Source organism: Nannobrachium achirus, assembly GCF_963921795.1.
Source record: "Nannobrachium achirus genome assembly, chromosome: 4".
Lineage (NCBI taxonomy): Eukaryota > Metazoa > Chordata > Actinopteri > Myctophiformes > Myctophidae > Nannobrachium > Nannobrachium achirus.
In genome coordinates, this window is record NC_137813.1 from 46,544,408 (window position 1) to 46,616,496 (window position 72,089).

General features: G+C 40.8%; 1 protein-coding gene, 1 long non-coding RNA gene and 1 pseudogene across 3 annotated transcripts; all 3 read left to right on the top strand.

Annotated features, from left to right (window-relative positions):
- The first annotated feature begins 35,319 nt into the window (after nucleotides 1-35,319).
- LOC308283486 lies at nucleotides 35,320-36,942 on the top strand. Its single transcript, XR_013961925.1, has 3 exons — nucleotides 35,320-35,639; nucleotides 36,539-36,771; nucleotides 36,882-36,942. It is a non-coding gene; the product is annotated as an uncharacterized lncRNA (long non-coding RNA).
- A 14-nt stretch (nucleotides 36,943-36,956) lies between these two features.
- LOC308283488 (uncharacterized protein) lies at nucleotides 36,957-40,920 on the top strand. The gene is made up of 10 exons (XM_080723929.1): nucleotides 36,957-37,060; nucleotides 37,237-37,330; nucleotides 37,779-38,126; nucleotides 38,414-38,531; nucleotides 38,626-38,717; nucleotides 38,897-39,011; nucleotides 39,228-39,329; nucleotides 39,793-39,960; nucleotides 40,114-40,284; nucleotides 40,389-40,920. Exons 1-10 carry the CDS (start codon nucleotides 37,002-37,004, stop codon nucleotides 40,598-40,600), a joined length of 1,479 nt encoding a protein of 492 aa, XP_080580055.1. The 5' UTR covers nucleotides 36,957-37,001; the 3' UTR covers nucleotides 40,601-40,920.
- LOC308283489 (transmembrane protein 50A-like) lies at nucleotides 40,878-41,948 on the top strand (annotated as a pseudogene). The gene has a single exon. The product of its transcript is annotated as a transmembrane protein 50A-like (transcript).
- The last annotated feature ends 30,141 nt before the right edge of the window (nucleotides 41,949-72,089 follow it).

Below are 72,089 nucleotides of genomic sequence, written 5' to 3' on the forward strand. Positions count from 1 at the left end.
ATCCTTTGACTATGTTCATCGCGTGGCTTCATAGATCATGTGTACCGGTTTTTAAGACATTTGAAGAAAATATGTAGGAAAAGGAGCAAAAAGTGTGTTTTGGAGAAAATTCAAGATGGCGGAAAATCTATCCTGGCGCAAATGGGCGTGGCCTATATGGGGAGATGCGTCATGACCCAAGGAATCCAGGGAAAAAATAATTTTCATTTTCCGACCTACGGTTCAAGAGTTACGGGGCAAAACGTAAAGTTGGCCGTTATAGCGCCACCATGAGGCCGAGTGATGTAATTATTTTTTGATTAATTCTTACAATCATTATGAACCTCCTCTCCAAGTCTTGAAACTGTAGCCCCTATGGTTTGCGAGAGAAAAATAATTGAATGCGATTCCCATTATAAGTCAATGGGGAAAATTAATTCACTAATAAATTAATATCAATTAAACTATAGAACCTTTCTCTTAGCAACTTGATAGCACACCATTCCCGAGTAAGCCGGTCGATTTGACATATGGCACGAGTGTGTGGTGCGAAAACTGTGGGAGGAGTAGCGTGCCAAACTTTGGGGAAAAGTATGGACAGACTTAAGTAAATATATAAATAAATATGAGCGATAACAATAAGTCTGCCCATGCTATGCATAGGCACACTTAACTAGAATTGACAGAGTCAATTTTGACAAGTGTGCCTGCAGTGCAGCTCGCTAAATGCGCGACCTCGTGCGGCGGTTCGGACCGTGAGACCGTCCGCCGAGTCGTCTGCGTTTCGTTGTGAGAGGGTCGTTCCCCGTGAAAAACGCGTTTTGGCCCGAAAGGGTTACGTTTCGCGCGCTTGTGACGCCCCCTACGGGTCGAAGTGGAAATGCTTTACGGGATACGTAGAGTATGCCACCCCCGACCTTTAAGTGAAATTCGGTGTTGACCCGACCTTTTGTTTGTTATTTATGGCTATTGTTTGCGAAACGGGCCCCTCCCACTAACTTTGGAATCGCGTTACGGACGAACGGTAAGGACTATCGAAATATCCCTTGAATAGGTTCATCGGGTGGGTTCATAGATCATGTGTACCGCTTTTTGTGACATTTGAAGAAAATATGTGGGAAAAGGAGCAAAAAGTGTGTTTTGGAGAAAATTCAAAATGGCGGAAAATCTAGCCCTACGCAAATGGGCGGGGCCTATATGGGGAGATGCGTCATGACCGAAGGAATCCAGGGAAAAAAGAATTTTCATTTTCCGACCTACGGTTCAACAGTTACAGGCCAAAACGTAAACTGGGCTGTTATAGCGCCACCATGAGGCCAAATGACACTATTATTTATTATTTAATCCTTGAAATCATTATGAACCTCCTCTCCAAGTCTTGAAACTGTAGCCCCTATGGTTTGCGAGAGAAAAATAATTGAATGTGAGTTTTGCGATTCCCATTATAAGTCAATGGGGAAAATTAATTCACTAATAAATTCATATCAATTAAACTATAGTACCTTTCTCTTAGCAAGTTACTAGCACACGATTCCCGCGTAAGCCGGTCGATTTGACATATGGCGCGAGTGTGTGGTGCAAAAACTGTGGGAGGAGTAGCGTGCCAAACTTTGGGGAAATCCATGTGTGTATGTCTGTCTGGCTTAAGTATGAGTGATAACAATAAGTCTGCCCATGCTATGCATAGGCACACTTAACTAGAATTGACAGAGTCAATTTTGACAAGTGTGCCTGCAGTGCGCGACCTTGTGCAGCGGTTTGGACGGTGAGACAATCCGCCAAGCCCGTGTTTCGTTGTGAGAGGGTCGGTCCCCGTGAAAAACGCGTTCTGGCACGAAACGGTTACGTTTCGCGCGTTTGTGACGCCCCCTATGGGTCGAAGTGGAAATGCTTTTGGGGAAACGTTGAGTATGCCACCCGCGACCTGTGGTTAAAATTCAGTGTTGACTTGACCTTTTGTTTGTGATTTATGGCTCTCGTTTGCGAAACGGGCCCCTCCCGCTAACTTTGGAAGGCCGTTACGAACGAACGGTATGGACTATCGAAATATCCTTTGACTATCTTTATTGCATGCCTTCATAGATCATGTGTACCGGTTTTTAAAACATTTGAAGAAAATATGTAGGAAAAGGAGCAAAAAGTGTGTTTTGGAGAAAATTCAAGATGGCGGAAAATCTATCCTGACGCATATGGGCGGGGCCTATATGGGGAGATGCGTCTCGACCCAAGGAATCCAGGGAAAAAAGAATTTAAATTTTTCGACCTACGGTTCAAAAGTTACGAGGCAAGTGGTCCTTTATAGCGCCACCATGTGGCCAAGTGGAAACGCTTTTGGGGATTCGTTAAGTATGCCACCCCCGACCTTTGGTTGAAATTCAGTGTTGATTCGACGTTTTGTTTGTGATTTATGGCTATTGTTTGCAAAACGGGCCCCTCCCGCGATAACTTTGGAATCGCGTTACGAACGAATGGTATGGACTATCGAAATATCCCTTGAGTATGTTCATGGCATGGGTTCATAGATCACGTGTACCGCTTTTTGCGACATTTGAAGAAAATATGTAGGAAAAGGTGCCAAAAGTGTGTTTTGGAGAAAATTCAAGATGGCGGAAAATCTATCCTGGCGCAAATGGGCGTGGCCTATATGGAGAGATGCGTCATGACCCAAGGAATCCAGGGAAAAAAGAATTTTAATTTTCCGAGCTACGGTTCAAAAGTTACAGCCCAAAACGTAAAGTGGGCTGTTATAGCGCCACCATGAGGCCAAATGACACTATTATTTTTCCTTTAATCCTTGAAATCATTATGAACCTCCTCTCCAAGTCTTGAAACTGTAGGCCCTATGGTTTGCGAGAGACAAATAATTGAATGTGAGTTTTTGCGATTCCCATTCTAAGTCAATGGGGAAAATTAATTCACTAATAAATTAATATCAATTAAACTATAGAACCTTTCTCTTAGCAAGTTACTAGCACACCATTCCCGAGTAACCCGGTCGGTTTGACATATGGCGCGAGTGTGTGGCGCAAAAACTGTGGTCTGTGAAACGTGTCAAACTTTGGGGAAAAGCATGGACATACATACATACATACATACATACATACATACATAAATATGAGCGATTGCAATAAGTTGCCCATGCTATGCATAGGCACACTTAACTAGAATTGACAGAGTCAATTTTGACAAGTGTGCCTGCAGCTCGCAAAATGCGCGACCTTGTGCGGCGGTTCGGACTGTGAGACCATCCGCCGAGTCGTCCGCGTTTCGTTTTGAGAGGGTCGTTCCCCCTGAAAAACGCGTTCTGGCACGAAACGGTTACGTTTCGCGCGTTTGTGACGCCCCCTAGGGGTCGAAGTGGAAATGCTTTTGGGGATTCGTTGAGTATGCCACCCCCGACCTGTGGTTGAAATTCGGTGGTGACTCGACTTATTGTTTGTGATTTATGGCTATCGTTTGTGAAACGGGCCCCTCCCGCTAACTTTGGAAGCGCGTTACGAACAAACGGTATGGACTATCGAAATATCCTTTGACTATGTTTATCGCGTGGCTTCATAGATCATGTGTACCGGTTTTTAAGACATTTGAAGAAAATATGTAGGAAAAGGAGCAAAAAGTGTGTTTTGGACAAAATTCAAGATGGCGGAAAATCTATCCATACGCAAATGGGCGTGGCCTATATGGGGAGATGCGTCATGACCCAAGGAATCCAGGGAAAAAATAATTTTCATTTTCCGACCTACGGTTCAAGAGTTACGGGGCAAAACGTAAAGTTGGCCGTTATAGCGCCACCATGAGGCCGAGTGATGTCATTATTTTTTGATTAATTCTTACAATCATTATGAACCTCCTCTCCAAGTCTTGAAACTGTAGCCCCTATGGTTTGCGAGAGAAAAATAATTGAATGCGATTCCCATTATAAGTCAATGGGGAAAATTAATTCACTAATAAATTAATATCAATTAAACTATAGAACCTTTCTCTTACTTGATAGCACACCATTCCCGAGTAAGCCGGTCGATTTGACATATGGCGCGAGTGTGTGGTGCGGACTGTGAGACCATCCGCCGAGTCGTCCGCGTTTCGTTTTGAGAGGGTCGTTCCCCCTGAAAAACGCGTTCTGGCACGAAACGGTTACGTTTCGCGCGTTTGTGACGCCCCCTAGGGGTCGAAGTGGAAATGCTTTTGGGGATTCGTTGAGTATGCCACCCCCGACCTGTGGTTGAAATTCGGTGGTGACTCGACTTATTGTTTGTGATTTATGGCTATCGTTTGTGAAACGGGCCCCTCCCGCTAACTTTGGAAGCGCGTTACGAACAAACGGTATGGACTATCGAAATATCCTTTGACTATGTTTATCGCGTGGCTTCATAGATCATGTGTACCGGTTTTTAAGACATTTGAAGAAAATATGTAGGAAAAGGAGCAAAAAGTGTGTTTTGGACAAAATTCAAGATGGCGGAAAATCTATCCATACGCAAATGGGCGTGGCCTATATGGGGAGATGCGTCATGACCCAAGGAATCCAGGGAAAAAATAATTTTCATTTTCCGACCTACGGTTCAAGAGTTACGGGGCAAAACGTAAAGTTGGCCGTTATAGCGCCACCATGAGGCCGAGTGATGTCATTATTTTTTGATTAATTCTTACAATCATTATGAACCTCCTCTCCAAGTCTTGAAACTGTAGCCCCTATGGTTTGCGAGAGAAAAATAATTGAATGCGATTCCCATTATAAGTCAATGGGGAAAATTAATTCACTAATAAATTAATATCAATTAAACTATAGAACCTTTCTCTTAGCAACTTGATAGCACACCATTCCCGAGTAAGCCGGTCGATTTGACATATGGCGCGAGTGTGTGGTGCAAAAACTGTGGGAGGAGTAGCGTGCCAAACTTTGGGGAAAAGTATGGACAGACTTAAGTAAGTAAGTAAATAAATATGAGCGATAACAATAAGTCTGCCCATGCTATGCATAGGCACACTTAATAAAGAAATAATGACAATATCTAAAGTGTGCTCGCCTTATAGGCGAGCCCACAACTAGAAAAATATTGTTCCTTCGAAACAATTGTGGGCTCGCTTCAAGCCAGAAAACAATGGCTATAAAAGTACAAAATGTCAAGATCGCAGGCAGTGCTCACTTTGACGTTACTGACGTCAAAGATTGGTCCATTTTGTTCCAAAAATGTGTTATGCAAAAGTTGACCCGCTGGTGGCGCTATAACAGGCCAATGTGAGAAGGGTGGTATCTGTTCCTTGACCTATTGGGAATGTGCTTGCAAGATTTCACGCACATTGCAGGCTGTGTTCATGATTTGAGGTGTTTTTGGCTTTGGCCACTTTATCGCTGCTTGCAGCTAGATTTATTATTATTATTTTATATTTTTTTTGTGTGCACTTCATAGGCATGTTAGATAAAGGTCCTTAGATTGCGTGTAGAATGTTTCATGCAAATTGCAAAAAAAATCCTAGAATAAAAACGGGTTTAAGCGTTTTACAAACTGCTCAAAATTATATAGCGCCCCCCTTTGGCCATTTGGGGTAAGATTGGTTTCAGTGATATTTGAACTAACCCTCTACACTATTTTGTCATGAAAATGTGACTTTGTATGTATGTTTTAGAGGCAGAAGAATAATTTGCATAAAACTGCAATATTGTTTGAATTATTTAAAAAAGCATGTTTCAATGTTAAAGAAATCCGATCTGACAGATCTTTAGATATCGGTCCAAAGTTCACGTAAAAAAAGTTTTGTGCACGTGACGCGAAAATTCCAGAATAAAAGCGGGTTTACGCGTTTTACAAACTGCTCAAAATGGCGGAAAATCGAAGGGCGGAGCTTACTTAACAACAACACAGATGTCTTCCGCTTGAGTCAAAGCACGCGTGTAACAAGTTGCATGTCTTCAAACGAAACGAGTCATGACTTATGCCTGTTTGAAGTTTGAATTTTCAGACGCTTCGTATAGCGCCCCCCTTTGGCCAATTGGAATAACATTGGTTTCAGTGATACTTTGACTAACCCTCCACATCTTTGCCAAATGCCATGAACGTGTAACTTTGCATGTATGATTTAGAGGCCGAAGAATAATTTGCATAAAACCGCAACATATATTGAATTATTAAAAAATCATTATTTAACGTACAAACTTCTCACCACATAGCCTGTGTAGATATAGGTTCAAAGTTCATGTGAAAAAAAGTTTTGTGCACTTGACGCGAAAATCCCAGGAGGAGATAGATTTTTACTGTTTTTCATATAATTCCGAATTGTGGGAGACCTAAAGGTCAGAGGTCAAAAGTTAGAGGGTAAAAGTTGTTCGGCATGAGGAGACGCATACGTGTATACAGGTTTCATGGCTGTACCTAAAACACAGCATGAACTATACCTGTTCAAAGATCGCACTTTCGAAGGCTTCCTACAGCGCCACCATTTGGCCGATTGCTATAGAAAATGATAGCACACTTCGCCACTGTAAACTGAACACATTGATGTTTTTATTTTCATTTTCTCACTAAGTATGTAGGAGTAGAAAGGAACCGAAAATCCCGTCTACTTACTAGATAAATAAATAATGACAATATCTAAAGTCTGCTCGCCAGGTACTGGCGAGCCCACAATAATGACAATATCTAAAGTGTGCTCGCCTTATAGGCGAGCCCACAATAAATAAATAAATAATGACAATATCTAAAGTGTGCTCGCCTTATAGGCGAGCCCACAATGACAATATCTAGAGTGTGCTCGCCTTATAGGCGAGCCCACAATAATGACAATATCTAAAGTGTGCTCGCCTTATAGGCGAGCCCACAATAAACTAGAAAATACCTGGGAGAAAATTACATGCTTTTTACAATGAAAACTAAATGCCTCGGATAAAAACAATATTTATGGGGTGCCCCGAGACTATTAAACTAAATGCCTCGGATTAAAACAATATTTATGGGGTGCCCTGAGACAAAAGGTTGGATATATTGTAATATAGACCATATAGAATAGATGATATGTAATATAGACCATACAGATGATATATTGTAATATAGACCATACAGATGATATATTGTAATATAAACCATACAGCTGATATATTGTAATATAGACCATACAGATGATATATTGTAATATAGACCATACAGATGATATATTGTAATATAGACAATATAGATGATATATTGTAATATAGACCATACAGATGATATATTGTATTACCTATAGATGGATATATTGTAATATAGACCATACAGATGATATATTGTATTACCTATAGATGGATATATTGTAATATAGACCATACAGATGATATATTGTAATACCTATAGACCATACAGATGTAACACCTATAGATGGATATATAATAATACCTATAGATGATACAGATGGATATATTGTAATACCTGATTGATATAATAATACCTAGAGATGGATATATTGTAACACCTATAGATGGATATATAATAATACCTATAGATGATACAGATGTATATAATACCTATAGATGGATATATTGTATTACCTACAGATGGATATATTGTATCAGATGTTGTCCTCATAGCAGGAACAGATGGATATATTGTATCAGATGTTGTCCTCATAGCAGGAACAGCAGGCCAGGCTGGACTAGAAGAAAACCTGCTGAACAAGAAGAAGTAGGTCTTTGTTAGTGTTGATGGCCAACTCTGACCTCTGACCCCTAACCCCTAACCCCTAACCTAACCCCTAACCCTATAGTCGCTACCGGTGAGCACTGTTCCTAACCTTAACCTTAACTTAATAAAAGACAGATATGAAGCATGCAGGGCCTCTAGAGCAGGGGTCTTCCACATTCTCTGGCCAAGGACCCCTTAGTTGAGAGAGAGATGAAGCAGGGACCCCTTAGTTGAGAGAGAGATGAAGCAGGGACCCCTTAGTTGAGAGAGAGATGAAGCAGGGACCCCTTAGTTGAGAGAGAGATGAAGCAGGGACCCCTTAGTTGAGAGAGAGATGAAGCAGGGACCCCTTAGCTGAGAGAGAGATGAAGCAGGGACCCCTTAGTTGAGAGAGAGATGAAGCAGGGACCCCTTAGCTGAGAGAGAGATGAAGCAGGGACCCCTTAGTTGAGAGAGAGATGAAGCAGGGACCCCTTAGCTGAGAGAGAGATGAAGCAGGGACCCCTTAGCTGAGAGAGAGATGAAGCAGGGACCCCTTAGCTGAGAGAGAGATGAAGCAGGGACCCCTTAGTTGAGAGAGAGATGAAGCAGGGACCCCTTAGCTGAGAGAGAGATGAAGCAGGGACCCCTTAGTTGAGAGATAGATGAAGCAGGGACCCCTTAGCGGAGAGAGAGATGAAGCAGGGACCCCTTAGTTGAGAGAGAGATGAAGCAGGGAACCCTTAGCTGAGAGAGAGATGAAGCAGGGACCCCTTAGTTGAGAGAGAGATGAAGCAGGGACCCCTTAGCTGAGAGAGAGATGAAGCAGGGACCCCTTAGTTGAGAGAGAGATGAAGCAGGGACCCCTTAGTTGAGAGAGAGAGATGAAGCAGGGACCCCTTAGCTGAGAGAGAGATGAAGCAGGGACCCCTTAGTTGAGAGAGAGAGATGAAGCAGGGACCCCTTAGTTGAGAGAGAGATGAAGCAGGGACCCCTTAGCTGAGAGAGAGATGAAGCAGGGACCCCTTAGTTGAGAGAGAGATGAAGCAGGGACCCCTTAGTTGAGAGAGAGATGAAGCAGGGACCCCTTAGTTGAGAGAGATGAAGCAGGGACCCCTTAGTTGAGAGAGATGAAGCAGGGACCCCTTAGTTGAGAGAGAGATGAAGCAGGGACCCCTTAGTAGAGAGAGAGATGAAGCAGGGACCCCTTAGTTGAGAGAGAGAGAGAGAGAGATGAAGCAGGGACCCCTTAGTTGAGAGAGAGATGAAGCAGGGACCCCTTAGTTGAGAGAGATGAAGCAGGGACCCCTTAGTTGAGAGAGATGAAGCAGGGACCCCTTAGTTGAGAGAGAGATGAAGCAGGGACCCCTTAGTTGAGAGAGAGATGAAGCAGGGACCCCTTAGTTGAGAGAGATGAAGCAGGGACCCCTTAGTTGAGAGAGAGATGAAGCAGGGACCCTTTAGTAGAGAGAGAGATGAAGCAGGGACCCCTTAGTTGAGAGAGAGATGAAGCAGGGACCCCTTAGTAGAGAGAGAGATGAAGCAGGGACCCCTTAGTTGAGAGAGAGATGAAGCAGGGACCCCTTAGTAGAGAGAGAGATGAAGCAGGGACCCCTTAGTTGAGAGAGAGATGAAGCAGGGACCCCTTAGCTGAGAGAGAGATGAAGCAGGGACCCCTTAGTTGAGAGAGATGAAGCAGGGAACCCTTAGTTGAGAGAGAGATGAAGCAGGGACCCCTTAGTTGAGAGAGAGATGAAGCAGGGACCCCTTAGTTGAGAGAGAGATGAAGCAGGGACCCCTTAGCTGAGAGAGAGATGAAGCAGGGACCCCTTAGTTGAGAGAGAGATGAAGCAGGGACCCCCACAACCTGTTCATAGATTCCATATAGTTTCATTGTTTGACAGCACAATCATCAGTGGATTTTGGATTCATGTCGATTTGTGTTTTCAGATATTTAACCACTTGAACCGTCAATGCGTTCACTCAGTGTACTTAGTCTGTTCTTTTTCTCCTCTAAACCAAACCTCTTTGCCGAAAATAGGTGATCTACAAGCAACGCCTCGCAGTGCGATGTGTTGTGAGCTTGCCTTGTAGATCTGCTATTTTTGGCTAATGTTCTCAGAATATGGATGCTATAGGGTTCAAGTGGTTAATATAAAAAAGGAGACAAAAGGTTTCTTATCACACAAAGATTTGGAGGACCCCTTGAAGTGATTCTGAGGACCCCCTAGGGGTCCCGGACCCCCTGTTGAAGACAGGGGGTGCATGCAAAGGTTTCCACAGATGGGTGCAGTTAAAACACATGAATGGGCCTGTTAGCCACGACTGCAAGACCCCTGAAGTATTGTGATATCTTTAAGTCTAACATGTCGCTGCTGTTAGTTTACGTCACATTGTTTTAACATGGATATTAATGTTCTTACCTTGAGCTCAGCCAGTGGAATGACCCTAACCCTAACCCTAACCCTAACCCTATATCTTTAAGTTATAACATGTTGCTGCTGTTAGTTTTAACATGGATATAAATGTTCTTACCTTGAGCTCAGCCAGTGGAGTGAAACTCGCTTCCCTTCCAAATAACAATCAGAATGAATCATTACAAACACATTGCATTCTGCTAAAGGAGTCAGCCATTTGCAGCTCTCTCTCTCTCTCTCTCTCTCTCTCTCTCTCTCTCTCTCTCTCTCTCTCTCTCTCTCTCTCTCTCTCTCTCTCTCTGTGTGTGTGTGTGTGTGTGTGTGTGTGTGTGTGTGTGTGTGTGTGTGTGTGTGTGTGTGTGTGTGTGTGTGTGTGTGTGTGTGTGTTAATATCTTACTCTCAGTAATCATTAAAAGGTTCACCTTTAAAAGTGTCCCAAAAACACTCAGTCTGTGAAGCAACGACACCAGGAGTTGTTTAGAGCAGAGCAGTCCAAGGACCCCTTAGTTGAGAGACAGATGAAGCAGGGACCCCTTAGTGGAGAGAGAGATGAAGCAGGGACCTCTTAGTGGAGAGAGAGATGAAGCAGGGACCCCTTAGTTGAGAGAGATGAAGCAGGGACCCCTTAGTTGAGAGAGAGATGAAGCAGGGACCCCTTAGTTGAGAGAGAGATGAAGCAGGGACCCCTTAGTTGAGAGAGAGAGATGAAGCAGGGACCCCTTAGTTGAGAGAGAGATGAAGCAGGGACCCCTTAGTTGAGAGAGAGATGAAGCAGGGACCCCTTAGTGGAGAGAGAGATGAAGCAGGGACCCCTTAGTGGAGAGAGAGATGAAGCAGGGACCCCTTAGTGGAGAGAGAGATGAAGCAGGGACCCCTTAGTGGAGAGAGATGAAGCAGGGACCCCTTAGTGGAGAGAGATGAAGCAGGGACCCCTTAGTGGAGAGAGATGAAGCAGGGACCCCTTAGTGGAGAGAGATGAAGCAGGGACCCCTTAGTGGAGAGAGATGAAGCAGGGACCCCTTAGTGGAGAGAGAGATGAAGCAGGGACCCCTTAGTGGAGAGAGATGAAGCAGGGACCCCTTAGTGGAGAGAGATGAAGCAGGGACCCCTTATTGGAGAGAGATGAAGCAGGGACCCCTTAGTGGAGAGAGAGAGAGATGAAGCAGGGACCCCTTAGTTGAGAGAGAGATGAAGCAGGGACCCCTTAGTTGAGAGAGAGATGAAGCAGGGACCCCTTAGTTGAGAGAGAGAGAGAGATGAAGCAGGGACCCCTTAGTTGAGAGAGAGATGAAGCAGGGACCCCTTAGTTGAGAGAGAGATGAAGCAGGGACCCCTTAGTGGAGAGAGAGATGAAGCAGGGACCCCTTAGTGGAGAGAGAGATGAAGCAGGGACCCCTTAGTTGAGAGAGAGATGAAGCAGGGACCCCTTAGTTGAGAGAGAGAGAGAGAGAGAGAGATGAAGCAGGGACCCCTTAGTTGAGAGAGAGATGAAGCAGGGACCCCTTAGTTGAGAGAGAGATGAAGCAGGGACCCCTTAGTGGAGAGAGAGATGAAGCAGGGACCCCTTAGTGGAGAGAGAGATGAAGCAGGGACCCCTTAGTGGAGAGAGAGATGAAGCAGGGACCCCTTAGTTGAGAGAGAGATGAAGCAGGGACCCCTTAGCTGAGAGAGAGATGAAGCAGGGACCCCCACAACCTGTTCATAGATTCCATATAGTTTCATTGTTTGACAGCACAATCATCAGTGTATTTTGGATTCATATCAATTTGTGTTTTCAGATATTTAACCACTTGAACCGTCAATACTTAATAAACTTCACTCTGTACTTAGTCTGCTCTTTTTCCCCTCTACCCCAAACCTCTTTGCCAAGAAAAGCAGATCTACAAGCTCACAACGCCTCACTGCATACTGTATATAATCAGCTGCCATTGTATTGTTTATCCTTACATTACTCATATTAGACTATTATTACACTTTATTGTTACTTGTTCTTATCATTTCTCACCCTATACTTTTACATTACTAATATTACAGCACTACTCTCACTAAAACATCTGTAGAGTTTACATAGTTTACATAGTTTACATTACTAATATTACAGCACTACTCTCACTAAAACATCTGTAGAGTTTACATAGTTTACATAGTTTACATTACTAATATTACAGCACTACTCTCACTAAAACATCTGTAGAGTTTACATAGTTTGGAATATAGTCATACAATTTAGCCTATCAATTTCTCAATTCACTAAATGTGTTTTCAATGAGGTCTTGAGGCTCATTCACTATTCAGAATGCAAACTGTCCATATCCAATCCTAGGTAAGATCACAGAGAAATGTGATGTTTTACACTGCATTGTGAATATTCAGATTATTACAGACCATACAAAATGTTCAGATTATTACAGACCATACAGAATATTCAGATTATTACAGACCATACAGAATGTTCAGATTATTACAGACCATACAAAATGTTCAGATTATTACAGACCATACAGAATGTTCAGATTATTACAGACCATACAGAATGTTCAGATTATTACAGACCATACAGAATGTATACATACCCTACAGAATGTTCAGATTACATTAGCTGACATTTGGTGGGTCAAGATAGAGAAGCCACAATCATCATAGTTTTTTTCCCCACAATTTGTTCCAATCTACAAAAAAATATAATAATCACTATGGATTGTTTACATTGGGGTATTTTGTACTCAATTCGTTGAGACATTAAATTACAGCCAAATACCGTAAATCCCCAATTAATCGCCCGGTGGCAAACTGCCGCCGGGTCCCATATATGCGCCCGGGGTCTGACCCCATTTTGCGCAATAAACGCCTGTTTCAAATAAGCGCACGGTTCGTATAAGCGCCTGGGCCGTTATTTGCAATTAATATTATCCTTATTATGTTTTATGTAAGAGCCCGGGCTATTATTTGTTTGGTTGTTTGGTATTATTTGCTATTTATTCAACTTAACTGGTCATTTATGTTGCATGGCAGTGGTGCGCTGAAAACAGCAAATCTACAAGCTCACAGCAGTGCTGTGACAGCACGTTGCAACGCACCGCACTCACTGTGCGTCGCTACGGGCATAGGCGATTTTAAGGGGTGTCCTAGGGTGCACGTGCACCCCCTGGCCGCCAGGCGGCCATTTTGATTTTTTTTTTTTTTTTGTAATGTAACTTTATTTTATAATTATTAAATAAAACAGTGATCGTGATTTGTAAAATGTGCGCAAAAAGAGAGGTGGAGGGGCAAGTATTTCAGCTTGCTTGCTTGCAATGTAAGACCTATCATCTTGCTTGGCGGCGGCGCTGTTGGCAGACTTGGCAGGCACTGTGGGTGGGCTGTGAGATTGACACCTGTGCTGGCCGGCTGTGTGACTCTCTGATATGATGACCCACAATTCCGTGATTTCCTTATCTGTTTCCGCCCGCCTAAAACAATATGGATACAGCAGCAGAGCAGCAATAATGGCGAAACGAACTATAAATACAAAGACAATTGACCAATTCTTTATAAAAAAAGAGCAAACCCAGTGCCACAACCGATAATTCATCATCAGGAAATGTGAACACGGGTTCACTCGACACTGACAGTAATGCTAATGAACGTGAACCAGAGGAGGTGGACGGAGCTTGCAGCAGCAGTGATCCAGCCACCGACATCACTGTGGAAGGCTCGCCGTTGCCGGAGACTGAGGCCCCGGTTCCTCCACAGCAAGCAAGCCCCACTCCAGACTCAACTGTTGTTACCCCAGGCCCAGACCCAGAGGAGCCAAATGAGGTATAGAACACTGGACACACTCATACAACAGCTTGAGGGGCGCTTTTCTGAAAACGATTTTCATATCCTCCAGTGTCTTGCTGATGTTGTAACCTCAGATAGCCCTTCAGAAAAAAGTGTGACAGACGTATGTCAGACATACACTCTTGATGCAGATGTACTGAAAGCTGAAATCTCTGTAATGACTTCCATGTACAGGGAAGAGAATGTGCGCAAAAAAAAAGAAATGGAGGACACGACACTGTTTGAAAAGAAACTTGCTTTTTTTCAAGAGAAGGGAATGCATAATTCTGATTCATTTGGTACATAAAAACACGTCTACAAACTGTACCTCACCATACCAGTTACGAGTGCTTCAGCTGAGCGCAGTTTCTCTACTTTGAGACAACTAAAAACGTATTTACGGACAACCATGACTGATAAAAGAGTGTCAGATATAGGCATTTTACAGATTGAGAAAATACACGAAATGAAAGTGCAGAAAATAATTGAAAGGTTTGCAAGTGCCAAAACCCGGAGGCTGCAGTTCATTGTGTAATAAGGATGTGTCTACTATTTGTTTTTGTGAAATGCTTATTTGACACTGTAAATGACTGCTTGATTGCTTGATGAATGATGATTAACTTGATGTTTGGCTTTATATGTCCTGGCTGTGCTGCCTCTGTCTGCAAAATAAGTAAATAAATCCTATAGATAGACATATGGGGCCCTATTATGATCCAGGTCTTATGCCTTATGCCTTAACTTCTTTACCTTTTTTTCACTATTTTGAAAAACATTTTTAAATACTTCAAATGCTGATCTACATCTGCACGTTGTGAACTTGCAGATCAGCTATTTGAAATATTTAAAAAACAAAAACAAAATAGTAAAAAAAGGCAAAGAAGTTAAGGCATAAGGCATAAGACCTGGATCATAATAGGGCCCATAGTGTCTAGAAAAAGAAGCACCAGTTTTACACTTTTTTTTGTTTATATTGTGTTACATTTGGGTACAAAATTAACTGCAGAAATCCGCTAAAACAACATTACAAAACCGCTGATATCCGCACGCGAACGTCGTGCACGCGCGCGCGTGCATGAGGTAATAGAGGTCGTGCACCCCCTGCTGGAAGAGGCTAGAATCGCCTATGGCTACGGGTCATATGTTGCATGACGGTAGTGCGCTGAAAACAGCAAATCTACAAGCTCACAGCCCTGTGGACAGACACTTCTAAGCCAAATGTATATGGTGTCCAGCCCAGCCCAGTGCTGCGCTACCATGAGCACAGGACGCACTGTCTGTGCGTCGGGGAACAGATTGCCAAAGGACACCAAAAAAAGAGAGAGGAAAAAAGGAGTCTGCTGCTCTCTGCGCACTGATCACCATTCATTACTGTCTAAAACGTTGCTACAATGCAAAGTTTGCGTGAGTAGGCCTACTTTAATGGCAAAACGTTGTGATGGAGAAAGACTGGCCAATAAAGAACAGCTGGATCAGAATAAGTCATTACCTACTGTCAGGGACGGACTGGGACTAAAATTCAGCCCTGGCATTTTAGCCCAGACCAGCCCCCACAACCAGCGCGCGCGCAGATACTCTACCGACTCATCCGGTCGAGGCACATACAAATACACAAGCTCTTAATACCACAACTTTTACAGAACAACATAAATGATAACTACACAACCCACAGGCAACTACACAATCCATAAATTGTATAAGTTAGCGTACAGTTCTCACCAACAAGGGGAGTATGAACATGACATTGGCAAATAACAACTTAGCATTAGCAAGCTGGTATCTTTTGGCAATTCGGCCCCCCAGCCCTCTGGCCTAGCGGCCCACCGGGCATATGCCCGGTATGCCAGATGGCCAGTCCGCCCCTGCCTACTGTTGCTGCCTCTTGTTATCCAGTCCACATTTTGAAGAAGTAATCCATTATTTTGAGGTGCAAGGGGAATGCAGAAGGCTTAATCATAATGCAATACCATAATGGTTTAATGTCAGGATAGTGGAGCTGTTCAGTGGTCATGTCAGCGAGTCCAGTCAGAGCACCGCAGCTGCAGGACTTCTGCGCTAATTGGGTCGTTGCCTCGTTGACTACAGACCTAGATGCGTCTTTGCTGGCATGCGGTAATTGATTATTTTGGAGAAAGATTCCCTTTAGTATAAATAATAGTATCTATATTTTTTTTAAAAGGCATTCATACACTCTTGATATTTTTTAAATGAGGTTTGGTCTAATAGATCACAATGTGCTATTTTCTGGGTGTTCATAACAATTAAAATAATAATAATAATAATTATAACATTTATTATAACATTTTGATTGTTACCCCTATTATATAGTTTGAGAAAGAAAAATGTACCAAATAATGGCCCAGTGCTGGCCAGTGCCAAAATAAATAAAAGCCTGTTACCAATAGCCGCCTGGTCCCTTTTAAGCGCCCGGGGTCCGACCCCATTTTGCGAAATAAACGCCCGGGCTACTAATTGGGGATTTACGGTATACAACAATATTATGCAGTGGTGTAAAGTAACTAAGCATAATGACTTAATTAATTAACATTTGAGGCGTATTTATATTTTACTTGAGTATCTTCACTTTCCAATACTTTTACTTCTACTACACTAAATCTCGGATCCAAATGTTGTACTTTTACTCCATTACATGTATTTGAAAACGTAGGCCTACTAGTACTTATAGCTATTACAAAACATACATTAACCACCCAGCTCTATAGGTATGCATTACGGACGTTTTAAAGTAGCCAATCTACAAGCTCACAATGTTTGCGATGCATTGTGAGCTTGTAGATCTATTTTTTCATTCATAATATTTAATATTTAATGTAATAATTTTAACGCTTGTAAAATGGGACATTCTTCATAATGAGTACTTTCTACTTTTGAATACAAATACTTTTGTAATTTTAAGTACATTTTTAATCCTGGACTTAAAGAGTATTGATACTGTTATTCAAGTAAAAGCATTGAGTACTTTTCCCAGGAATCAGAAATAATAATAAACAAATCATTTAAACCATCCATGTTTCCCTGATCGACTAGCGCTGCCTTGTTGCTAGGCAGCTTTAGACGCCAGCCTGCTGTCAATCTATGACCACTCATCACCACACGGGGGCGCTGTTGGACGGAATCTGATGGAGAGAGAGACTGATTGTCTGTTTTTTTTTAATTTTTTTATTACATTTATATGAAACCTTTGGTAACTGATTACTGTGAAGTAACATTAATCCACTGTATTCATATTATATTATATTATATTATATTATATTATATTATATTATATTATAACATACATTAATCCAATGTATCCATATTATATTATATTATATTATAACACATAGGCTGTTTGAAAACATAACATAACATTAACATACATTAACATATTATAGGCTGTTTGAAAATAGAGCTCACAACACCATGCGGCGCGTCGTGAGCTTGTAGATCGTCTGTTTTCAAACATTTTGTATTTTTACCATTGGTACTTAAAGTACATTTTGATGCCAAAACTTTTGCACTTTAATGTCCAAGTATTGGACATTCTGGAGAATCTGGACTTGGAACAGAGTAGGCTATATTTATATATAGGGTTAGTTATAATATATAAGTTATATTTATAAAAATACTGTTCCTTCGAAACAGTGTGGGCTCGCTTCCAACCCAACAAATAGGATACTTTAAGGTACTGTAAGGTACAGTTCGAGAAAAAATAACGCACATCCTCCTGTCTTTGGTGCTGAGCTAAAAACTGACAGTGCAGTAGTACTAGAAACAAACAAGATAGCTCGCACTCACTTTCTCTGTAGCTCCAATTTTTATTTAGCAAAACAGCAAAAAATAGACGTTTCGACCGTGAGGTCTTCTTCAGTATAGCAGGAAGCAGGAAACAATGTCTTTTTATACAAATGTGACACTGACGATCATTAGCCCCACCTGGTGTGCTGGAGCACGTATCGGTGATATACATTCTGCTTCATATACATGATTTAGAACATGATTCACAAGAATTACATGATTTTATAGTATTGTTTTTCTTTTTTTCTTTTTTATAAAAAATATACAAAATTAAAAACAACTCTCCAAGGAGAACAGATCCTGACTTAGTTTCAACCTTCATGTTGACCAAATCACAAGAAATATACATAGACAGACTATAGCTATAGACCCTCTATTTTACAAGAAGGGCCTGATGTCAAAGTCTTCGTTCAGACCTACAGGTGCCATTGTTTTCAGGTAGTCAATCCACCACACTTCTCTCTTTAAGAGAAGATTATCTATGTCACCTCCCCGTCTTGGATAATGTACTTTTTCAATACCTAGATATCTTAAAGATGAGACATTGTGCTTTGCCTGTTTAAAGTGTACCGCTACTGGACTTTTCTCGTCCCCATTACGAATAGTGCTTCTGTGTTCCGCAATGCGGGTCTTTAAGGCCCGTGTAGTTTTTCCAACATATGCTTTTCCGCAGGGACACTTGAGCATGTAAATAACATGAGTAGTTGAACAGGTTATTTTTCCTCTTATTTTAACCTGTTGCCCTGTAGTAGGGTGAGAAAAGAAGTTACATTTTTCTGTAAAGTGACACTGGGCACAGGACCCACAGCGTCTATTCCCATCAGGTAAGTCATCTAAGAAAGTATGCATTTTTTTGGGCGGCAAGTCAGACTTCACCACAATGTCTCTAACATTAGGTGCCCTCCTATACACTAGACGGGGGGGTACCTGAAAAGATTTGTCTAACGTTGGATCAGAGCTCAGCAGATGCCAATGTTTTTTTATACTTTTTTTAAAAAAGTTACCAAGAGGTGAGTATTGTGTCACACATAGCACTGGTTGTACTGTATTTTCTTTTTTCTTAGTCTGCAAGCACTCATCTTGAGTCTTCAGACTAACTTTCTCAGCTGCTTTATCTACAATGTCCTGTGTGTACCCTCTAGTTGTAAACATATTTTTCAAAGTCTCTGTCTGTTCCTGAAATGACTTCTCTGTACTGCAAATCCTCCGGATTCTATAGAACTGGCTAATAGGTAAGCTGTTTTTTAAAGGAGTAGGATGAAACGAATCACTTCTCAATAAAGAGTTTCTATAACAAGGTTTTCTATATACATCTGTTTGGAATGTACCATTCTCTCTTGTGATATTAATATCCAAAAAATTTACTTGGTGCTGGTCATGCTCCATAGTAAATTTTAGATGTTCATTTTTCACATTTAGAAAGTTATAGAAGTTAAGTAGTGTCGTTTCATCCCCTGTCCACAGTATACAGATATCATCAATATATCTCTTCCACATTTTAATGTAGGGTAGAAACACATTTTCCGTAGAGTTAAATACATAGTTCTGTTCAAAAAGACCCATATATATATTTGCTATGGAAGGGCTGGCTTTGCTGCCCATACTCACACCCTTGACTTGTAGATAGTTCTCGTCTTGGAACATGAAGTAGTTGTGTGTGAGTAGAGTCTCAGTCAGCTCAATAAGAACATGAGTTTCTGGTTTTGAATCTGGTGGTCGCTGGTTCAGGAACAGAGTCAGAGCTTCTAGGGCCCCTGTATGGGGTACCGAGGTGTACAGGGATTCCACATCCAAACAGGCCATGTAGGTCACAGTGGTTGGATCTTGGATAGATTTTAGAGTCTTCAAAAGGTCAGTTGAGTCCTGTGTAAAGGATGGGAGAGATTTCACTATTGGTTGTAGGAAAAAATCCACAAAGGAAGATATATTTTCAGTGAGAGATCCTATTGCTGCCACTATTGGTCTGCCTTTTGGCTGGATCGGATCTTTATGTACTTTGGGTAGGCAGTAGAACACTGGAGTGATTGGGTGATCAATTTTTAGAAACTCATATTCCTTTTTGGTCAAAAGGCCATTGTCCAACCAGTTTTGTAATTGTTGATGAATCTCATTTTTAAAAACAGATGTTGGATTTCCAGACAGTGAAGCAGAATGAAGCAGAATGTATATCACCGATACGTGCTCCAGCACACCAGGTGGGGCTAATGATCGTCAGTGTCACATTTGTATAAAAAGACATTGTTTCCTGCTTCCTGCTATACTGAAGAAGACCTCACGGTCGAAACGTCTATTTTTTGCTGTTTTGCTAAATAAAAATTGGAGCTACAGAGAAAGTGAGTGCGAGCTATCTTGTTTGTTACTGTAAGGTACAGTACCTTACAGTATTGTACTGTACCTTACTATACTGTACTGCACCTTACTGTACTGTACTGTACTGTACTGTAACTTACTGTACTTTACTGTACTCTACTGTACTGTACCTTACTGTACTTTACTGTACTCTACTGTAACTTACTGTACTTTACTGTACTCTACTGTACCTTACTGTACTGTACTTTACTGTACTCTACTGTACCTTACTGTACTGTACTGTACCTTACTGTACTATACTATACTGTACTCTACTGTACCGTACTGTACCTTACTGTACTGTACTCTACTGTACCTTACTCTACTGTACTGTACCTTACTGTACTTTACTGTACTCTACTGTAACTTACTGTACTTTACTGTACTCTACTGTACCTTACTGTACTGTACTTTACTGTACTCTACTGTACCTTACTGTACTGTACTGTACCTTACTGTACTATACTATACTGTACTCTACTGTACCGTACTGTACCTTACTGTACTGTACTCTACTGTACCTTACTATACTGTACTTTACTGTACTCTACTGTACTTTACTGTACTCTACTGTACTTTACTGTACTCCACTGTACCTTACTGTACTTTATTCTACGTTACTGTACTTTATTGTACTTTACTGTACTCTACTGTACTTTACTGTACTCTACTGTACCTTACTGTATTGTTTTGTACTTTACTGTACTTTACTGTACTCTACTGTACCTTACTGTATTGTTTTGTACTTTACTGTACCTTACTGTACTTTACTGTACTCTACTGTAACTTACTGTACCTTACTGTACTGTACTTTACCTTACTGTACTTTACTGTACTCTACTGTACCTTACTGTACTGTACTTTACTGTACTCTACTGTACCTTACTTTACTGTACCTTACTGTACTATACTGTACTGTACTCTACTGTGCCGTACTGTACCTTACTGTACTGTACTCTACTGTACCGTACTATACTGTACTCTACTGTACCTTACTGTACTCTACTGTACTCTACTGTACCTTACTGTACTATACTCTACTGTACCTTACTGTACTATACTCTACTGTACCTTACTGTACTGTACCTTTCTGTTCCTTACTGTACTTTACTGTACTCTACTGAACCTTACTGTACTTTTACTGTACTCTACTGAACCTTACTGTACTGTACATATTCTATGTGTTCTAGATCTACATTTTTGATTCTGTGTTTGGGAACCAGCAACTGTCAAATGCAATTGTAGTGGAGTATATTGAGTGCATATACTGTAGGCTAACAATCCCAGATCACATCTGTCCTCCACTATGTCTATAACCAAGGCGTTCTTCTATGTGGCCACTCCAGACTGAGGAGTGGAGCATGGCTTTTATTGCGTTTGTGGATCTGACTTGGAAATGCATTGGTTTTGATATCTCCCTGACAACCAACAATATGTCTGACTGTCCCTGCGGGCTCTAGGATAAATGGCTATGGGATTTACATCCCATCGTCCGGGATCAATCCTAAAACTTGATTCTTTTAAAGTTAAATTTCTCTAAAACTACAAAACATTTCAAAATGAAAAATACAAGCACACGTGTCCTCAGTAAGCTGAACACATAACCATTTGAATGGTGTTGAAAGGTGTAAGCGTTTAGGAGATGAATCGCGCCAAAGTTTTGAGGAGACACACATATATAAATAAATAAATAATGAAGATAACATACGTGTGCTCGCCTTCCAGGCGAGCCCACAACTAGAATAAGGGTGGGTGCATGTGGACCCCTCCTGCCGCTACTATAGGAGTTTTGAGCATAAGGGTAATAAAGTCACCACAGTTTGTCTATAAATCATTTGGAAAGGTTGTATGCACATATTTCTTGACTTGGTGTTCACACATGTGGTCTGTGTATCTGAGAAGCCTTTATTGACAACATACACAACCTACTGAGGACTTAAAGAAAGAAATCTAGTTCACATTACACATTCAAAAATAATGGCTTCATTATACAAAAATGGTCGTAACGTGTTTTCGCTGTGTTTCTGCCAGAGCAGGCCTCTCATTCTGTGGACCACAGGTTCAACACTTTTTCTTGGTCTTTTAGGCCTGTATGTACTAACATAATGTGCCATGTATGACAATAAGTATATCATCTCTCACTCTGTTTAGAATGAGAGCAATCAACTTTAAACAGCACTCACCTGCAGCTCCTCCTTTGGATGGTGTTGCACTGAGAGACTGGCCGTTCCTGTGTGAAATATAGAAATAGTTTTTAGTTTTACTTATTTAAACTATACTATACAGTGAATCTACCGATCATATACAAATCCTACATTACATTATAGGACCACCAAACATTGTCAGTTATAATCTATGAATGTGATAATTAGTTACTAAGTGACAACATTTATTAAAGAATATCCAGAAGACATTTTTGTCTCTTGAAGATCACCTCATGCAAAGTTAGCACCACCGTGACAAACACCAAATTAAGTACATACGGAAATGTTGGAATTATGAATATACTGGAATTAAAGTGTGGATCCCTTGGAAATAATGACACATGATAGTGAAAGCATGAAAAGGTACATATACAGTAAAGATGAATGTAAATGAGTTTCACAGATCATCAAGAAGAGGCTTCTCATGTTCTTCTAGACCTTTGTAGAAAAGGTCTTTGGCTTTTCTGGAGGACAGGAATTTGTAGAGTTCCCTCATCTGATTCTGAGAGGTGGTCTTAGATCTCACGATGCTGTAGCCCTCTTTGGTGATGACGTTATTCTCAAGAAGCAGATCCAGGATGGGGTCGATGTTTTTCACTTTCTTAATCAGGAAACGCCGTTGTTGCTCGACAAAAGCTGGAAGTGGAATGAACATTTGGTTGTGGGTGAGACTAAATGCAAAACATTAATTAGGGATGTCCGATATTGACTTTTTTAATAATATATCTCTAATATTAATGGAGTAGTTAACCTAAAAGATTATAATTATTATGATGATTATTATTATTATGTATCAGTTAGATTTTTCAGATCCCATTCCATACACGCCTTCGGTCCCTGGGTAGGCAACCTGGCCTGGTGGAGAGCTGTGCTTAGAGGAGCTCACTTTTCTAGTTTTTGATACAGTGTTTACTGCTGGTTCATGCAAAGGTTAAAATGCAATGTAGATAGCATGTTATGTAGACACCTGGTCATTGTACACCTGGCATCCTATAGTTTGTATAGTTTCAATGTACAGATTATTGATTTTTGATATCATACTGTTTAGACTGATGCTAGGTTCTTTATTTAGCCATGATCCTAGATGACTATTTCTATGCATTTGATGTATTTATTACCTCCTGTTGTCCTTGATAAGTCGCCTTATTGGGAACCCCAATACCTAACTATACCTTTCAATACTGGAACCCCTCTACTGTACCTAACTATGCCTTTCAATACTAGAACCCCTATACTGTACCTAACTATACCTTTCAATACTAGAACCTCTATACTGTACCTAACTATACCTTTCAATACTGGAACCCTATACTGTAACTAACAATACCTTTCAATACTGGAACCCCTATACTGTACCTAACTATACCTTTCAATATGGGAACCCCTTTTGGGCTGCTTGTTGCTATGTAGAGTATATTGCAAAAAAAAATCTTTGTTTTTCAGAGAACTTTGGTAAGGATTTAGAAGACGGTAAGGTTTTGAGAATCTGACTCAGGTCTAAATGGATAAGAGTGTCTGCTCACTTCTCTTACCTTGAACATCTGTAGCATCTGGGACAGCCTTGTTGGAACCAGAGGTGGTCTTGGGCCTAGTAGACATCTCTGCTGGGGAAAGAAAATAAGATTCTAAGACACACCACTACGTGTTCTAGGCAACCTGGCCTGGTGTGTTTAGAGGAGCTCACTTTTCTAGTTTTTGATACAGTGTTTACTGCTGGTTCATGCAACGGTTAAAATGTAATGTAGATAGCATGTTATGTTGACAGATGCCTGCTCATTGTACACCTGACATCCTATAGTTTTATAGTTTCAATGTACACATTATTGATTATTGATATCATACTGTTTAGACTGATGCTAGGTTCTTTGTTTAGCCATGATCCTAGATGACTATTTCTATGCATTTGATGGATTACCTCCTGTTGTCCTTGATAAGTCGCCTTATTGTGAACCCCAATACCTAACTATACCTTTCAATACTGAAACACCTATACTGTATGTTACGTTCCACGTAGTTTTGTCTGGGATTTTTGTGTCTTCCTTCCCTCCTGTCTACTTCCATCTCTCATACTCTCAGGTCTGAAGTCACCACCTAATCAGCTGTCAATCAAACCATTACCTGGCCCCTCCCTCATCCAATCACCACCACCTGCTGCCTATAAAAGGCTGAGCTCCGCCTCAGCTCATTCTCTCCCGAACATTTCACCTGCCCTGTAGTCTTGTGTTTTGTTGTAGCCCTGTCATGTAGTGTTTTTGTAATTATTTCCCAGAGCAAACTTTTAACCATTTTGTTATTTCACCTACTCATGTAAATTCTGTCGTATATGCCACTGCCTTGGGACAGGGAAAGACAGAGGCCTCTATACACAGGCACCACGTAGGTAGAACTTTGTTAAGCACACTAGGTAAGGGGTTGTTGCCACCCAACACGTTCACGTTCTCACCCCTAGCTCGTCAAATTCTGCAGTTTAGTCAGTAGCCCTAAACGTCCGACTTTGCAGACCCAAAACGTCAGTTATTCCCTTTTCAGGACGGTTGTATTTGGCGCATGCGCAATGGAACGAGACAGACCAAAATGAATCTCGTAATACAAAAAATATATAAAAAGCTGTTTGTCTCAGATCCGATTTAAAAATGTAACTTTTGTTAAATGTTGGTCATAGTTGTGAAGGAATAACTTGGGAAAAAGCATACTATCCAACAGCAATAGATTACCCAGCATGCACCGCGCATATATATGCTGGCCAATCAAGTGGCTGGATTGATATAACATGTCCTACAATTGTGTTTGATAAAACCCTCATCTCTTGTCTGTGTGTAAAAATAACGTGATTTTATACTTTCAAATAATGTGCAATACAAGAGCCAACGTTATGTTTTGAGTGGATAAAGTAAGCAAAACGATAATATTTTATTTCCTATTTTAAGACCGACGTCATCATCACGCGACGGCGACGTTCAGTTTTCTTTGGCGACAGAGGTAAACAGAGGTCCGTGAAGTGAGCTGTATTAGCGTTTCCGGTTTGGGAGCTGGCTGCAATAAACCAAGCTCCAGCCTTCAAAATAAAAGTCTACTAAATAATGTTTATTTTAAAGACACAAATGTATTTAAAAAATACGTGTTTGATTTAGGGTTAGGGTTAGGGTGTTTATCCATTTATAATGTTTTTCTAATGTTAATAAAACTTTTTTTTACCCAGAAACATAATTAGCATTGTGTGTGTTCGTTTAAATGTTTAATCTATATTTTGAATGTGCATATCATGGGCATATCATGGGACAATTATTCGTTTTTCAAAATGTTTCAATTGCCTCAGGGGTACTCTTATTCTGAAGAGATCGGCACCGGATGTCTTATTGCAGCTAACGCTAATGCAGCTCCCTCACATAGGTGGTAAACAGTACACAGACAGACCCATAGATATATATAAAGGCTAGATAGCTCACGCCCGCTGTTGGCCAATGGGGACTGACGACGCTACAGGTCGGCCATCTTGGGACAGGACCGATCGCCCAGTTTAACATTCATTTCTATAGTGCATGAACTATTTAAATGACCAGAGCTTGCTCAATTTTCAACCTATTTTGAAACGGATTGGTTTGTTATAAACCTAAGAAACGTAGCTACGTTACTGTATACTTAGAATAATTATAACCATGGATTTCCATATGAAATAACATTAAGTATATAGGTAAAGTAAAGCAATTAGCTATACACACTGTATTTATATTGTAAATATAACATGTAATAGTTCCATTATTAGTAATATTTATATTATTTAATACATTATGTATTAAATGTATCAATGTATTTATTTAATATAAAAAACTGTCTCATTTGGCTTATATTTATTTCATATAAAATAGTCTCATGTTGCCATTCTGTAAAATATGAGATTAGAGATGGGGCTTCAAGGTTATTTTATTAAGGACATAACAAAACCAAATAAACCTCTTTTTTAACTAAAATAATACATTTTATTTCAGCACTGCAACTGCAAGTCATTTCCCAATCAGTAACATGACCAATCCTCCCCTCCCTCTGAAATCAGACCACTAACAGCTAGACGAGTACATACATAATATATACCAACTATAGTCATAACAGCAATAATCATGATATATAATAATCTTTTTTTTTTGTGTTAAACCCCATGCTGCACAGGTAGCTTTTGGTGGCCCTTGATATTGAAGTAGGCTACATGCAGTACACCTGTTTGAAGGTTCAATGGACCAATATTGTATTGAACAGCTCAACAATGATCAATGAGGTTGGGGGTTAGACTGGAACTGTTGGGGGCTGTTGAGAGGGCGGTGGTGTGGCAGTGTAGAGAGACAGACAGGATTTACCATCATCAAGTATACCTGTAGCATTAACTGAATAGCAAAATCAGTGGGTTCCTTTTCTCAGATGGCATTCAGTGCACTACTCATGGGCTCATACGTTCTTGCTTGGAGTCAACTTTAAATGTAAAGCCTAAAAAGGAGGTAAACCAGACTCAAATACATTCATTGGGGGAAAAATGACCCATTATTTAACATCTGCATTACTTACAAGAAGACTACACAATTATAGAATGTAGAAGAATGTTTTATTTGATCATTGTTTGCCTGTTATCTCTCCTATGGTACCAGATCAATACAGCATGGAATTGTGGATGAAATGTTTCCATACATACACACATATATATATATATATATATATATATATATATATATATATATATATATATATATATATATATATATATATATATATATATATATATATATATATATATATATATATATATACAGTATAAACCACTGAGGAACATTGGCTCGAAGCCAACATTAGGCTTCCGTATGTGCACACAGAGTTTGAGCGAATGGCCTTTAAAAAGGACTGTTTTGGGTAGTCATTTTAGCAATATGGTGCAGCCTCAGCTTAAAAAACAGGGACATAACTAACTTCATCAGTGTATGGTGGTGACTGTCAATGCCTGAGCAAAAACACATCCTCTGAACCTATCCTCCTATCCTATGGGCTGTTTTCATCTGGATTCTGCAGATGCCTGGCGAACGACCCACTCTGCTGCCTTCACCATGCCTTCAGAACAGATGGTATCACCAGACCTCCATTGCTTTTCAGGGTCAGCAGGTGGTAGCTCTTGTCCTTACAGGCAGATTCAGCATCGGTCACAAGGCTGGCCCGGCAGACATCACAGGACAGCTTCTTCAAAGAGCGTCGCACAACAAATCCTGAAATTAGCGGTAGACAGATTATTATAATATTATTAATATTATTATTACCCCAATAAATTTACCCTCATTGATTCCGGAAGGGGACCCAAATGCATTCGTCCCCATCCGGAATCAATGGAGGTAAATTTACTATAATCATTTTTTTGTGAAGAATGTGACAAACACAAAAAGAAATTATTGAACTCAAGTCTCCATGGTGTGAATAATCTATATAAAAAAAGTCGTTTTGGGGGTGAACTACTAAGGATTTATGTAGAATGTGTGTAGGCCTATGTACACTATGTATGTATGCATGTATGCATTAGCCTATGCAAACTTTGAGAATAAGACAACCACAATAAAAGAGTTAAAAAGTGTGTAAACAGGTGGTAGAAATATTTCTAAAAGCCAGGGTCAACAACACTCTTGCAATGTTATTATCTCACAGCCCTGTTGTTCCTGTGAAGCAGAACTTGTATTGTACATAATGATTATCCTAATTATAATATAATATTGTCATATTTGTGGCAGGTGATCCCACAGGTTCCATTTGGATAGGCCTACTCCTTTCATTGGAGCAGCCATAGGCATTAGGCAGCAAAACAATCAGGCATCTTCACAACAGACTTCTGTAAACAAAAAGCCAGCAATTCCCTGTATCAATGTATCTAAATGTAAGATATTTTTAACAAACCAAACCGCTTGGAAATCATGTAATTCTGCCTCTCCCACCATTGTAACTTTGCTGTCAACTTTGTAATAAGATATAGGTCTAGCTCACTCACAGCCTCTTTCTTGTCTCTTAGCCTGCAGCTAAAAAATACAACAATATCCACACAAAGAAATGTAATTTAGACAAAAGATTAGTTGTCATGAAATCGTTATTGGTCTCAGGAAAACCTGATAATATTTGAAAATCTCGATTGTTGTTGTCTTGATGAACTTGTGCAAGCAGCCATGTCACTTAACTATGCTGCATGCTCTTTTTTCGAAATGAAAAGCTTCAATTTCAACATGTCAACCAGCCTGAGCTCATAGCCACGCTAATAATGTTTGTAATAATCCAAACCGTTAGTAAATCGGTCAAGATTTCAGAGAGTAAAGAGTATTTAAGTGTGCAGATCACTCACCTTACAGGCACAATACAACGGCAGGACGCGGGGGATGGTCCTGTCCTAAGATGGCCGCCAGTGAACGACGCCGCCGACTCCGCCTTGCGCCATCTAGCCTTCTTATATATATCTATGGACAGACCCACGTTTCTTCTGGACTTGGACTATCGTTTTGATTGAAGTATTTTTTGTCAGTTTGCATAGGAAAAGGTACAGTTTCATGTCAGTACAGTTCGCTGCTACAAGGTCAACTGAAAGGAGATCCTAGTAAACTTCACAGCGTATATACACAGGAATCTCTTTATGTTTCTCATTTAACATTTAAGACAGACGGATAGAACACAGTACCGCGGTACTACTACTACTACCACGTTGTGTTGCATCTACACAGCTCAAGTTAAAGGTAAGATATTGTTGGCAATTGTAATCCAATGTGCACTTTGTGCAAATTCAGCTTATTAATCATCAGGGTAACAGGAAAAGCCGACTTAAAACAAAGTCGACCCAAACTCGTTTCCCAACGGGTCTGTGGCCTTAAGCTAGATGCAGAATAAACTAAAATCAAAGCTTTGCTTCTGGGGGTCCCTGGAACAAAATATTTTGCGATGGGGGTCCGTGGACAAATACATATCATTCTGGGGGTCCTTGACATGACAAAGTTTGAGAGAAAATGATATTAACATAAGTTTATTTTCAGAAAACTGTTAGGATTTAGAAGACATTTGTAGAATGGGCTTATCAGTGTTTAAGGACCCCCAAAATGTGTTTTTGGCCGCAGAACCCCATCTAAAAATATTTTGTTCCACGGATGGACCCCTATCACAAAATATTTTGTTCCAGGGACCCCCAGAAGCAAACATTAGATTTCAGTCTATTCTGCATCTAGCTTAAGGCCACAGACCCGTTGGGAAAGAAGTTTGGGTCGATCTTTCATGTATTCATCATCAGCCTGTATGTACAGTATATTGCGTTCAACTTCAAACTATAGCCTGGCTAGCTTTAGCTTTGATTGATTGAAGACTTTATTAGAAGTTTGCATAGGAAAAGGTACAGTTTCATGACGGTACAGTTCACTGGTACAAGGTCTACTAAAAGGAATTCCATGAAAAGACTAAGCTTATTTCCACTGGAAACCATTGAAGTATCTCATATAACATTGAATGACAGACAAATAGAACACAGTACTATGCAGTAGATATGTAAAGAAAAAGAAAAAAGAAAACAGTAAGTCTAAACAAACAGTATATACAAAGAAGGGGCAGGGGAGGGTAGGGTTGGGCTAGGTTCATTTTTTTACCAGTTGCGAACGGCTGCTGCCTGTAAGTGGTTTTTCAGGGCAATTTTAAAGGATGCTAGTGATCCACACTCCTTTATGGCCTTCGGTAAGGCTTTCCACATTTTGGTGGTATAGCAGAAAAACAAGTTTGACCCTTTGTTGGTTTTGACTCTGGGTTGGAAGTGATCTGTGGCGCTGCCTCTGGTGTTTAATGTTTATAAAGTATTTTGACAGGTACTTGGGTATCATAGTGGTGTAGTTTATCTTGTACACCAGGCCCATTGCAAGTTGCTGTACTCTGTCATCTACTCTGAGCCACCCCACTCTTAACTGGTGAGTAGCGGTGAGGTGAGTCTGATAGGGAAGGTTAAGCAGGACCCTAATTAGTTTATTTTGGGCTGTTTGGAGTTTAGTTTTAAGTGCTTGTGGGGCGTCACGATACCATACGTGAACTCCGTAGCTAATAAAGAAGCAAAGCAAGCTACTGTATAGCCTAACCCTCTTATTTTCCACTGTCTGTTTTTAGTATGAGTGGCACTGCCGAGGACGATGCCATCCTCAAAAGTTTGGATGAATTTGTGGGAGAGGAACCCCCTCCACAATCAGTGAAGGCACCTCGTCCTCGTCCATTGACAGTGAAGTGGAGGGAGAGGGATGCCGATGGCAACGTGATAAGCAAGAGACCAGCTGTTAGTCGGAGACGTCGAGATGGTTAGTGTGTAATTTTCTTACAAATACCTGCCATGTTCTATTAAATGTTTAAATGGTTTTAGACAGCCCTTCCTTACACAATCATTGTTATTACACTCACTGTACGTTCTGCATACACCACCTATTTCTAAATTACATTTCTGATTTATGTTTGGTCAATGGGCTGTCAATAGAGGGTATTGCAATTTAGATGTGGATTGATAACATGTAAGTTAACTGCTTGAGGCTAAGTCAAGCCAATTGTATTCCAACCAGTAGAGAAAACTCTTTCAGGATATTATTTCTTGGAACATTCTATACTATAGGTATAACAGTCATAACTATCAGAATATATAGCTTTTTTTAACCAAAGGTTTTACTTAGCCCAAATCACACAATATCTTTGGTTTTAACTGTTGGCACCCCTATTTCAGACTGCCTATTCTACCGGTAATGTAATAGGGATGGGACGATAAGCGATATAATCGTTTATCGTGATCAAAAGCACTCACGATAATCGTATCGTGGAGATTGAATTTATGGTGATATCGTCCTCCATCATGCTCTGGGATCCATTCACCTTTTATTTGCCGAGCTGCTTATTCGGTACCACTTAAACCCTCTATAATTGGTAAAACTTACTTATAATATATGTACTTGATACATGTCTTTTTTCACTCACTATCAAATGTCTTTGCCAAAAAATAGCCGACCTACAAGCTCTCAATGCGTCGCAACTCGGCGTGTTATGAGTTTGTAGATCTGCTATTTTTGTCAAATGTTCCACGGCGCCCCAGGATAATGGATTTAGATTCTCTCGATAATATCGTAAAATAATGATTTCTTTTGTCACAATAATCGTGATATGAAATGTTCATATCGTCCCATCCCTACAATGTAATGTACATTTTGGGGATAGAGCAGTCAGTGTAGCAGCCCTCACTCTGTGAATACTTGGGTGATTTGTTCAAGAGCTCAGGGTCGAACCTGTGTCATTTCTAATTACCAGGTGGCCCCTCTAGCAACTTGGCCATGGCAGGAAATTATAAATACTGCTTAATAGGTAATAGGTATATATTTTTTGCTTTACAGGTAAACCATACGGTTCCAAGTCTGCTCCTGCCGCTCACCCGAATGCAGAGGCGTCCTTTGCTCCAGAGCCTGCTTCAGAGACAGTCCTTGATGGTAGGTCAATATATAGGGTCGTTTCACACTCTAATAAGGAGCCTAACTAATTTCGGTTCGGGAGGGCTCCCCGGCCGGAAAGTATTTAGGTTCGGGGGGAGTTCATCCATACTTTCTTAACGGCTAGTGCCGAAGTCGCTTTTAAATATTGGAGGTCCATGGCATGACAACGTTTGTGGCCGATAGATGAGCATTGCAGGGCGGATACATATCTGACTGGCCCTCGTGCTGCACGCTGAATGACTGGAGGTCCAGTGAGTAGCAGCTCCAGCAGGCAGCAGCACCAGTGACAGGGACACGGGGTCCGTTCCATAGGTCTCTTTCTTTCTCTCTCAGTCACTCTCACAAACGCTCAAGCTCTGTCGAAAACATTTAATCTACAAGCTCACATTATAGACGTGCCGCGGCTGCCTCTCTTGCTGCATGCTTATCACCACGCAGTCAAAACTCGTCGTGGAAAACCTATCAACACGGAACATTAGCAAAGTTGTGTCTTTGCTTTTCTTTTCTCTTTAAAATGGTCGGCGAGTAGCAAGACATGCACCAAAGCTCTGTGTGTGTGTGTGTGTGTGTGTGTGTGTGTGTGTCTGTGTGTGTGTCTGTCGCGCCCTGCCTGCCATCACTCTACAGCCAGAGCGAGACCCAGCTGCACTGTCTGTATTCGCTATGAAACACTCAATACACGCCGGCGTCCACAATCATTTGGAAGTCGGCGTGTCTCCCTCCCAAACGACTGCTGTTTCCTTGGATTCACAGCCGAGAATGTGAACGTGAAGCCGAGCTGAATGAATGAGAAGACACCGCTGAGTACCGAAATTAAGTCGGAAGGTCACAACATTTCGGTAGCACTGAGGAGCCGAGTTTAGTCGGTTGACGCCCCCCCGAACCGGGGGAAGGCGAACCATATTTGGGTTTCGCCTAGTGCCAAACCTAAATTAGTTAGGCTCTTTATTAGAGTGTGGATCGACCAATACTGTACTATGTATAATGTTGTGTAATGTGTAAGATAAGCTCATAGTCTATTGTATATTTAGTGTATTTAGTTTTTAGTTTTCTTCTCCTACTGGAATTCTTAACTTAAGTGAAGTCGAGTCAGATTCATGAAACTTTCTTATAAAGGCAGAATTGTTCGTAACTAATATGTTCTTAAGATGATGAATCCCAATCCTTGTAACTGGGTGTGCCAATTAATCCTAATTATAATAGGTAGACGCCCCACATATCCCAATTACCATAGGGAGCCTCCCACCAATCCCCATGGGTGGTAATGGTTATTCTGCAGACCCCCATCTGAAAATATTTTCTGCCAGGGAAGATTTTGCAAGATTTATCTAAATATTTTGAAATTAGACAATCTACAAGCTCAACATGGGCAGTAATGGGTTGCAATGTGAGATTACAGCTTGATCAAGTATTTTCAAAGAAAGTTTAAAATACCGTTATAGTGGTAAAACTGTTCCTTGTTTTGCTGTCTCCCCCCTGGAACTTCTTTCCACTAACACGTTAGAACTCAAAGGCCACCCTTAAGCCCCTTTACGATTACAGCTTTTAAGAATGATCTCCGGTTTGCGTAGATTCAGATTTTGTCCAAGAATAGATCACAAAGAAAACATAGGTGAATGCCAAAGTCTTCTTAAAAACTTTCTAAGTGGGTCTAATATTACATTTCATCTTAAGAACGAATGAGGCCCATTGTTAAAATTGAGTTACAGTACCATGTTTTTGTGTAATTTGTTTACAAATGTTACATATATACTCATTTCTTTCTTTTAAAACAGCAGAAGAACATCTTCTGCAAGATCTTCTGCAGTACACGTGTAGCTCTGATGAGCCAGAAGAGACTGGACAAAGACCGGCTAACATGGACTGGAGTGTTCGCAATGCTCTCTTTTCAGAGAGATGGAGGGCAAAGAGACCAGACCTTGTCAATAGCATCTTAGCACAGGGGAATGTGACAACACGGATCTGCAACCATTGTGGGACCAACACGGCAGCTGTCCGATGTAGAGCCTGCCTTCCATGTCCATTCCTCTGTGCTGAATGCGACATTGTAAGGCACAACAAGACTCTTGTCCTGCACAACCGAGATGCAATGACCTCTGGTTTCTTCCAGCCATTGCCTCCAACCAGTTGTGTTTTAGATGAGGCTATTAGACAATGTGGTAAGTTCGAACTGCTATGTAGTATGTAGGCATTTAACAGACGCTATTATCCAACTTACAAGTACAACATATGTATAAATGAATCCTAGTCAACAAACATTTTGAATGGTCACATAAAGCAATATTTATGCAAATATTATGTTTGGGGTCATTTTAAAGTCTTAGGCTTTTGTTTGTACCCCAGACAGTTTTTAAGTTGCTTGATTTAGTATTTACATATTTGGTATTCATATTATCAGACATGCCCCTTCCTATACCTACCCATTGTAACTTCAAACACTATTTAAGCTATGTTAGAATCAATGAAGACACCCGTCCTTTGCTCTGGTGACTTATATTGTCCTTCTAGGACTAGGCTATATAAGAACAAACTGGAAGCTACTGTATATTGCCATATGGATGGTTGCTTTCCTGAACATATGTGTTTTTAGAAGATATTTAAAGTATATCATCACTGTCTTGGCAAAACCTCTTAACTCCATTTTTGAAGTTTTAGATTTTTTTGTGTCATAAATCAGGGCTATTGAATACCCTTTACATTTAAGTGTTGTTTAAAATAATATTGAACCAATGGAAAGTAGTAAAAAGTGCTTGGGACAAAACCTCCTAACTCCACAATTTTTGCCAAACCAGCTAACTCCACCTGATTGGCCCTCTCTTTTTTCATAAATATGTGCTATTGAACACCCTTTACGTCTGTGTGTTGGTTAAAATAAAATATTGAACCAATGAAACATAGTAAAAAGAACATCCTAACTCCAGCTCAATTTCCTGAAAATTAACATTTTTGAGTTAGGAGGTTTTGGCCCGACAGCAGAGATATGATAGTGTCGTCTAGGCAAATAGATATAGGCCATGGCTAGTTTGGCTACACGGAGCTGGATATTTCTGAAGCTAGACATTTTTTTGTGCTGTTGGGGCTTGCAGCCACACAAAGCAGGATATTTTGGCCGCAAAGCTGGATATTTTTTAAACCGGATAAAAAGTGAAGACATTGAAAAAAATATCCGATTCACTGGATCCGTGTAGACACGGTACCCGGATATCTCTTAAGACTTTACTGTGTGTGTGCTTGTCCCCCAGTGGAGGTCTGGGGACACAGATTTTTTTAGACCTAGATATCTTTCTCGTGTGGACCTAGATATTTTTTTATGTGGATATCTGAAAAACCGGGATATATGAAAGATCCAGCTCCGTATAGCCATGGCCTAATAGGTAGAGCATTACAGAGTCTGGGAGCTTGACAGGAGAAGGCTTGAGTATCCTTGGTGACAAGGTGAGCTGTAGGGACCTTTTTGAAGAGGGCCCTGCCTGAGGACCTTAGGGCATGGGAGGGTTATACGGAGCTCAACAAGATATTGGGGTGCAAGACCCTTTCAAGCCCTAAAAGTTGATAAAATAATTCGTAAAACATCTGGAAGCCAGTGAAGAGTAGTCAGGACAGAGTTGATGTGGTCCAGCTTCCCGGTGTTGGTCAGAAGCCTGCCGGAAACATTCTGAACTGGTTTCAGACGGGAGATGTATTTCTGGGTTAGGCCATACAGTGTAAAGTATGTTGCAGTAATCTAAACGTGATGTGTTGAATGCATGAATGACAGTGTTTAATGAAGATTTTACAGTGATTTTACAGGGTCCATAAAATGGGGTCTAATCCTTGGTCTAATCAAACTGGTGGATCCTGAAATTGAGCCATCTATCCTTTCCTTTCAGTGAGATTCTTGCCTATTCGGGTGCCTGACCAAATCTGTGGCTGTCCACCAGAGGTACTGAGGGTCGTCCAAGGGAAGGCAGTTGCTTTGGTCACAATAAATGGTAATACATTTTTTCCCCCTCTGCACTTTTGAAAAAAGGATGTTTCCCTTTTCAACAACTCCCTCAAGAACTTAATATCAGAAATACATACTCCATACATTGGCAGACTGCTTATTTAATTGACAACAATTTACCAGACTGCAGATACACTGTGTGTAGTTCTGAGCGCATCACTACTGTTAAAGTGTGTGAGCACAAATCCATTAGTTGCTGTTCTGCTGCTTTTTTTGTCATTACTGCAACATTATTTTTTAATCAGCATAAGATAAAGAACCACTCCCCTGTCACTGCTAAGGTTCAAACAGAACGCACCATTCTGCATGCGATTAATCCTAATCTATGTGTGTTCAGTTTACATTTGACCGGCCAGTGTCATGATGGATGGCTTTGTAATAGTCACTGTAATAGGATCAACAATGTTTATATTTTGAAGTCAATTTACAGAAGTAGAAGATATTAGAATTATGTGACACCAGAGTTAGATACTGAGTGACGCAATAAATACATTGTTGGTACCAGCCGGTACGCAATAGCGCCCCTTCGTTTGATCTGCCGAACATCATTTATTTTGACCACACTTGCGCACCAGTTATGTGCACCCCCACTCTAACCCCAGCATCCATGTACACATTTTTGAGAGAGGTACATACTGCATGCACTGTACATACTTCGGTCTTCCGTTATGATTCCTTCATTCGTATGGGTGCCCGGTACCCAGCACTTTTTATTCAGTTCCTTCTTTGAACCTAATTTCGATACCCAACCCTACTCTAGACTTATTCATTATAGTTCATAGACTTCCAAACAAGTCAAACATCATTACTGAACAGTTATGATTAAGATGGCAGTGTAACTTTGACAGTCGGAACATTACAGTGGATGTATATTTTACTTTGTAGGACGGTATGATCTCAACATGCCACAGCTGTCCTGTGAGCGGTGCCAGGCTTCGTGGGAGGCAGAAGTGGAAGACCTTCTAGAAAGTGGCTACTGGCCAGCCACCCTCAACTATGCAACAATTTATGAGGCAGACTTGTTTCATAGTTTTGAAGACATGAAGATGGCCTCACCAGGGCTGTCACTTCAGGCTTTTTTAAGAATGCTGGAGAAAAGGACTGTTCGCTTTGGCCGCGTAAGTACTCAATTCTTCAGTCTGCACTTCAAACATTGTAAAATTATATTAGTGTTTGGATATGAACATTGCTGCTAAACCGTTGTTTTTACCTGCTGCTGTTTTTCTAGACTGGGAGAATTTCATCTGACAGCTTTCAAAAAAGTTTTTTTGAATGGGCTGCTGTTCAGTATGAGATTGATTCCCTCTGCCAGGAGGAACCATTTCGCTGTCCTGCTTGCACACCAGCAATGCTTGCGGTTTGTGTTGATGGGAACCGCAAACACTACAGGTTTAACAGTACAGCAAGGTATTGTACACATCTGCACTGTTAATATCAAGATATAGCAAAATAATTGATTACATGTGATCACTCTAACGTTCCCCTCCATATTGCCATGAATGTTTGAGAGATCCTGCATGATCAGTCTGGCAAAACCTTGAACTTTGAGTGTCCAACATCTTAAATGTAACTTATTTTTTCAGATCCAAGGACCAAGCCATCTTCGATGGTTTATTCATGGCCAATGATGAAGAAGTGACAAGCTTTGTGGCTCATATACACTCCAACATCAAACAGGTAATGACTTGTTCTTCTCTCTGATTATTAAGTAAATTATTCTCATATAATTTAACAACTTAAATCCTATTCACTATTGACTGGAGTCCCTCAGGGCTCTATACTACTAGTGACTTTATATTTTCACCCTACATTCAATATATTTACCAAAAATAGCTGATCGACAAGCTCTCTGCTATTTTCAATGAAAAGTTGTACAATATCTTCAGTGAATATCCGATCGACAATGTGTTGCATTGCGACACGTGAGCTTGACGATCTACTATCTTCTGCAAAACATTGCCCAGAATACAGATCCTGGGATTTTAGTGGTGTTAAGTAGTGCCATGTTTTTGGCACTACTTGCTTTACATGCTTTAAAAATAATTTGTTCTAATCCTCAAAATATCAGATAGAATTGTTCCCCTTTCACAAGAGCTTTTGTCTATTATAATTTTATACCATGTAGGTCCCAGGAAAGGGTGTTTGTGGTGGGGAGTGGTCGGCGGCCAAGGAAACATCAGAAAGGTCCAGGAGTAAGCTGGATGAGGAGGGGCTGGAGCTGGCTGTCTGCAGACACGGTGTCTTGCTTGTGGCGTTGAACATGTTTAGGGGTGAAATATATGCATACCCTATGTTCTTGCATAAACAACTGGCGTCCAAGCATGACATAACATTCTTTTGTATGGATGTTACGTGCAAGTATTGGCCGTACTTGCAAAAAGTGTCTGCAAAGTGTCCAGAGCTCCAGCCTCTTCTGACTATGAGGCCATTCTTATCCACGGTCCATGCAAAAAATCATGACCACAAGTGTGAGGTAAAAGAACATTTATTGGATTTCACATCCACTTGTAACAATGCATTGTAATACACTAACACTCATGTAAAAGTTCAAGGACTGATTTATCTTCTGCTTTCAAGGAGGTTATGTTTTCACTGGTTTTTATCTGCCTGTACTGGACTTACACAGAACTTGTGGAAGGATATTGTGTCCTTTTGAATCAGTATTTATCTTTTGTTGAATTAAAGGGTCTTTTAAGACTTGATAAAGGTATTGGCTGTAATCAATCTCCTTGATATTCAGGTGTGTGTATCTCTGTCCAGGTTAAATGGAGTGGTGCATTTCAAGACGGAGCAGGTGCCACATTGGGGGAGGAGGTTGAGCAGTGTAATGCTTTTCTGTCCAGGATAGCAGTTACAACGAAGCACATGTCAAAAGAAGGTGCTATATAATTCTACCTTTGTATACAGTAGTCTGAATGACATAATTACATGGGAATGGAATAGTTGCAGAACTCATCTTTATGTGCTTGCAGGACGCAATGACATGCTCACAATTTTGGCCATGAGATGGAACCAGCAGAAACGTGACAACCTGGCTAACTCCCTTTCTCAAAGATACCGTAAGGTACCCAGACACTATTATTTCATGGCCATGTAACTAATTCAAAATACACAGCTCTGCACACTTGCTTATAGCCTTGCCACATGCGTTGCAACTTTTGCACGATAAAAGGAGTTGAGTTGCTGTTATAGGCCTAAACCTTGCACATTAGAATTTTGAAATTGTTTTGCTTGTCATTTTAGACTTCTAAAGCTTTACGAGTCAAGTTGGCAGACCTGGAAGCCCTGAAAGCCCAACTTCAACTGGAGGAACACACAGTGGAAGAATTCGTGCAAGATGTCAAAGAATGGGCACATGGTAAGAAAGTTAAAAACATGATCTCATACGAAGTTATTGCGACCGTCAGGTTGCAGTTACTTTCAAAACCTCCACAGGCTGCTCCAACATCTGCTCTCATCTCAAGCAATACATGTGACCTGGCGGGCACTTATCTCCCGATTAGGGAGTCTTACTGGTGAATATTATTTTCCTTTTTTAAATGAAGTTGACATTGTATTGGATCACTTTTTCCAGGAGAAACGGATCATCGAAGCACACCGCAGAATCTGTGCCAGAAGATTGAGACCCTTGCAAGCAGTATCAGAACAAGAAATCAAAGCATCTACCCTCAAAATGGTATGTTTTATGGCTTTTCAGACCCCTGCCCGAAACATTTTCCTTATTTACCAAGATAAAGCAGCTATCTGTATCCAGTGTTTGTGAGGCAGTGTTACAGACTGTCGCCCCCACCTTTACAAGAGAGAATTGGCCAAGATGGCACTCTTATAAAACATTCACAATGAAATATCTGCAACACACATGTACCGTATATAAATCCACAATAAATACATTAAGAAATCGATTCAACCATTTGGCCTCTCAAGCCTTTATGATGCCATTAAATGCATCAATGGATATGAATGTGTCCTATTTAAGATATTTTTGGAGAATCCATGCCCAATAGGTGCACAGCAGGAAGATGTAGTTTTCCCCACATCTGTCCAAACCTGGGGAACTTTAAAAAAAGACACTTGGAGTAGCATATTTGAGTCATAGGGATCTTGAATTAAACTTTTTTTCCCCTTTTTTTTCCTCTCAGACAGCAACAAACAACGGCATAGGATCCGCCGACAAATAAGGAAACAGAAGAGCACTTTGCAGGCCATGGTGGAAGAATACAACACCCTCGTTCCACCTGACCAAGTACTGTGCTTTGATCGTATCCTGGACACCGAAAAACCCTGGCCGTGGCAAATTACACCAAGTGGTACGCATTTAATGTCCTGTGTGTATTCTTCCATCTTATGTTACTGTGTACCTGACTTCATACTGATTAATCATACATGTGAATGACATAAATTGTCTATGCAGCTACATTCTTTGTGCAATGGTCTCAACCTTCCATATCTTTGTGTTACAGGTTCTGTAAATTACAGCACCAAAAAGGAAGTCTTTGACAAGGTCATGGCTGTTCGAAGGCTTCAAGAAGAAAAGGTGATCCTTGTGAGAGAAATGAAGCAGCACTGGGATTCTCTCAAGGCCCGTGCCAGAGTCCTATCAGAGTTCCAGCCAAGTGAAGACACGTTGCAAGGTAAATGTGCTACTTGAAGTTTTTATATCATGTTTCACCATGTTATGTTTATGTTGTAAATGTGTTGCTTGCCTGTATAGTGACACACACTGTTCCTTTTTTAGAACATCTAACAGAGGATGCCTTGAACGGTCGCACCTGCCTCATTGGCAAAAAGCAGATGGAAGTGAGAGAGCTGCAGAGGCATGTACAGAAATTGTACATGAATGCTCTATCATCGTCGGATGACAGTGATGTTGTGGACACTGATGATCCAGATGAAGATTTCTTCTTAACTTCTGATTCTGAAAGCTCTGATTCAGAGGTAGACTGTTGAACAGCGCCTGTCGCCTGCCACACTGGAACACTATTTTGCGGATTTATTTATCTTGAGTGACAGGTACTCTTTTACTGTGGTTTTGAAATGTCACCAACTTTGACTGTGAAGTCTGTGACATGGTTGAGGCGAATTTTGTACCAAAAAACAATGGATTCCATTTTGCCCAGTTTAGGTTATAGTTTGTTAAATCGATTGGCCACTAATATCGTTGCAACAGGCCTGCCAACACCAACTGGGTGTGTATGGACTGCGCATAAAAACACAAAGAGAAGTCATGTCAGGATTCCTGGACGGAATATGCTGTGGAGATTCTGAGTGCAATGTGGACTGGTGGTGAGAGAAGAAACATCATTGTATATATAGCAGCTGGGGTTCTGTTCTTCACATGTGGAGTCATCGCTACAGTGGACTTTCTCATGATAAATGCTGTATCAAATGGCTGAGTAAGAGGAGGCGGCTACAGCGAAGGTTGCATGAAACAGACGTGCTCTTATTTGGCTGTTCATCGGCTTCATGCTGGCTTTTGGCAACCTCATCGCCTCCATGTGGATCCTGTTTGGAGTCTTCGTAGTGCCTCAAAAACCTACCCTGACTTTGCTATTTTCTTCCAAAATGCTAACATTTTCATGGGGGGTCTGGTGTTCAAGTTTGGAAGGACAGAGGACCTGTGGCAGTAATGGACTTTTTGTGTGTTTGTGTGTCCATTGTTATACCCTCTGCTTTCTATATTGTATAAGACAGTGTGTCTCAAATTGGGGTACGTGTACCCCTAGGGATATGCAGGGGTACTTGAAATTGGAAACATTTATTTTTCTGTTATGTTTTATGTACGACTAAGTGAATGTACTGCTCTGTAAACCTTTAAAACAAAATAAGTTATATTTTTTTTACTAAATAGAAAACAGCCTTGTCAACATATAGACATAAAAACTGGACTTTTGATGTCAGTATTTTCTATTCAAAATGTTGTTGTTGATTAAAGGGGGTACTTGGATTCAGCAATCAGGAAAAGGGGATACTGAAGGCCAAAAAGTTTGAGAATCAATGGTATAAGACCAGGCATTGACACTAAGGCTTGCCCACCTGCCCCTGGCAGGTAACTAAAACTTTGGGGCAGGTGGAGTTTGCTTTCAGGTTGCCCGACCGGGCAAGTGCTTGTTTGAGAGGGAACGCAACAACCGTCGATAAACACAACACGAGATATCTGTCTAAACACCTAAACATGGTCAGCGTGCTCTGTCTTCTGATCTGTGGAATGTAACAAGAGTAAAACCATAGACATATTCAGTCATAGCTATGTACCTTTAGGTATTTGGAGGTATTGAAGCATGACATTATTTATCGCACAGCCTTAGGGCTCTATTATGATCCAGGTCTTATGCCTTATGCCTTAACTTCTTTGCCTTTTTTACTATATATACATATTTTTTTAAATATTTCAAATAGCTGATCTGCAAGCTCACAACGTGCAGATGTAGATCAGCATTTGAAGTATTTAAAAATGTTTTTCAAAATAGTAAAAAAAAGGCAAAGAAGTTAAGGCATAAGGCATAAGACCTGGATCATAATAGAGCCCCTAGAAAGTAAAGAAATAAGTGTTAAATAGTAATTAAAATTGTACCTTTATAACGGACGGTTTACTTTTCAGGGCAAGTGGGCATGACCTTGGGCAAGTAAAACATGACCTGTACTTGCCCGACGGGCAAGTGCCTCTGAGACCTTTGTGTCAACCCCTGAAGACAATATGCTTTAGTGTTTATTTACTTCAGATTAACTCATATGTAAATGTTATTGTATATATCTTGCTGTAAAAAGGCTAAATTCAAGACATTTGAAGATAAATTACCATTATTGACTCCTTGAAAGCCATGTTTCCTTTTTTATGAACCTTTACGAATTGGGGATAGTCTAAGTTGTTGAGGTACAGTTGTAACAGTACAAGTTCTCATTGAGAGCAATGTGTCATAAATAATACTGTATGAAAAGTATTTATTTACTGAGTGTAACAATATGGGATGAGGCTGTTTATTTCTCTCTCTGAGATAACTGTGGGATGTTCAACCTTGCAGTCATAAAGATGTTAAAACGTAATTCTGAACAGAGATCATAAAAGGAATGTTTGACAGTTAAAAAGAAAACAACAATGTACTTGATTTAAGATTTTTCACGGTACAGGTTTTGATAGGCACACAGCTGCCAACCACATGAACACACTCACATACACAACCCATCAACACAAATACAGCTAACACACACACACACTTTTGGAAACACATGTGCAGAGTCTTGTGTTCATTTAATTGAATCTTTTATTGTGATATGTGTGCATATTGAATTATTGATCACTGAATAAATTGTACATGCAAACAGCTTGATTTGGTCATAACTTGGAGCAGTCATATTTCATGGAGTCACTACAGTCTTTAAGAGAGAATATAAGTTAATCTTGATTGTTCTCTAGGTCTAAATGAATGTGTCACAAGTAACAGTAGTAAGAACAGGTAAGAGTCTGGGTCAAAACCAAGACGTATAATCAAGTAGACGAGATCTGCTCTGAGTCTGAATGACAATAGGCTGTAATTATAGATTTTATATATCACCAACAAATATGCATACAGTACATCTAATAGCCAATGCATATATGAATGGATTTGTGAAGATCACCAGTGATTATGAGATTGACTACATTGTAATGAGTACAGTATTGACAGGCCTTTAACTGAGTATCTGGATAAGCATATGTACAGTGTATCAACAGGGAATATGAATGAATATATGTTCGGTCTGAAAAGTGATTATGATTCTGGATAAGCTTATTACAGCTGATCAACCTCCATTATCTTAGTCTTAAATAGTACTGTATCTTCTCAGCTGTCAACCAGACACACAAAAAGCAGGACCTTAAGTCCAGAAGAAATATAGTTAGAATGAATTACCCCATTTGGTCTATTACTATGTAATAGCTAGGCATTAGTTATAGTTCTGGTGGAGCATGAATGCACAAACTAAAGTCCAGTTTGGTGAAATGCATGAAAGTTCAAATTTGATAACTCATAGAACTAGATTCCATATGGCACATGTATGGGCCCAGAGGTCAAGGAGACCCTGTTGTAAGTTGGGCTGGCTGAGACCCACTATTCCAGAGCCCAACACAAACTTAAAAGGGTCTCTACAAAGGTACATTCTGTACATTTTATGAACAGGCAAAGTAGTTCCATGGGTGTTCAATTGGATTTAGGTGAGAGTAATGAGAGGGTGATGTCCCTAATGTCTTTGTCATCCAATATACTATATGTGTACGCTCTCTCAATCTCTGAGGATTTCATCCCAGTACTTGCCTTCTGGCACAAGAGATATGCACTCTGCACTGCATGGGTCTCTAAATGAATGGTTCAAGTAGGCTATTGATTTTCAATCGATCAAATATTAACTTATGAATGCATTAACAACTGGTATGCAATGACTATTGAATATGAATATCTATATGCAGAATATGAGAAAGAACACGTGTACATTGTCAATGTAGCACAACCCAAAATTACAATGTGTGACCCACAAAGCATACTGTCCAGAGGAGCTGTCCGGAGGTTCAGATGTTCAATTGGATTCAGGTCAGGTGAAAAAGATGGCCAGTCTGTGGCTTTAATGTTTTTGTTTTTCCAGGAATTGTCTACACACTCTGTCTACATGAGGCCAGGGAATCACACCACTGTAAGTTCTCACAATTGCTCTGTGGGTTGCATCCCAGTACCTAAAAACAGGCAGACAGGCTACTGCTATCTACCCTCACACGCCTGTCACATTTGCATCCCAGTATACAGTATAGAACCTGCTCTCATCTTTGAAGAGAATGGACCTGCCAATTCTGGTGCTCTCTCGTGCCACACGATGCAGCGCTGTGAGCACAGGCCCTCATGCCACTGTTATGGTTACACCTCTCCACTTAGAAAGTAGAAACTGGGTTGTTATGGAGACTGTTTCTGATTGTTTGGTCAGAAACAAGCGCACATATAGCCTGCTGGAGGTCATGGTTTTAAAGGCCTCTGTCATGTGTACTTCCCTTCTTGCACAAAGAAGCAGATACAGGTTTAGAGGCAGTTGGGCTGATGTCCTTCTATATGGCCCTGTCTCCTCTATGCTGTTGAGACTGTGCTGGGAGATACAGTGACCCTTATAACAACATATGGCTGGAATACCTGTACAATCAGTTTTGAAACACTGAGGAAGGCCGCCAGGCCAAAACACGTCCGTTTCTCTGGTGAGACATGCTGCTGTGGATTACATGAAATGACATTCTGCCATTCCGACATTGACTTCTTATTGTCGGAGTGGCAGCACTTCCATAGAGGTTAGGGTTAGGTATAGGGTTAGTGTCGGAATGGTGGGATGTCGGAATGGAGACATCCGTTAAAAGAACACTAGGTTCTTGTATCATATAGGTCTGATCTCTGATGTACGTGTGTTGGGCCTTAAACCCTATCTCATGGCATTATCTTTGAATAGGTTTTATAAGGCATGTCTGTTGAAGACCCCCTGACCAATTTACACAGTAGGCCCACAAGAATGCACTTCAGGGCTAATGTGTGTTTGTATTATATTCTGTATAGGCAGTGTTTTCCTTGACAATGTTTATCTAACATAAAATGCTGTATGCATACATAATAGCCTACTACTGTATAACTATGTGAGATAGATAGAATGATGGATGGATGGATGGATGGATGGATGGATGGATGGATGAGATTGATTGATTGATTGATTGATTGATTGATTGATTGATTGATTGATTGATTGATTGATTGATTGATAGATAGATAGATAGATAGATAGATAGATAGATAGATAGATAGATAGATAGATTGATTGATTGATTGATTGATTGATTGATTGATTGATTGATTGATTGATTGATTGATTGATTGATTGATTGATTGATTGATGGATGGATGGATGGATGGATGGATGGATGGATGGATTGATTGATTGATTGATAGATAGATAGATAGATAGATAGATAGATAGATAGATAGATAGATAGATAGATAGATAGATAGATAGATAGATAGATAGATAGATAGATAGATAGATAGATAGATTGATTGATTGATAAAATGGTAACTAATATAACTTTAATTTGTGACGTTACCCATCATGTGTATGGCTTCAGTATGGCACCAGTGTTGCCAGATTGGGTGGTTTTCTGCACAATCGGGCTATTGTAAGACGCATTGGTCTGGAAAAAATACCATTGGGCGAGCACTTTTTGGCCTTTTCAACATATCTGTCGGGTTTTATTAACTTCATGACAGCCGTTGTTTAGCGCAGTATAGTTTCATTCTACTATCAGTGCTCAGTGCTCTGATCGGACTGTAGCCAAGATCTGGCAACCCGTTTGTCACGGCACAGCTTCTAATCAGCCACTCTAGAAGTCAGCTGTGTGATCCAAAACGCTGCATCAACTCGACTCGACAACAAGCACGTCCTCTCCTCAAACACTTTTATTCAGTGATTAAACCACACATTCTAGGAGGTAAGATTGTGCAGATTTTGAGTATTTACTTGAAATATAGTAGGCTTAAATTGTAAACTAGTAAATTCAGGCAAAAGTGTTACATTTAGAGACTGCCCGTTACTAATTGTGATAGGTAGGCCTTGAAATCATAGCTCAGTCAGTTGTACTGTTTACTGCTTGCTAAAAGGCTAAATCAAGTACTAGTTGTACTAGCATGAATTAAGCATCATGTCTTCACGTCATGTATGTGTCGAACTCTTATATTGTTTCATGCATTTACTCCCTAAGCCATGACCAAGCCCCAGGAGAGGGACTGTCCCCATTGCGGGGTCCCTAACTTCAAGTCCAGAAAAGCCTGCTCCGTCTGCTACGGCAGTATGCTGCAGAGGAGGGAATTCAAAAAGAAAGAAGACCAGTTGGAGGCTAAAGGCCCATTCACACTGGGCCAGATAACAGATATCTGGAGATATTTCTCCAGATATGTTTCCATGCAAAGTGGATGGTAGATACAGATAAAAAAAAAGTCTACCACAGATATTTGCCACAGATACTTTTATCTGTGGCAAATATTTTTTTATCTGTATCTACCATCCACTTTGCATGGAAAAATATCTGGAGAAATATCTCCAGATATCTGTTATCTGGCCCAGTGGGAATGGGCCTTAAAGGATATGGCCAGAAAATACTGAAGTATGGGAATGGTTCAAGGGTTGTTGCATCTGCCCATGTGATGGTATGTGATTTCTTTCTTTCTTGTTTTCTTTATTAGGCCTATTCATTAATGCCACTTAGAGTGAGTGTAGGTTGTCAAGTTCTGTTCATGAACATGTTTGGGTAGACAAATCATCTGTCATCTGAAAATGTAACATGGTTACAAGGTGGTGTTTAGTGTAAGACCTTGTGTACAGTACAACCATATATTAGGTTAAGAATCTCATTGTAGTAGACATTGTAGTAGCACAACTGTACTTTTCTTATTCTTACTTCTCTGTAACTTTAAAACTGCTGTGCTGCCTCTGGGGAACTGATTTTCTCCCTTGGGACAATAAAGGTATCTATCTAGCAGGGGTCTAGTAGGTTTTTCAGAAGGGACCCTTTGCTGAGAGATGAAGCAGGGACCCCCACCACATAATTTTGTGTTACAGATGAAACTTAATATGCTGTTTACACCATCTTATCTTTGTTACTTTTGTGTTCCAGATGAAAATTAATATGTTGTTTACACAATCTTATCTTTAATGTTTGATTCATGTAAGTGTATTACGGCCCTATAAGGCAGTGCTTCTCAACCTCTTCAGGCCGTGACCCCCAAAATAATCATATTTGAACTGGGGACCCCCCCACCCTGATGAGCACTAAGAGGTTGATGGATTACATTTTGTATAACACGGTTCTATTGTGAAAATAGCCGATCTACATGCTCACAACACCTCGCAACACGAGGCGTTGTGAGCATGTAGATCTGCTATTTCCACAATTTCTGCCTCTAATATTTGACAATTTGGCCAATGTTCAATTTGTCATTTTAGAGGTATTAAAAAGTCCTTAAATTGTCACTTTAGAAATGTGCAGATAAGCTCTAGTCCAGGGGTGGGCAACTTTGATGATGGCGAGGGCCACTATATTTCCACCTCAGGGGGGCCACATTGCATATTGCTACATCCTACTTTGTCATCTAGTATCTTATACAAAAGAAGCAAAAATAGCCGATCTACAAGCTCAACGCATCTACAAGCTCTACAAGCTCAAAACGCATCTACACGATCTACAAGCTCAAAACGCATCGCGCTGCGATGCGTTTTAAGCTTGTAGATCGGCTATTTTTGCTTCTTTTGAATTGGAATCCTGAATTATTATTTTTTTTTGGAATCTTGAAAACATTCTGATTTAATTTCCAGCGCATTTAGTTAACTTTATGAACCTAAAATACAAATACATTGGACATAAAAAAATAACATTTTAATACTACTATACTAGTCATTAAGCTACCAATATAGACCGACGGAATTAAAGCAGGTCATGTTTGGAATTGTAACAGCAATAATATATTATTAGTTTTCCGGTATTAACCTGTGGGCCGCATCAAGTGAAGGTGGGGGCCGCATGTATGCCCTAGTCTATACACTTAAATTTTATGTTGGTCTGTTTACTGTTGAGTGAGAACAATCATCTGGGGACCCCCCAAAATCATTTGGGGTCCCCCTGGGGGTCCGACCCACAGGTTGAGAACCACTGCTATCAGAGGCCATTTGGTTTGCAACTAGCCAATTAGTTCACTGCTCTTCACAAACTAAATGGCTGATCTAGAGCTCACTATGTGTTGCGCTGCGATGTGTTGTGAGCTTGGAGAGTTAAAACATTTTTAATCTCATGGGTCTCTAAACTCGGTTCTACAGAACTGTTTTGACCAGTTTAGTTGCTTAAGCATTCTTGTGCAAGGTAATGGCTTATCATCAATTTCTAATCGCAAACATTTGGATGCATGCAAAACCTGGAAAATGTGCCTGTCAATGTACAATCGTATGTGTGTTAATGTTTTGTATTTCTGTTTGTAGGTGCAAAAGCTTCATCTCCTGGGTTACAGCCCAATATTGTTCATTGGAAGAAAGAAGAAGGGAGAGAATTCACTCACTGCAGAGACAATCAGCAAATTGTGCCCTGAAGGGAAAGGGCCCATGAAGGGCTTTTTGGAGAAGATGTCCAAGGCATACGAGCACACCGTTTTAAGTAAGACAATGGCACCCCTTACCTTCATGACATCCTACTACTAACCTTTCCTTTCACAACACAGGAATGCTGATGACTGATCTTTATATAAACACGTTTCAGGGGAGCGTTCTTTAGGTTAAATAATACTTTATTGACACGAATGGCAGTGTGAAGGCAGCAACAGCAAACATAAACAGCAGCATGACATAGAAGGCAGCAGCACGATACATAAAGGCAGCAGCATACACTAAGCATAGGCATACTAACATGTAGGCATGACATGTATAAGGGCATGTAACTGTGATACTATATTAAAGCAGGCCGCATACTAGCAGCCTAGGAAATAGGACCGGGCATCTATATAGTAACCTAAGCAGGAGCATAACTTTAAACTTTGGCGATGGATTCTGTATTCGGGTCATTTCCCGCAGGCCCACGATCACACGTGTACCATGTACGGTGAAGTACATGTATGGCCATGTACATCATGGGCTTAAACATATCTCTGCGGGCAATGACCCGAGACCCCCCGACCCCCCGCAGAACCTACGGTGGAGCTGGGGTGGTTGCGGGACAGCAGCTTGCAGTGACAATGACTACCTACAGGCAGGTCTACCTTTGTATTGTGGGTAGGGGGCGGGACACGCAGGTCGCGACCGCATGAGCGCGTGCGCGCACAACCTCTAGACCACTCCCCCGAACTGGCTACGTCACTGGTTCCTACGCTAAATTGCACAACCATCCACCCTAGACACTAAAACTGTGAAATAAAAGTCAGAACTGCATACTCGTACCAATTTTTGCCATAGCCTGAAAACTCGCCCTTCACTAGGGGTGGGCGATATGGAAAAATACAATCACAATTCTTTATGGTTATTTTTCAAGTTCCTTACAACCACCGACAATATACAAATTAATCCAAACCCGTTTGGTTTAATTTGGTTTAATTTGTATAAGGAGACCTTTACATTTTAAGTTTGAGAACTGATTTAGACCAAAATGCAGGTTTAAATGGATTCTGCAATTAATCTCTTTATTAACAATTCAACAGGATGTTTTATAAGGCTCCCTCATTGTATCACGAATCACGATATATAGTCTCTGAAGAGGCATATCGTGGAGACATTGTATTCTCTCAACAATATTTATCACCATATAACCCACCCCTACCCTTCACACTCCACATCACCTCCCTGTGTCATCCTTGAAATGCTTTTTCCTCATGTTTCTTCAAATATTTCTTCAACACAAAATGTACATAATGTTATTTAGATGGCCTGTTGTTAGATAGATGATGGGTTCATTGTTTACCTGGGATTCTTTGCACTGTACTTATGTGACTTATGTTACCTTGCCTGTTGAGTCATGCTTAATCTACATAGTGTCAAAATGATATGCATTTCAGATTCTCAGCGGTCCCAGCAAGCAGAAGCGTCCACCTCTCTCTCTCCTCCTGTCTCCAATCCGTCGACCAGTTCTGCTTCCCAACCTCCTGTGCCAGTAGATGCTGATTCTGAAGAGAGGGATGTTCCCAGTGCTGCCTCGCTACCCTCCGACTCTGTGCCAGTGGATACTGAAGAGACTGCAGTTCCCTCGTCCCCAAACCCCCATCTCCCCCCATCATCTCCTCCTCAACAAGACAGTAAGTATTAAGACTGCAGCTAAGATATTCTAACTAGCTGAATATCACAGCAGAAGACACTAATGTTTGCGTGATTTGCAGTTGGGCTTTATATATTTTTTTAATCTGCCTGCAACAACATACCATGGATATTTTTAACCAGATGGTAATTAATTAATAGACAGTGATAACACATCTTTATTCACTAAGTTCTCTCATTCATCTCAGAAAACATAATGTTCAGAATCCAGAGTGGAGCCCCATCCTGTATAAAACGTATTCTGAGAACATGCATGTGTGTTTGCAGGTGGTCTGCATATATAGAAGCCAGGGCTTTTCAATTTTTTTGACTCGGGCACCCCTGTAAATAAACTTTTCATCCATGGCAATGCTGAATTACACTAATTTCTGAGATATGTGAGAGAAATATCAGTTTCCATTAGAATAGAAACTTTTATACTTGATGTTTAACTACTTGAACCCCAGCATCCTAACCTGACTGCGCCAGATAATGGCAGCATTGCGTATGCCTGGCTGCATACCGCTCTGCTTACCATCATCTGGGACCTCTCGGGCAGACCCGATGTAAGGGGCGGGCCATTTTTTCAAATTCTTTAGCAGGTGATTGGATGTGGCTGTCTATCACAGTCTGGGAGTGCCAACTCCAACCACTCATATTGACCTGTGTGCATCCACGTGGTCTGCAATCAGACTCTATTGGCTCAGAGCCGCTCAGAGCCCGCCCGTAGCTGCCACTGATTTGTCCGGCCCGGGACTTTACGAGCGTTATCAACTCCCCCCGAGAGATCTCAGATGGTAAAGTAGGGCGGTAGCCTACGCACTACTGCCACCATCTGGCGCAAGTCAGGTTACCAGCATCCCTATTCTAAGCTAACAAGATACTGTATGCTGTTTTTGGTGAAAAGAGTTGAGGTAGATGGGGGGGGGGGGGGGGAGAGAACTCAAGTACAGTGCAAACCAGGTCTGTTTCTCACACAGAGGGTCTAAGTGGTTACACTGAAGTGATATTGACGAATTCCAAATATTATAAAGTATTGGGCGTCACCACTGGACTGGCACCACGGGACCCTAGGGTGCCACGGCACTCACTTTGGGAAACCCAGGTCAAAGCAGACCAGCTCTTTATCATGACCAGCTAAAAATCTCTGCCAGTTGCCACAATGATGGCTTGACAGTGATCGAACTCCCTCTAGTCTGTAGTCTCCTTTTTAGCATTTATAATGTTTTCATTATGTTAAAGTCATTCAATACCAGCTGATATGTATTGTGTTCTTTCAGTTCTTCATTATAATTGTTGGCTCTAATTCAGGGAGTTACGAGCTCCGTAACCCCTCAGTCGGTGTAGCAAGAGTCTTCAATGTTTTTCAAGGCTAAGGACCTCTTAGCTAGGAGATGAAGGGACCCCCACAACATGCAGTATAAAATTGTGTTTCAGATAAAACATTTTCAGAGATTTCATACATGGCTTCATAGACTTTTTGATAGCACTGTCATTGGTGCTGTGTTAATGTATTTTTGTGTACCTTTATGACCTTTGGCTTTGAAGCTCACAACGCATCACAATGTGTTGTGAGGTTATAGATCTGCTGTTTTTGTGTTGAATATGGAAGGGTTCAAGTGGTTAATGTAAAAAATGAAATTCCTTTCACACCAAGGTTTGGCGGCTCCCCTGTAGTAACTCTGAGGACCCCCTATGATGAATACCCAAGATCTATAATATTTATTGGATTTATTTGAATATAATAAATGCATAACAATATAGTAAATGAAATGTCATTGTAATAGAAACTGACTGTTTGCAAAACATTATTTCAGATCTCCCAGCTCCACAGTCCTTCGATTATAAGAAATTCCTAAACACGTTCTCCATCGTTAATCCCCCGATGGATGCAGAGGCGACACCCAGCACTGTCCCTAGCAGTAAGTATTAATCATTTCAGTGTTTCCCCTAGGATGGAGTTGTATATGTGGCGGGTTGGGCTCCTCATAACATAACATAACATTGGCCACAACACAGTAACGTTAGAACATAATATACATGATTTTTGGGCACTGCTCCTACAGATTTTGCCCTAAAATCACGCAAAGCGGTACACAGTATCTCTACAGTCATGTCATCAACATGGATCTGTCCCATTTCCCATATTTCCTCCTGATTGGCTACCATTGCCTTCTAAAGTTTGTGTATGCGACCTGACGGTCTCTTATCTCCCGATTTAGGGAGTCTTACTGGTATACATAATTTTAACCTACACAATGAATTGTTATGCCATGAGTGTTTAATCTTTTTCTTTTTTTAAATTATTGAAATATTAGACAATCAAATGTTCGTGCATGTTCAAATCATGTGTGCTTTATTTAATTTTAGACGATTTTCCTACGCTTTTTTTATTTTATTTATCGTTGCAATAAATAACCAATTTACCATTGAGGTGCCCACTCTCCCGGTTACCAAATGAAATACAGTGATGTGTTAAACCATGCTTCGGTCCATGCTTCACTTTGAAGGACAGTGTACATTATTCTGATTCTTATTAGACCCCAGCCAGCTGATGGAAGAGAGAAGTCCTCCGGCAGAGACCTCCTCCACTCTGTCCCCACCACCTCCTCCACCCTCCTCCCATACACAGCAGAAGAACAGGAAGGCAGAGTCCCTGCAGCCCAAGAAGAAGAAAGGAGCCAAGATGAACACCTCCAAAGGTCAGTCTTCTTTTCAAATACGTATATTGGAGGCATGTTTTTTTTTTTAAGCGCTTTGTTTATTTCTCACACATTAAACCAATGAAAAGGGTGCTTTGTCAATTTTCATCCTTATCTTCATCATTTATAATTGATACTAAATATACAGTTTATTTGGTCTACAAAATGTGTTTTGGCAGTGCCTCGATGACATCGTAATGCCTGATTTTACACTTTGTTGCTTGCTGAAATTAGCCGATCTACAAGCTCACAACGTGCCGCAACGTGCTGCTATTTTCAGAGCGCAACACCACGCTTTAGTTCTACTGGATCTCTTCTCCACTTGTCCCTCTCTAACATTTAGTCTTGGCCTTAATTAGTCATAGTTTAGTTTTGCTATGTCAGTGAAAAAAGCTAGTTGAACATTTTTCATCATGGTTTTAGTCAACGAAATCAACACTGGTATTGACAGCTAGGGTCATCTTCAACATGAATAACCACAACACTTTCAATGGGAGCCCCAGTGTGGAAGATCAGAACAGCCTAACTATTTACTACAATTCTGCGGCAGTCTGTAGTAATGATATTACATTTTTGTATGATTGAAAACCCACTAGTATGCATTCACAATTTAAATCGGTATAGGTTAAAAAAAAAGTTCACAAAAGCTGTTCAGCTTTTTAATTATGATTAGCTGCTTGGATGTCATCAGCAGGTCAAATGTGAGTTGATAATATCTTGATGTGGACACTGGGCTGAATAAGATGTGGCATTAGTATTTGAAATTATGTAGTATGTTGAAATTGCAAGGTTGGTTGATCTGTGAAATGTACATTATAGGCCACACAAATTTAAGTTTATCACTGTCAAACTCTGTCACTCACAGGTGTCCCTAAGGAGCCCCAAACTGGTCTCAGAACGGCTACCTCTGGACAGCATAAGAAAAAGCAGGGTATGTTCTTTTTTTAGATGTATTGTAAAAGTGAAAGAGTTTGAGAACCTGAGGTCTTCTAGCAGACTGTTAGAGGTCTGCAATTTTTATTGTAGGTATACTTCCCTATGAGAGACAAAATCCAAAAAGAAATTCCAGGAAATCACATGGTATGATTTTTAAATAATTCATTTGCATTTCATTGCAAGAAATAAGTATTTGATACGCCTACCAATCAGCAAGAATTCTGGCAAACACAGAACTGTAACATTTTCTTTAAGAAGCCCTCCTATTCTACACTCCATTACCTGTATTCATTCATCCTGTTGACCCACGTTTGATGTTGTTACCTGTATAAAAGACCCCTGTTCACACACTCAATCAATCAGACTCCAACTTTTCCACTAGGTCAAGACCAAAGAGCTTTCTAAGGACCCAGGGAAACATTTTTTAGACCTGCACAAAGGCTGGGATGGGCTACAGGACAATAGGCAAGCGGCTTAGTGAGAAGGCAACAACTGTTGGCACAATTATTGGAGAATGGAAGAAGCTCAAGATGTCTATCAAGCTCCCTCTGTCTGGGGCTCCATGTGAGATCTCACCTCGTGGGGTATCAATGATCATGAGAAAGGTGAGAGATCGGTCCAGAACTACTCGGTAGGACTTGGCCAATGACCTGAAGAGAGCTGGGACCACAGTCTGAAAGATTACCATTAGTAAGATGCCGCATTGAGGGGAGGATGGATGTGGCCAAAACTGGCCATGTATCGCAAGATTGTATGCAATGACCTCCTTCCCTTAGTAAGTGCATTGGAGATTGGTCATGGCTGGGTCTTCCAGCATGACAATGACCCAAAACACACAGCCAGTACTGGAACATTCAGATGGTCATTGGTAAACTTCACACAGGCGTAGACTGTGCTGGCTTGAGCAAGGGACCTTACACTGCGCTCACTGCAGGATTTTAATCAATGGCAGCGATGCAGTGTAGTACAGTATCTTGCTAATGGTATGGTAATCTTTGAGACTGTGGTCCCAGCTCTCTTCAGGTCATTGGCCAGGTCCTCCTTCTGGACCGATCCCTCACCTTTCTCATGATCATTGATACCCCACAAGGTGAGATCTTACATGGAGCCCCAGACAGAGGGCGCTTGATGGACATCTTGAGCTTCTTCCATGCTTCAATAATTGTGCCAACAGTTGTTGCCTTCTCACTAAGCCGCTTGCCTATTGTCCTGTAGCCCATCCCAGCCTTGTGCAGATCAAAAAAATGTTTCCCTGGGTCCTTAGACAGCTCTTTGGTCTTGACCTAGTGGAAAAGTTGGAGTCTGAGTGAGTGAACAGGGGTCTTTTATACCGGTTAACAAAGTCAACGTGGGTCAATAGGATGAATTAATACAGGTAATGAGTGTATAATAGGAGGGCTTCTTAAAGAAAATGTTACAGTTCTGTGTTTGCCAGAATTCTTGCTGATTGGTAGGCGTATCAAATACTTATTTCTTGCAATGAAATGCAAATGAATTATTTAAAAGTCATACCATGTGATTTCCTGGAATTTCTTTTTAGATTATGTCTCTCATAGTTGAAGTATACCTACGATAAAAATTGCAGACCTCTCCATCTTTTGGAAGTTGGAAAACCTGCTAAATCGGCAGTGTATCAAATACTTATTTCCCCCACTGTAAATCGATTCGATTATTTATTTTTAATTCATTCATCTTTTCATCCCTTAAGGCAAGGCCAAGCAGTCACCCACGGTGGCCAAGAGAGCGCCAGAGGTTCTCGAGGGCTCAGTCCTGCTGGGGAAGATGGTGAACGGAATCTCCATCACTTCATCCGCCTCCTCCACCACACAGGATACCAAAGCAAGTGGAGGCAGCCTGGCCACTGAGGCCCTGGCCCCCCAGCTCATCCCCACCCCCAAGTCCCCCAGGAAAGAGGATGGGAACGGAACCCTCTACCACACCACCTCTGTCTCAAGGAAGAGGCAGCACCCCAGCCAGCTGATGAAAGAGAGAAGTCCTCTGGTGGAGACCTCCTCCACTCTGTCCCCACCACCTCCTCCACCCTCCTCCCATACACTGCAGAAGAACAGGAAGGCAGAGTCCCTGCAGCCCAAGAAGAAGAAAGGAGCCAAGATGAACACCTCCAAAGGTCAGAATTTTCATTTGAAATAGATTAGGGGCATGTTTTTCTTGAGCGCTTTGTGTTTATTTCTCACATATTAAACCACTGAAAAAGGTGCTTTGACCCATTTTCATCCTCATACTTTATAATTGATTCAAAATCGACACTTTATTTGGTCTACAAAATCGTAATGCCTGATTTTACACTTAGTTGCTTGCTGAGATTAGCCGATCTACAAGCTCACAATGTGCCACAACTTGCTGTGAGCTTGTAGATCTGCTATTTTCAGAGCACAACACCATGTTTTAGTTCTACTGGATCTCTTCTCCACTTGTCCCTTTAACATTTAGTCTTAGCTTGTCCCTCTACTTAGTCTTAGCTAAGTGTTTTTATTTTTGCCCAAATTGTCAATATATTTAGTCATCGTAGTTTTGATTTGTCAGTGAAACAAGGTAGTTGAACATTTGTCATCACGGTTTTAGTCAACAAAATCAACACTGGTTTTGACAGCTAAGAAACCTGCCTACCAATGACATGAAGCTACAGCATATCTCTTCTGTTAAGTTAGACACTGAAATAGCTGCTATTCTGGTAGGCTTGTTTATATTTAAAATTACTTTGACATTTCGTTTGAAATGACCAAACCTGCCCACTGATGTCACTGCTAGGCAGGTTTCTGAACTGTCCACAGCTCTCCTTGTAGACAAGGAGCGAGTGGATGGGAAACAGTTTGCTTTCAGATTGCCTTATGGGCAAGTGTGTTTGAGCGGGAAAGCAACTCTCTTCATTAAATAAATGATTGTCTACTCATGCAGAACAATTATACATTTTCACAAGTAGCAGTTGAGCTCATTGTTTTGCAAAGTGACTGTCGACAATCGGCAGTTATCAATTGAAGAAAAAAAATAATAATAATTGTTTTACAAATTCTTCATTCTAATGTGGAATATCTTTGATGTGAGGGGTGTTAAGTGGGTGCATCTCTCCATTCAGACATGTCTCCTTTCTGACAGACACTAACCTTATCTCTTAACCTAACCTTAACCTCTATGGAAGTGTTGCCACTCCGATAATAAGAAGTCTCTTACCCTAACCCAGAGCCTTCTACCTACGGAGAGTTGCGTCACTCCCGTTCACTTCATGGGGCCAGGTCTTCAACGCACACATCTATTGGCGTATAGTGACAAACGGCGAACTGGAAGTTTACAAAATGCATTGAAGTCTATGAGGTGTAAAGTGACACTGAACCACGTGACCAGCGCTGTTTCTGACCCCGCAGTGGCAGCTCTCTCTGATTTAGACAACTCTGCCCTAACCTTAACCTCCTATGGAAGTGTTGCCACTCCGACAATAAGAAGTCACTGTCGGCGACATGTCGGAATGGAGAGAGCCCCCCGTGTTAAGTGTCAGCCGCTGCACTGCATTTACTCTTGTCAAAAGATGGAAATGTAACTTTATCCTGGTGGTTGCACGTTTTGGGCAAGTGGGCATGACCTTTTAAGTGTCTGAGACCTTTAGTGTCAATTCCAGGGTGACATTTCAGTTGTCATCTTGTTAGTTTATCTGGAAACAGAAACACATCACCTTGCTCTTCAGCTCAGAATGAGGTGAATTATTTTTCGGTGTGCATGTACACATAGGACACATAAAATAAAAATAAATGACAAAACATTTCATGGCTCAGATAAAGCTTTCCAAAATCCCTTTGTTTGATTCATGAAAAATAGGATTGCTCACTCACTTAAGTTGCTGTATCTTGTTTCATTTGATAAATGTAAAAACATTAATACAAGAATACTGTGTATAATATGGAAAGCAGGGCTCACGGATTCACCTGGAGGATATCAAACCATTGTCTTAGTGTCTAACCATTTTCTCTTTTTGCATCTTTAGGCTGCAGAAACTGCAGAAATGCTGAATTCTATGAGTGGGATAGAATTACAGACAGAGAAATTACAGAGGTAAGCTGTTGAATTTGACTGTGTGGAATAGTGTTTGATTTACCAGTAGCTGCTGAAATGGCTTGGCATGTTAGCACAAGTAAACTTACTCTCTGGGAGCATAACTCATGGTGTACAGACTCTTATTTTTCTATTTGTACATTATTCTTTAGTCCAGCACCAAGCCTATATTGGCCTTGGATGTGTATGCTCTTTGGCTGTTTTGCAGCCTCTTTGCTGAAATGGCAACACTTATTTTTGTCTCTCTGTAGAATGGAGAACGCGTGAAGGTGGTGTGGCTTCCGTGCACTTCCTGGTAAGATTCAGGCTTTTGCTAAACAGTTAAACAGACCCAAAGTTATTTGATTTTATAATGCCCCATTAAATTAAAATCTTGTGATATATGAAATGATATTAACAGTTGTGCATTCATGATTGTTTTACAGCGGAAGAGAATGGGAAGACACTTGGGAGCCAGCAGACAAATTTTGAATTTTGTTTGGTTGTTTGGTTGGTTGGTTGTTTAAATAAATGTTTTATTACTTTATGCCTTTTTTAAATTGACTCGTCATTCATTCAGTGTATAATTGTTTCCTTCGTATATAGTCTATTTTGTTTTTCTTACAAGCAGCTTTATATACATGGTGGTCACCAGAACCGAAGCATCAGACTATTGGTTTCCTCAGAGTGTTGTCACCAGTGTTGGGCATATAAAAGTAACAACTTTACTTGGTATCAAGAGTAATAATAACTTCCCATATGTAAAAAAGATTATATTTATGGAGGCTTCGATCTCAGTTGTGGCACAAAGAAGACAGCTTTGCTGGACATTGTCACAGAGCGAACCAACAGGTAATTCTTAATCGTATGTGCTCTGTGGAGACTACCTGCCCTTCAAGAGGACCAAGACACATTTCCAGATGAAGAACTCATCCTAGTGTGGCAATGAGCAACAGACCAGTGGAAGCAGGTTGTGTCGCAGACCTCGAGGGCACTCAAATGATATACAGATCAATCTCAAAATATTAGAATATTTTGTAAACGTATTGCAGATGTCATAGCACCCCAAATCATAAAAGACTTCCCACTGGACTTCAAGCTACTCTGACTTCAGAAGGTTGTCATTTCTCTAATAAATCCTTGTTTTGAGTGGTCTCGTGTACTATTGTAGTGTAATGTAATGTGAAATATGGACTTTTGATATTCATAAGCTGCATGCCATAAAGATTCAACATTTTAAAGGTTTGGAATAATTAACTGAATGTGCAATCTATCTAGGATATAAAAGTTTCAAGAATATTTACCTTTACAAAATACATTTCTGATTGATCTGTATTGTGTACATGGCATGCCACATACTGAAAGGACAGGTGTACAAGCTAACACTGCATTGCATCATGTTGATGGCTTGTGGATCGGTTGTCTTTAAGCATTTGATAACCAACTAGAGCACCTAACACAGTTGGAGGGGGCTCTTTAGTCAAAAATAAATAACATCAACAGTAATATAGTTACTTGGATAAGTAATGTTAACCTTTAGGCAATTGTAGACAATTCGTTACTGGACCCTGGGGATATAAAGTACAATATATTACTGCCCAAGTTGACTGGAGTCACTCACTGTTGGAGCAATCTGAGTTCCCAGAGGTAATTTTTTCCGCCACTAGGGGGTGTTGGAGTGAAGTAATACAGTGACCAATATTGCATGCATGTATAAAAAGGAACCGAAGCAGATTAAGAACAAACAAATATATCTATCTCTTTCTCTCTCTATATAGGTTATACAGTATATGTATGTATCATGAATAGATACACACACTCTTAATCTGCTTTACCATTCCATTTATACATCGATATGATCCCATTGTAAAGTGCATTTTCTATAAAACGTGTAAGTCAAAGCCAGTGTTGCATGCAACAACATATTGTTCTCAATCTCTGTATTACATAGACTGGCACTGCACACTAAAGTGACAATCAGTGTTAATCAATTTCTATACGAACATAAACTTCAATGAAGTGGAATAAGTCAAATAAAAAATAAACTTCACGTGCTAATGGATTGAAGACTTTATTAGAAGTTTGCATAGCAAAAGGTGCAGGCAGTACTGTGTTCACTGGTACACGGTCAACTAAAAGGACGTCCTAGAAAAGCACTTGACTTATTTCCATAGGAAATGACAGACCGATAGAGAACACAGTACTATGCAGTAGATATAGAGGATGGATGGTAGGGAGGGTAAAGTGAGAAAAGTCATAACACCAGACGTCTGGTGATGCGATGTTAGTAAAATGATATCAGTGGTAGAAAGCGTTCATAGCAACCAGCATAGCAACCAGCAAAGCAACCAACAGACGTGTCAGCTCTGCATTATGGCAAATATCTGCGTAATAACATCACAGAAAGAAGTCAAAGATCATGGAAATACATAACAAACTAAAAACGTCTTGTTTGACATGTAATCAAAGTGCTTTACAATGCCCAAACCATCTAAAACGATAGCTTTTCCACCTAATGTCTGGATTGTTGTTGTTATTGGTTTTTTTTTTTTTTTTTTTACATAGTAACGTAACTTCCTGTGACGTCAGTCTTCAAAATAGAAATAAAATATTATCATTTTGCTTACTTTATCCACTCAAAACATAACGTTGGCTCTTTTATTGCACATCATTTAAAAGTATAAAATCGTGTTATTTTTACACACAGACAAGAGATGAGGGTTTTATCAAACACAATTGTAGGACATGTTATAAAATCAACATCAATCCAGCCACTCGATTGGCCAGCATATGTGCGGTGCATGCTGGGTAATCTATTGCTGTCGGATAAATAAATGCTTTCCAAGTTATCCCTTCACATTTTCTTAACTATGACCAACATTTAACAGAAGTTACATTTTTAAATCGGATCTGAGACAAACAGCTTTTTATATATTTTTTGTATTACGAGAGTCATTTGGTCTCGTCTCGTTCCATTGCGCATGCGCCAAATACAACCGTCCTGGAAAGGGAATATCTGACGTTTTGGGTCTGCAAAGTTGGACGTTTAGGGCTACTGACTAAACTGCAGAATTTGACGAGTTAGGGGTGAGAATGTGTTGCACCTGAGGGACAAGTGAATATTTCAGACCCGAAATGGCTTGGTTCTTGGTTCGGGTTTCGGGTAATCGGGTCCTGGAAGGCCCGTGCTACCCTCTAATCAAATGTATGGCCTGGCCTGTAAGGCCAGATTGTGCGCCCGCAGAGCATGTCTTGTTATTTATATCAGGAATTTAGATTTTAATTTTACCTGAGTACAGAACTTGAGTAAATGTACTCAAGGTCCAGAGTAGAATAAAGAGCATCACTGTTGGATCCATTGTGTCTCCATTTAGCACTGTTCACTGGATGTGATGCTGGGATCCACACATTGTTCACTGGATGCTGGAATCCATTGGAATCCACTCACTGTTCACTGGATGTGATGCTGGGATCCACTCACTGTTCCCTGGATGCTGAAATGCATTCACTGTTCACTGGATGCTGGAATCAGCTCACTGTTCACTGGATGTGATGCTGAGATCAACTCACTGTTCACTGGATGCTGAAATGCATTCACTGTTCACTGGATGCTGGAATCAGCTCACTGTTCACTGGATGTGATGCTGAGATCAACTCACTGTTCCCTGGATGTGATGCTGAGATCAACTCACTGTTCACTGGATGCTGAAATGCATTCACTGTTCACTGGATGCTGGAATCAGCTCACTGTTCACTGGATGTGATGCTGGAATTTGTTCGCTGTTCACTGGATGTGATGCTGGGATGCAATCACTGTTCCCTGGATGTGATGCTGGGATCCACTCAGAGTCCATTGGATGTGATGTTGGAATGTCTTCTGCGTTTCGTTTTTAACAGCTCAACTGTCCTGCTCTCTTCATTAGCGAATGGCTTGTCTCTTATCTCTCTGTACGTGTGACAGGAAACCTTCATCAACAAGTGACGCTGTGCTGCTTCTAAAATAGAATGTGCCACAGGATGTGGCAGGTTGTTTACCTGCTATCCTGGTTCTTCTGCAGCACTAAACTGTTTTATCTGCATTTTGCTTACATGAACATTTACGCTGCAGACATTTACTGTAATACTGATCTTCTGAGATGCTCTGGATAAGAGCAATTGTAGTCTAAAACCTACTTCATTGTAGTCTAAAACCTACTTCACACGCACGCACGCACGCACGCACGCACGCACGCACGCACGCACGCACACACACACACACACACACACACACACACACAATTAATTTTGAGACTAATAGCCTAGACTAGATACTAGACAGAGCGCAGCAGCAGCGCACCTTGACCGCCGCTCCGAGAAGCGAGAACTATTGCAGAGGGTTGAGTGCGTGTGTCGAATAGTTAGATTTTCAGCTCAGTCCCCAGCTCAACAATCACTGTGACATCCACAACAAACACAAACCTGTCCAGTAACCAGTGGCGTAAACAGAAATGAAATTTTGGTAGGCGAAATGCCAGCCGAAATGCCAATATTGAAAACAATAGCAAAAATATGCATCTCTATAGGCGACTTGAGTAATGGCCCGGCCGCCAAAATGTACATCTGTATAGGCGAGTTGATTAGGCTAATGGCCCGGCCGCCTACCAGTCAATGAATGGAACTGGCTGAGTTAGTAGGCGGGCGCCTAGTCCGCCTACCGCTCCCTACGCTTCTGCCAGTGACAGTGTCCCTGTCCAGTCAGTGTCCACGACTCCAAAGCTCAAATCACAAAACTTCCTCCTCCTGCTCGGCTGCCCCATATATATTTTAAAGCTGAAGGGTAAATACACAGTATATTTTTAAATCTCGGTTCCTCTCGTGTTAATTTTGTCGACTAAGACTAAGACCAAAAGACTAAAAGACTACAAGATTTTGATATTTTGTCGATAAGACTAGACTAGACTAAAACAGTTTCAAAAGACTAAGACTAAGACTAATACTAATACTATTATTTGTGTTATTCAAAAGACTAAGACTAAGACTAAATCTAAGTCTAAGACTAGTGGCTACAACAATTAACACTGGTATGTAACTGCAATGAAATTAAAGCCAAATACCCCTTATGTATGGTTTATTTTGACCAAATAACAGGCAGTAAAAGACAATGACTTGTTCATAATTATTAAGTGGTTATAGGCTAAAAAATCAAACCTCGGTTCAAAGTGAAGCGGTGAACTTTTATTCTATGTGTTCAGTTATGAACTCTGTGATCTATTCATTCTTTATATATTCTGAATTCTACATTCTTTATTCTGAATGAATATATAAAGAATGGAGGGCCAAACTATCATGTGAAGCTTGACCAATCCTCAAAGTATCCATTCATCTGACCGGGAGGGACACCGCACACATATTCTGGACGTACAGGACATATAAAGCCTATTCATTCTGAACTGAAATGACCATATATGTACAGGACATATAAAGCCTTTTCATTCTGAACTGAAATGACCATATATGGACATGGGACACACATTTTGCTTTTTGAAAAAGCCTATTCATTCTGGACTGATATTTTACACGTACGGGACAGGAAAAACCTGTTCATTCTGGCCTGGAGTGACCATATATGGACATAAGGTAACATACATTGTGTATTTGAAAAACCCTGTTCATTCTGGACTGAGATCACCATATATGGTAATTAAACGGACATTCTGTGGGACAGGAAAAACCTGTTCATTCTGGCCTGGAGTGACCATATATGGACATAAGGTAACATACATTGTGTTTTTGAAAAACCCTGTTCATTCTGGACTGAGATCACCATATATGGTAATTAAACGGACATTCTGTTTTTGAAAAAGCCTGTTCATTCTGGACTGAAATGACCATATATGGGCGTGATACACACAAAGCCATTCATTGGAAGCGGTTTTCACCGCTTCAAAAACCTATCCTAAAAGACGAAGACTAAAAGTCTAAGACTAATCCCAAAAGACTAAGACTAAGACTAAAATGTTTTGATATTTAGTTTACTAAGACTAGACTAGACAAAAACAATTTCAGAAGACTAAAACAGGACTAAGACTAAATGGTGTGTTATTCAAAAGACTAAGACTAAGACTAAATCAAAATTTGCTGAAAAAATTAACACTGCTGTCTCGGATCCTTGCGGGTAAATGCATTTCGGAATGCCCCAAACGGACCCTACCCTACCCTGACCTGAGGGACAAGTGAATATTTTAGCCTTCATCAACAAGTGACGCTGTGCTGCTTCTAAAATAGAATGTGCCACAGGATGTGGCAGGTTGTTTACCTGCTATCCTGGTTCTTCTGCAGCACTAAACTGTTTTATCTGCATTTTGCTTACATGAACATTTACGCTGCAGACATTTACTGTAATACTGATCTTCTGAGATGCTCTGGATAAGAGCGTCAGCTGAATGTCTGAATTGTAGTCTAAAATCTACTTCACACTCACGCACGCACGCACGCACGCACGCACGCACGCACGCACACACACACACACACACACACACACACACACACACACACACACACACACACAATTAATTTTGACAGCAGAGCTTTTGATTTAGTTTTAGTCATAGTCTTTGGAATACATTTGCATTCGGACTTTGTCATGTTTTAGTCACCTGTAATGTTTACATCTGTAATGTTTACTAGTTTTAGTTGAATAAATAGCATATGAGTTCAGTCGATAACAATGTATTTACACTTATTAAATTAGTTGATCTACAAGTTACCAACATTACGTGTGGTTGATTTTCATGTATGACCTTTGACCTGCAGACAGACAGGTTGACTTCCATGTATGTAGACCAGTGTTGTACCTGAATGCGTTCAATGAACACGTTCATATTTTTCATGCGACGGCCCGCGGTCGCCTTCCTCTCGTCTTTCTTCACATTCGCAGGCTCCAATAGCACCCAGCTGCAGACTCGCAGACCTCGCGAACGTTGATATGTGAGCGGTGCTGTCTGCAGCTGGGTGCTTCTCTTCACATGAAGCGCTGTGTGTGAGACTCCGCCTCGTTACGTCGTCTCCCAAGTAAAGCCTGAGTATACTTTGTCGTACGACGCGTGTTTCATGCCGAAAATATCTGATTTGCAAGCTCGTAATGCGCCGCCACGTCCACAACACGACGTGAGCTTGTCAGCTAACAAAAGCGGAAACGTACAGATATGCGTGACGGTTAGAAACTTCTGCCTTCACAATAAGGGTACAGGGAGACTGGGCACCTCAATGTTAAGTTGGATGAAATAATTGCTGTGTGTGGTTCTATATGGGCTGTGTCAATAACTTTGACATAATAGCTTGCAGCAACTAAAAAAATTAATACATTTGAATTCATGATTAAAAATGATAATAACTAAAAAGAACTAAGATAGTTCATTTTGGAGAACCATGAACATTAGTTCAAAATGTAAAATTATGAAATGAACTAGAAGTTTTGAACTTGAACTAGTTCATGTTTTAAGTGAACTTTCCCAACACTGATGTAGACAATGACCTGCCGGCAGACAGACAGGGGGACATGACTTGGCCCTCTCTGTCACCAGAGGTCTGGTCTACAGCTACATATAGGCCATCTGGCTGGAGATATGTGCTTCATAGAACGTCTAGCTTGTTGTTTTAATCGCACAAAACTAGATACCGCCTGCCTGGCTGAGTTGCCTAAGGGCTTTGCTGCCACCTGTTATAGCACCACCATGAGGCTGATTTGAAACATTGATTGATTGATTGAAGACTTTATTAGAAGTTTGCATAGGAAAAGGTACAGTTTCATGACGGTACAGTTCACTGGTACAAGGTCTACTAAAAGAAGATCCATGAAAAGACTAAGCTTATTTCCACAGGAAACCATGATTTGTGACATTTTGTGCAAAACAGGCCCTCGCCCACTCCCACAACATTTGAAAGGCAGTCGTAGCCATTTGGAATGTTATATGAAACATCTGACACATACGACTTGACTACAGAGATAATGTGTACCAATTTGGGTGAGGTTTGGACAGAATTTATAAGTCTCCTAGTATCCGGAGTCTCCGGGCCTCCTTGGAGCATGACCGTGGATGCTACTATATTAAAAACACATTCCCCGCCATTTAACAATACCTTCGTACTCTCCCCTGCCCCTGTCTCCATAGACTTCCATGTAATTCATAGTGCACGGATCATGCACACCCATGCCTAGATAATGCACCACGTGTGTCCACATTGCTCACAGCTTTCAAACAAAAAAATCCGAATGGAAATCCGTTCAGGCATTCATGAGATAGCAGCCATTATGTTTTCCTAAAATGTAAACAAAGATGGCTGCCATGTTTGAAAGATGGGGTTGCTATGGGGGTTAAACATGCAATTTCGGGTCCAAAAATCTTTTTGAAAAAAACATTTTTTGAAAAAAAAAGATTTTTCTCGGGATTATCGGGCCTGGCGGGGAAAGACATTGAAATAATCTCGGGACTATCGGGCCTGGCATGCAATGAGTTACTATACCACTATATTGTTTATTATCTTAACATTCTTATATTCTACATATACTAATGAAAAAAACATCACAAGGATGCAACTGGGACGTATCATCAGTGATGTAGCCTAGGGTCGACGGGTGTTTCGGGTCTTGCAACATCATACACCCTCGCCCAGGTGACCCAGCCAGGGTTGATCAAGTCCTGACTTACGTCCTGACTCCCGATCCAAACATTCCATTCAGCTGCTGCAGGTGGTTGGGCCGCAAGGGTTGGCCGGTGGTAGTACTGCAAGCTCCACTTGGGGCAAGGTGGTGCTGCAGGCTCCGCTTGCGGCTTGAATGGCCCTCCTAAAGGCCTCACGTGGATTTGTTGGGCTTCTTCAGCGATAAAGTGGCCAAGCCATAAAAAGCAGGAAAGCTAAAAAGCATCATAGTAGGGGGAAATAAGGGCAAAAAATGGCCAAACCATTACGCGTTGGATACAAGCACCAAATTTGGTACACATGTCCCTTGGGTCATCCTAACACATCCTAGAAGGGGTGCCCAAAAAAATCTTAAACAGGAAGTGAGTTATGGACAAAATTCAAAATGGCCGTCTAAACTGTTGACCGTTGACTCAAAAGACACCAAAAGAATCTCCAAAAAGTATAAGATTTGGCACACATGTCCCTTGGGTCATCCTAAGACATCCTAGAAGGGGTGCCCAAAGACATCTGAAACAGGAAGTGAGTTACTGACAAAATTGAAAATGGCGATTACAGTATTGGCGATTTACTCAAAAGACAACTAAAGAATCTCATAAAAGCATACAATTTGGCATACATGTCCCTTGGGTTATCCTAAGACATCCTAGAAGGGGTGCCCAAAATAATCTGAAACCGGAAGTGAGTTATTGACTAAATAAAAAAATGGCCGCATACAGTGTTGACAGATGAAGCAAAGACACCTAAAGAATCTCATAAAAGCATGCAATGTGGTACAAATGTCCCTTGGGTGATCTCTACACATCCTACAAGGGTTGCCCAAAAAGGGACTTCATAAAAGCCTATAAAAGTTGGTACATATTGAGTACTTCTTATTATCCTAGAAGGGGTTATTTATTTGTATGGTTAATCCTTTTGAAGCGTTCACCCAGAAATCAAACAGTTTTACAGTGCTTGAAATATACACCTGTGTTCTGTATGACAAGACAACTGACATTGAAAATGTCAATGATAAGGAGGGATCTGTTAGCTCAAAATTGTCTCTCAATGGAAATCATTCCTACAGGTTGCACTGCTACAACATTCAAATCGAGCAGTTTACCAATCTGGCATTTGGTCCAGAAACCTGCAATCTCTACCATCTCCTGAAAAATATGGATGTGTTGCTGATTCATGGAAACCTATGGACGCTTTTGCTAGCTAGAGGCCGCCAAAGATGTAGGGTTCGATCATGTTTTGAAGGCATGGAGGATTGAAGGTGCCATACTTTTGGCTGCTTTGAAGGACAGCATCAGTTTACACAGAAAGTAGACTTGAAAATACATCAGGTTTATGCAGACTGTGCAGTTGTCAACTGTTTAAACAGCCAAATTTCTTCAATATGGTCCCTTCCCAAACAAATAAATAACCCCTTCTGGGATATAATAAGGAACACTTAATGTACAGTACATGCCAAATAATTTCCCTTTATGATTTCTTTTGTGTCAACTGCTTTAGGTGCATGGTCATGGTCAGACAAAAACTCACTTCCTGGTTAAAACTTATTTGGGCACCCCTTGTAGGATGCGTTAAAATCACTCAAGACTCAAGGGACATTTGTACCACATTTCATGCCTTTATGACATTCATTAAGGTGTCTTTGCTTCATCTGTCAACATTGTAGGTGGCCATTTTAAATGAGTCAATAACTCACTTCCTGTTTCAGATTATTTTGGAAAACCCTACTAGTATGTGTTAGGATGACACAAGGGACATTTGTGCCCAGTTTTTTGCTTTTATGAGATTCTTAAGTTGTCTTTTACGTAAATCGCCAATACTGTAGGTGGCCATTTTCAATTTTGTCAGTAACTCACTTCTTGTTTCAGATTTCTTTGGGCACCCCTTCTAGGTTGTCTTAGGATGACACAAGGGACACATATGCCAAAGTGTATGCCTCTATGAGATTCTATAGGTTTTTTAGGCAATAGCCAACACCGTAGGCGGCCATTTTCAATATTGTCATTAATTCACTTCCTGTTTAAGATTTCTTTGGGCACCCCTTCTAGGATGTCTTAGGATGACCCAAGGGACATTTGTGCCAAATCTTATACTTTTTGGAGATTCTTTTGGTGTCTTTTGAGTCAACGGTCAACAGTTTAGGCGGCCATTTTCAATTTTGTCCATAACTCACTTCCTGTTTAAGATTTTTTTGGGCACTCCTTCTAGGATGTTTTAGGATAACCCAAGGGACATGTGTACCAAATTTCATGCTTTTTGGAGATTATTTGGTGTCTTTTGAGTCAACGGTCAACAGTTTAGACGGCCATTTTGAATTCTGTCCATAACTCACTTCCTGTTTAAGATTTTTTAGGGCACCCCTTCTAGGATGTCTTAGGATGACCCAAGGGACATTTGTGCCAAATATTATACTTTTTGGAGATTCTTTTGGTGTCTTTTGAGTCAACGGTCAACAGTTTAGACGGCCATTTTGAATTTTGTCCATAACTCACTTCCTGTTTAAGATTTTTTTGGGCACCCCTTCTAGGATGTTTTAGGATGACCCAAGGGACATGTGTACCAAATTTGGTGCTTGTATCCAACGCGTAATGGTTCAACCCTTATTTCCCCCTACTATCAAGGGAAAGCAAAGAAGAAATCAAAGAAAAACTAGAAGCAGTGTTCTTCCGAACAGGTCTCCGGCAGGTCAGGTGTTTTTTTTGGCCTACTGGTGACTCTATAATAGGCCAAATGAAAATTGAACATTTTGTTCAAAAAGGAGCAATCCTGCAAACCTTGGAATTCAATGTTAGCCAATTAGATAGAATATGATATCGGACAAATCTGTCATGATTACATTATGATTTGTGTGATTTTCGGATAAAATCTGAAGGAGTAATATCGAAGAATGTGTTTTACATACTGTAAGTCGGCCTTCTGGTGGCGCTATAAATGTGAAAAATGCAGGGCACAGGTTTTTCCTTGGCCTCTGGGAAGTGTGCATAGAAAGTTTTGGCCTCCACACAACATGTATGCAAAAGACTGTATATACAACAGACATAAAATACCTTGATACTATTCACCTGGACAGTTTATGATGCTTTACGTAGTAACTAAGTAAGCCTTGCCGAGCCATGAGGCCCATATGACTCTGCCGAGCCATGAGTCTCATAGGGCAGGAGCCTGTCTCCTGTTTCTGTAGTGTGAGGCAGCTTGATGTACAAGTACACCCCCTGGACATGACGCTAGTATGTCGCAGGGAATTACCCCCAATCCAACCCTTGATGCTGAGTGCCAAGTAGGGAGGCACTGGGTCCCATTTTTTAGAGTCTTTGGTATGACCCGACCGCGGCTTGAACCCAGATCTCCCAGTCTCAGGGCAGACACTCAAACCACTAGGCCACTGAGCTGGTACATGATATCATTGCAATCCTTGGCCATCACAACATAGGGGTAGACATCACAGTTTGTATTATAATGCTTGGTTCAGGAGTTAGGATGCAAAATACATTATTTAGTAATGGCGGATATTAAAATACACATCAAGGAGGGAAGTTTTTGGGAAGGCTCCATATCAGACATTGTTCAAGGACCCAAATTGTACAAGTCTACCAAATGTCATGGTTTTATGCATATATCAACCCCAGGCGGGATTCTATCCAACGACCTTCTGCATGAAAGGAATAATTATGGCCTGAAAAAATCTGATCCGACAGATCTTTAGATATTGGTCCAAAGTTCATGTAAAAAAAGTTCTGTGCACGTGATGCGAAAATTCCGGAATAAAAGCGGGTTTAAGCGTTTTACAAACTGCTCAAAATGGCGGAAGATCTATGGGCGGAGCTTACTTAACAAAGACACAGATGGCTTCCGCTTGAGTCAAAGCACGCGTGTAAGCAAGTAGCATGTCTTTAAACGAAACGAGGCATGACTTATGCCCGTTTAAAGTTTGAATTTTCAAACGCTTCGGATAGCGCCCCCCTTTGGCCAATTGGAATAAGATTGGTTTCAGTGATATTTGGACTAACTCTCTACATCTTTTCCAAATGCCATGAACGTGTTACTTTGCATGTATGATTTAGAGGCAGAAGAATAATTTGCATAAAACTGCAATATTCAGTGAATTATTTTAAAAAATATGTTTCACTTTAAAAAGAAATCCGCCGAGACAGATCTGACCGTATTGGTCCAAAGTTTATGTAAAAAAGGGTTTTGCGCACATGACGCGAGCTGTTTTTCATATAATTCAAAATGGTGGGAGAACTAAGGTCAGAGGTCAAAAGTCAGAGTGTAAAAGTTGTTCGGCATGAGGAGACGCATAAGTGTATACAGGTTTCATGGCTGTACCTCAAACAGAGCATGAGCTATACCTGTGAGAAGGGGACTGGAAGTTTGCATTTTCAAAGGCTTCCTACAGCGCCACCCTGGCGCTGTAGGCCGATTGTTGCGAGCTTCGCGTTTTAGCCGTTTGGCATAGTCCTCTGCCATACTGCCAAGTTTTGTAAAAAGCGACTGCACAGTCAAGCCACTAGAGAAAAAGTGGCGGAAGAATAGAAATGATGAAGTACAATATCAATGAGTGGCCTTTGCCACTTCGTGGCTTGGCCACTAATAATTTTAATTTTACTCCACTACATCTCAGAGTCAAATATTATACTTTAACTCCACTGCAATTGTTTGAAAACTTTAGTTACTACTAGATTGTGATTATTATTACACAACATAGTAACCACTTCAGTCTATAAACATTTCGTCCATTTGAAAATAGAAGCTCACAATGCTTGGTGATGCATTGTGAGCCTGTAGATCTGCTATTTTCAAAAGATTTTTTATACATTTGAAAACTTGTGAAATGGGATATTCTGCACAGTGAACTTTATACTTTTGGTAAATATATTTGAGTACATTTTGATACCAATACTTTTGTACTTTTACTGCTGCCGCTGCACTCCACTCAACACTGTCTGTATTTCTGGTGTCCTTTCTGTGGAACTCCCTGAGCAGTGGTGGAAGAAGTACTCACATGTTTTACTTTAGTAAAAGTATCAGAACTGCAATGTAGAAATACTATGTAAGGGTCACACTGCACTTTTATTCTGCCTATGAGGGCGGATTCAGCCAATGCATGTCAATGGGTCTGGAGCGTTCTTTTGCAGAAATCCGTGAATGGCAGCAAACCGCTCCATTCCCATTGAAAAGCAATGGCAGAATCCGCCCTCATAGGTAGAATAAAACCATGCCCTTAAAAGTAAAAGTCTGGAATTCAAAATCAGTAAAAGTACCAAAAGTAT

What these genes read in the sequence shown, in the direction of transcription:
- LOC308283488 (XM_080723929.1), top strand. Translation starts at nt 37,002, where the DNA reads ATGCTTGCGGTTTGTGTTGATGGGAACCGCAAACACTACAGGTTTAAC. An exon ending in ATCATGACCACAAGTGTGAG is followed by an intron (nt 38,127 to 38,413) that starts GTAAAAGAACAT and finishes ATCTCTGTCCAG; the next exon opens with GTTAAATGGAGTGGTGCATT. An exon ending in TTTCTCAAAGATACCGTAAG is followed by an intron (nt 38,718 to 38,896) that starts GTACCCAGACAC and finishes TTGTCATTTTAG; the next exon opens with ACTTCTAAAGCTTTACGAGT.